This window comes from Perognathus longimembris, chromosome 3, assembly GCF_023159225.1.
Source record: "Perognathus longimembris pacificus isolate PPM17 chromosome 3, ASM2315922v1, whole genome shotgun sequence".
NCBI lineage: Eukaryota > Metazoa > Chordata > Mammalia > Rodentia > Heteromyidae > Perognathus > Perognathus longimembris.
Genome location: NC_063163.1, coordinates 147,759 through 209,888, shown reverse-complemented (window position 1 = coordinate 209,888; position 62,130 = coordinate 147,759). Strand labels below are relative to the sequence as shown.

At 42.4% G+C, this 62,130-nt stretch overlaps 2 protein-coding genes and 1 non-coding gene across 8 annotated transcripts; 2 read left to right on the top strand and 1 right to left on the bottom strand.

The window, feature by feature from the left end:
* Positions 1 to 4,191: 4,191 nt before the first annotated feature.
* Positions 4,192 to 34,072, top strand: Cdc16 (cell division cycle 16). Of its 3 annotated transcripts, none has more exons than XM_048341030.1 (18): positions 4,192 to 4,398; positions 6,200 to 6,254; positions 6,347 to 6,444; positions 7,721 to 7,759; positions 8,028 to 8,168; positions 10,975 to 11,134; positions 12,244 to 12,335; positions 13,329 to 13,462; positions 14,806 to 14,885; positions 16,474 to 16,523; positions 17,324 to 17,397; positions 18,697 to 18,822; positions 19,169 to 19,321; positions 20,578 to 20,641; positions 24,216 to 24,277; positions 26,299 to 26,379; positions 28,506 to 28,596; positions 33,608 to 33,774. In XM_048341030.1, the coding sequence occupies exons 1-18, from the start codon at positions 4,351 to 4,353 to the stop codon at positions 33,629 to 33,631; spliced, it is 1,572 nt and encodes a 523-aa protein (XP_048196987.1). In that variant the 5' UTR covers positions 4,192 to 4,350; the 3' UTR covers positions 33,632 to 33,774. The 3 variants fall into 3 exon arrangements, with proteins under 3 accessions (XP_048196987.1, XP_048196986.1, XP_048196989.1); XM_048341029.1 differs by having other exon boundaries at positions 4,194 to 4,398; positions 26,299 to 26,434; positions 33,608 to 34,072; XM_048341032.1 differs by lacking the exons at positions 4,192 to 4,398; positions 6,200 to 6,254; positions 6,347 to 6,444; positions 7,721 to 7,759 and adding an exon at positions 8,276 to 8,404 and having other exon boundaries at positions 8,030 to 8,168; positions 26,299 to 26,434; positions 33,608 to 34,072.
* Positions 34,073 to 42,248: 8,176 nt separating this feature from the next.
* Upf3a (UPF3A regulator of nonsense mediated mRNA decay) lies at positions 42,249 to 57,684 on the top strand. 4 transcript variants are annotated; one of them, XM_048341027.1, is made up of 8 exons: positions 42,249 to 42,491; positions 43,076 to 43,182; positions 44,574 to 44,680; positions 48,433 to 48,531; positions 48,648 to 48,758; positions 53,338 to 53,393; positions 53,483 to 53,626; positions 56,774 to 57,684. In XM_048341027.1, the coding sequence occupies exons 1-8, from the start codon at positions 42,285 to 42,287 to the stop codon at positions 56,936 to 56,938; spliced, it is 996 nt and encodes a 331-aa protein (XP_048196984.1). In that variant the 5' UTR covers positions 42,249 to 42,284; the 3' UTR covers positions 56,939 to 57,684. The 4 variants fall into 4 exon arrangements, 3 of the variants coding, with proteins under 3 accessions (XP_048196984.1, XP_048196983.1, XP_048196985.1); XM_048341026.1 differs by having other exon boundaries at positions 53,483 to 53,638; XR_007210295.1 differs by lacking the exon at positions 53,338 to 53,393 and having other exon boundaries at positions 53,483 to 53,638; positions 56,774 to 56,911.
* Positions 46,018 to 46,124, bottom strand: LOC125349857. The gene has a single exon (XR_007210653.1). It is a non-coding gene; the product is annotated as a U6 spliceosomal RNA (small nuclear RNA).
* Positions 57,685 to 62,130: the final 4,446 nt, after the last annotated feature.

Here is a 62,130-nt window from a genome sequence, read left to right as displayed (position 1 = left end):
CCAAGGGTGGTTTGATTAAGAAAATTTGAGGGGGCTGGGAATATGGCCTAGTGGCAAGAGAGCTTGACTCGTATACATGAAGTCCTGGGTTCGATTCCCCAGCACCACATATATAGAAAACGGCCAGAAGTGGCGCTGTGGTTCAAGTGGCAGAGTGCTAGCTGTGAGCAAAAGGAAGCCAGGGACAGTGCTCAGGCCCTGAGTTCAAGGCCCAGGACTGGCAAAAAAAAAAAAAAAAGAAAGAAAATACGACTTATTTTCCTCCTCTTATATTCTTTACCAGTATTTTCCCCTCAAACAATATTTAAAGACAAGTAAACAACCAACAAAAGATGTTTCTATGAAGGTGATAAAGGGCTTTACTAGAAGGAAGGGAAAACCTAACTGTGGGAACTCAAATTTTCTTTTTAAAATGTTTGTATTGTAAAGGTGCTATATAGAGGGGTTACAAGCCAGGTAATGAGTACATTTCTTTTTGAACAGTCTCTCTTCCTCCCTAATTTTCTCCCAGTTTTTTCCCCTCCCCCTCCAAGTTGTATAGTTCCAAAATAGTGTCTAGTGAGTATCACTGCTGAATTAGTTCACCCTTTGTCCCACTGTTTCTGTGCTCCCTTCCCCAAGTCAGATAAACTTATATACAAGACAAAGGATACAGAAATAAAAAAGTGACAAAAGGGAATAAAGTGAAGGAAAAAAGATTAACTGCAAATAGTGCAATAAAAAACCTCGTTTCCATTTCTTGGAAGCATCATTATCTTTGATCATATGTACATAGCTAGTGAGCTTTTGTGACACTGGGAGCTCTAATTTTCTTAGAGGAAATGGTCATTGTACCAATCTCCAGATAAACCCAAACGATTATAAAAAGAAGAGAACAAGAGAAGACAGGAAAGACTAGTTCTATTAGGAGCTAAAAACTGGCTCACAAAACTATGGAAGCTAAGAATTCTCAGAATCTGTAGCTAGTCAGAGAACCAGGAGAGCTGCCAGTGTAAGTTCTACTCTCTGCTGAAGCCTAAACATAAAGCAGAAAGAGAGACAGGCACTAGTGGCTCACTCCTGTAATCCTACTCAGGAGGCTGAGATCTCAGGATCTTGGTTCAAAGCCAGCCTGGGCAGGAAGGTCCATGAGACTCTTATTTCCAATTAACCACCAGAAAACCAGAAGTGGTGCTGTGGCTCAGTGGTAGAGCACTTGTGTCAAGCTGAAAAGCTCAGGGACAGTGCCCAGGCCCAGAGTTCATGATCGATGATAATAAATTTTAAAAAAGTATTAAAAGAATGATGTCCCATGATGTCAGTCAGGTGGAGTGAGCACCCTTTTACTCTTATTTTTCTGTTCTTCAGGCTTTTAATGAATGGGATGAGGCCCATCCACACTGAAGGTCCTACTGTTTTATTCAATGTACTGGTTTAAAAGTGATGTTTGGCTAAATACCTGGACATCCAATGACTCAGTCCTTGATGATTACAGACACTTTAGGAAGTTTAGGATTAGTTTGCAGTACCTTACAACCCAGCCTAATCTGATGGATGTTTCAAGATATATTTTTTAGTTATTAAAAAGAACAAGTGAGTTCTGAGGGAGAAAGTTCTTTATGTTACTTCAGTGGGAAAACAAGTCTCAGAATAATTATGTAATATACCACTCCACCTTCTTGTTGGTAAGGAAATATATTTGTAATTGTAATGGGGTCTGAGGGAGGGAATTCCCCATCCCTCCAAGAGTCCACCACTCAGAGACAGTCTCAAGTAAAAAGATGGATTTATTGTGAAAGTTCTAGATGGACCAGTCTCAGGTTTCAGAAAAACATATAACACAAAATAGGACAGCAGTACAGAGACTTAACTTCAGGTCAGGGGGCTGGGTCACAGGAAACTCCCAGTCCCAAGCACTTATCTGACAGGTTCAGTAACCTATAGGACATGTGCCCACTCCTGTCTCTTGGGATTTGGGAATACCCATTACCTGGGATAGGACTTCCCTTCCTGTAGGAATCCAGGCACACACATCAAGATGCTAGAAATACCACATGGTCAAGCCTGCTACACGCAAGTGGCCAATGGAGTTACAACCTGTTACACAGTATCTGCTTGAACCAACTTATCACTCTAGTTAGAATTGGCACGGGGACTGGGGGTGGGGTACTATTGTTTACAGTGAGGGGAAATCTTTCTGGGATTATGAACAGATGGGGCAGGGCCCTCAACTCTGAAGCTCAGGGGCAGGGGAGATAGTGTTGTATTCTGGGAAGCGAGAAAATCCACCAAGCACTGTGAAAGGTGACAAGTGAGTTTTATTAATCAGTTTGCAACTACCTTGCCCAGGGCCACCCCAGAGCTAGAAGCTGTTGCAGCCTCCAGGGGGCGAGTTTCTTTCCTTTCTCCTTTCCACAGGCCTCTTGTTCTCCACAGGCCTCTGTTCTTCATAGGCCTCTTCTCTCTCTGAGGGACTCCACTTTCCACGTGGCTCTCCGTGGGCCTCCACTCTCCATGGGCCTCCACTCTGCTCTCTGCGTCTGCTCTGGCTTTGACAGGCACCAGGCTTCTGGAATACTCAGCAGGCCTCAGGCTCTTCTCAGCTTGGCTCCTTGTTCTGCTCCTCTCTGTCGGCTCTCCTCCGGCCTCTGGCTCTCAGCAGGCCTCGGCTCTGCAGGCCTTTCCTCCCTTCCAGCCCATAGCTAGGCTGCTCCGGCCTCCATTCTCTGTAGGCCCAGATTCGGGCCTCCCTGCACCGGAGATCCTGGCTTGGGCCTCCTCGGCCCACAGACCCGGGGCTCAGGCCTCCTCCATCCGCAGGCCATGGTTAGGCCGTTCCACACCACAGGTCCTGGGCTGGGGCCTCCTCTGTCCGCAGGCCGGGGGGCTCAGCCTCTCCTGTCTGTAGACCGGGGCTCCCCTCAGACCTGAGGGGAACCCAGGCACTACTCAACTACACAAGGTATCTCAAATCCCGCCCTCTTATATCCCAACCCCCCTGCAGTCTGGGGGTGTTGGTTCTGGTCCCCTCAATGTGGGGCAGGATCCCCTTTTATGCTCCACAGTGGGGTGGTCCCCTCAATGTGGGGCAGGATCCCCTTTTATGCTCCACAGTGGGGCTCGGCTTCCCGCACCCCCCACCCCCACCCAGGTTATTACAATAGTGGAGATGGAGTCAGCTTCTGCCCTCTTTAATCTGAGATGGAGTCAATCTGACACCCAACAGCCAATAGATGGTGCTGGCCAGATCTGACCTCCACATTACAGTAATTAAGCACATATGCAAAGTACAGAAAGGAAGCACAAAATGCACAGTTACATTAGTGTTTGAGAAGAGGGGGGATTTGATACTCTACTTCATTACTGGAATCTCTCAAGTGTATTTGTTAGCATCCCCCCCACCCTTAGGTCCTCAGCTCCTCCCATGAGCCCCCAGATCCACCCAGACCTAAACTCCCGGCCCTAGAACTATAATGGGCCACTCCTACTCCCCATGGAGACCTTTCTACTTCCCCTTTAGCCCCAGAGAAGCTGCCACCTGGATAAGGTGCAGCCGCCTTGTTGCTCCCTCTCCCCCTGGGAGATAGGGCCCCACTCATAAACCTCCTTATGAACCTTCTCCTGCCCCTATGTCCACATGGTCCCCTGGGATGGCTGGGACATATCCTTCCAGTATTCATGGGTAACTCTTACCACGTCAGAATTTAAATATCCATTATACAAATAGTTTTATAGGAATAGCACTAAAGAGAAGCAACTGAAAATATGGCTAAAAGTATACTTTGCTTGTCCCAGGACAAATGAACACTATCGATCTCTCCTGATCCACGGGACGAGTGGAAAGAAGGGAAAGAAGCAGGGCACATATGAAACACAACTTCAAAATATCACCCAGCCAAACGTGCCCGCCCCGGACAGCCGCGGGCCCGCAGCCAACGTGAGGGGTGCGGCTCTTCTCGGGACCTCTTAGGCCCTTTCTTTTCGGGGTTACACTTACTTTAAATAGGTAAACCGTGCCTGGAGCGAAAACTGCACGGAACAGGCCTCAGGAAGGGCCCCTCACACGGCCTCCCGCTCGGCTGCCAGTCCCCGCCGAGGCGGCGCCCCGCCACCACGCGGCGGCGCGTGAGCGCCTCTGGTCGCGCAGAGGGGAACCCACTGCCCACGCCACTCCTCCCAGCGGACGCGTTTTCTGGGAACTTCCGGGGCGGGGCTTTCGGGAGCGGAAGTGCCGTGTGGCGGCGAGGTGGGAGCCGGAGGCGGCCGCTGCGGGCGCCAGTCCTCGGGCGGCTGGAGGAGCGCGAGCACCCGGAGGAGCGCGGCGGCCGGTGGAGTGTGGTGGACGCGGGCGTTCGGCCCTGCCACGCAGCCATGAACCTAGAGCCCTTGCGGAAGCGCGTCCGGCAATATCTGGATCAGGTGCGTGGCGGGGCCCGGCGCGGGGAGGTCACGTCCACCGAGCAGCCGCGGGTCCCTGAGTGGAAGCCCCAGATGGGGGGCCGGGGACGTGGGGTGCGGGGCGGGGGAGGGGCGTGGAGGTGGGGTGCGAGTCCTGGTATGGGTCCGAGGATTTGCGGGACGGGGCCAGATGGGGGCCCGATGGGGGACCAGGTGAGGGGACCGCGGGAGACAGGGGGTCGGCGGGGGCGGCCCGGGGAGCGAGGACTGGTGGGGGACCCCCGGGGACCGCGGCCAGGTGGGGGGCCCCCGGGACTGCGGGGGGCGGAGCGGGGTAGGGGCCCGGGGATTTGCGCGCTGGGGCCGGGTGGGGGCCCGAGGACTGCAGGGGGCGGAGCCGACGCGGCCAGATGGGGGGCCCCTATTGGGGGCCCGGGGACTGCGGTGGCAGAGCCGAGTGGGGGGCGGGGCCGGGTGGGGGCCCGGGGATTTGAGGGACGCGGCCAGATGGGGGGCCCCGATGGGGAGCCCGGGGACTGTGGTGGCAGAGCCGGGTGGGGGGCCGGGCCGGGTTGGGGCCCGGGGGTTTGCAGGACAGGGACAGATGAGAGGCCCGGGGACTGCGGGGGCGGGGCTGCCCCCCCTCCGGGGGCCGCGCGGGGAGCGGGGCCTCTTTGGGGCCCGGGGATCTGAGGGACGGGGGCGGGGATGGGGCCCATGTCTAAGAACGTTGGGGGGAGGCGGAGACTGCAGGGCTAGTGGGCCCCTCGGAGGCCCCACTAAGGAGCAGAGCTGGCCGCAGCCTTGGAATCTGACTGGACAGTAGAACGCTTCCAAGAGATGAGGTTGTGGTTTTTATTTGGCCGAATGCACAAGAATGAGCTTGTGGGCACTTTAAAAGAATCACTCTGGGGTGGACTGCAAAGGGGTGCTTAAGACGGGTCACTGTAGTCCAGTGTGATGTCGTTTCATTTTTGTTAAAGTGCTTGCTTATCCAATCATTGAGAAATGGAGTAGGGAAGGGAAAACAAAACAAAAATGACAAGTTTTGGGAATTGAATGTTAGATGATGTGACCAGATGTTTTCAACACTGGGTTTAGCTGGGTATTCACCAGAAATCAGTTCGCTGTTTTCTGATTCTTCATTCTTTGGCGCTGGGCTGTGGAGAGACATATTGAGTTGGTTTCCACCATCCCAGCACTTGTTCTGAAGGGATTTGTGCGCCTGTAAGCATTCCTCCAGTTCACCTTTGTGTCAGCACTGTTCTGTTTTGCATCTTTCGGGAAATGAGGCAAAACACATAGAATGCAATGTATGAACCACTGACACTTTCTGAGACAAACTTTTAAGAGTGATGGCCATTGTCAGCTTCATTTTTGTTGGAAGTGGCTAGAATAGTTAACTTCCCCCCTGGTCAGTGACAGTTAATATTTATGTACATTTTTGAGTGTTATGGTACAAGAAAGGTACTTGTTCTCTTATTAAGCAGATCTCCATTGGCTTTTATTGACAACTTATTCAAAGTGTCATATAAATGTCAACACAGAAGGGGTAATGACTAGAATTGCAAAATGCTGCAAAATAATCATTTAAATTACCTACTATTCAAGCTCTAAACTGACAAAAAAAGCTATCTGCAAGAGTTGTACATACAAAAAGATCTTAGTAATTTTTTTATTTTATCATTGAGCTAAAACATACCTAGCTGAGCTGTAAGATAGAGATGATTAATAGACTCCCCTGTTACACATGAGAACTTATTATAAGGGTATGTGAAAACAAAGGCTGTTACCCCTTCTTTTTTTTTTTTTTTAAATACAGCAACAGTATCAAAGTGCTCTTTTTTGGGCAGACAAAGTAGCTTCGCTCTCTCATGGTGAGTGACAAATGCTATTTTTTTCCCTAATCTTTAAAAAAATCTTTATTTCAACTTATACCTCTGACCATTTATGTAATTTTACCCTTTAGAGGAGCCCCAGGATGTTTATTGGTTGGCTCAGTGTCTTTACCTGACAGCGCAATATCACAGAGCAGCCCATGCACTTCGGTCTCGAAAATTAGACAAAGTAAGTATATTAATTATGTAAACTTCAGGGCTTTGAACACTGTGAAAAAAAGTCATTAGGTTGGTATTTTAGGTGTCTGTTCTATTTATGTGAAGTTTTTAAAAATTCAATTTTTCTTGAATGTGAAGAGAAATTTCTTCTTTGTTGTGGGGGTGTTGGGTCCTGGGGCTTGAACTCAGAGCCTAGACCCTGTCCCTGAGCTTCTTTTTGCTCAAGGCTAATGCACTACCACTTGATCCACAGTGCCACTTCCTGCTTTTTCTTAGTAGTTTATTGGAGATAAGAATCTCACAGACTTTCCTGCCCTGGGTGGCTTCAAACCCAGATCCTTATCAGGATTTACAGGTGTGAGCCACCCACTGGTGCCCATCTGGGAAAATTTCTTATTCTTAATCTTCATCACTTTGTTTTCCTTCACTTTCTCCATCCCATCTCATCACTAAGTTGTGAAAATTTTGTTTCTATTGTTGGTATTTGTTTACTTTTTTTGAGACAAGATCTACCTTGCATAGGATTAGTCATGAACTTTGGGGCTCAAGAGATCCTTCTGCCTCTGCTTCCTGAATAGCTGTGACTACAGGTGCCCACAACTACACCTGACTTGAAAATTCTATGTAGCTCCAAAATTTTGGACATTCTTTTCCATTCCCTTACCACATTCACAAGCCAGGCCTTCCATCTGTCTTTGCTGTTAGAGCCTGTCTCCTTGCCTCCTCTTCTCCAGTAATTTTTTCTTACTATCTTGTATCCACTCCCATCTTATTAACTAATAGAAGATAAATTTCCTAAAACAGAGTTTTGATTATATCAAAATTATTCATTGATTTAATCCTCTCTTCAAGATAATACATACATGAGGCCCATAGTGCCATTGCCATTGATAGATACAGCACACATTTCTAGTCATGTTACACTCTGTAATTCCTGGACATGCAACAAGTACTTACTCTTCACTTCATTGCCTGTCCAACTCTTCACTGATCTCCTGCAAATGCTTCCTTCAGCTGGTTAGTACCCCTTATGCCCTCCTTTCATGATGTGTTCTACTGTGTTTATTTTCCCCTGCTGTGACTTGAGGCAGGTTCTTAATCCTTTTTAATCCTTGATGCTTGGTGAGCAGTAAGTACATGACAATATGGACTAAAAACAGTAGGATTTTTTTCCTGCAAAGGTAAAAGTTATTAGGAAAGTAGCTCTCTCCATTTCATTCTTATAGTTTTCTTTTAAAAGTAAAAAACATATGTTATACTAACCACTTTTTAAATCTCTTTCTTAGTTGTATGAAGCTTGTCGTTACCTTGCAGCTAGATGCCATGTAAGTATGCTCAATGTTCTTTTTATTTGGCTTAAGTTAAGCCAACCTTGTGAATCCCTCATGTCTCTGACTGGTGATAGAACTTAGCAGGTTAGTATAGTGTTTTTAAGGAATGTTCTTTAGTATCATTTTGCTCTAAAAAAATCAGTTCTTCTGACATGCAGAAAGTTATATCTTAAATATGTAAAATTTAAGAATTGGCTGTAATGTTACCCTTTTAAAATCTATAAGTCATGGGTAACGGATGCTATTTCTGTTTTCTACATAGTATGCTGCAAAAGAACACCAGCAGGCTCTTGATATTCTTGATATGGAGGAACCAATTAACAAAAGACTTTTTGAGAAATACTTAAAGGATGAAAGTGGCTTGCAAGACCCCTCCAATGACTGGGAAATGTCACCATCCTCAGTGAGTAATGTTGATAGTAATTCAACAGTGGTATATGCCCAAAATACATAGCAAAAATAAATTACCTTCAATGTATATATATGTTCATATTCAATTTGCTCTCCAAGGACCAAACTGAGACATTTTGAAGTGTGAATAAGTTGGAACCTGTAATGATAGCCCCTGAAACTGCATCGCAGTCTACTGACCTATGACCTTGCTTCCCAGACTCCATGTTTTTGAGCTCTGTCCCACAGGTGGAGCCATCTTTTCTTTATTTTGTGTGTTCCAGTAATGTTTAGATCTATCCAAAGAAACTTTGGTTAGCTTAAAATGTTTCTGGGAGATGATTTGGTCTTACTGTTTACTAGATAGTATATTGTTGTGTTATTTGGTATGCTTAAATTAATATACTTCATATCTTCATGAAATTGCATTGTGTGTTTGAGAGTGTGTGTATGAAAGAGAGAGTTTTAGTAGGGACTGAATTTAGGTCTGCTTGCTAGGCACCTGAGCCACACCCTTTGGCCTTCATTTAACAGATTATTGAGACTTAATTCATGTACTATACAATTCACCTATTTAAAATGACAGTTCAGGCTGAAGATATAGCTTAGTGGTACAGGGCTTTCCTAACAGGTGCCTAGTTTGGATCTCTAGCACTATAACAGAGTAAAATATGAAGTATAAAGTTCAGTGGCTTTTAGTACATAATAGAACTATATAAACATCACCACAACCAACTTTAAAGCAATTAATGAGGTCTTCCAACTTGGTTACTTAAATTTTCACCTTAAAAATATATAGGGGGTGGGAAGTAGCCTAGTGGCAAAAGTCTTGCTTCCCATGTACAATGCCATGGTTCCATACTCCACACCACAGCAAAGAAAAAGAACATAAACAAAAGTAACACCTAAACATTGGGGCTGAAAATGTTGCTTAGTGGTAGAACGCTTGCCTAGCATACATGAAGCCCTGGGTTCGATTCCTCAGTACTACATAAACAGAAAAGGCCAGAAGTGACGCTGTGGCTCAAGTGGTAGAGTGCTAGCCTTGAAGAAAAGAAGCTCAGGAACAGTGCCCAGGTCCTGATTTCAAGCCCCAGGACTGCCTTCCCCCGCCCCCCCCAAATACATATATATATATATATATATATAAAGAGAGAGAGAGAGATCTGAGAATTATGGTTTGGAGCCAGTCTAAGTAGACAAGTCCATCTCCAGTTAACCAGCAATTAAAACCAAAACTAAAGGCATGGCTCAAGTGGTAGAACACCAGCTGTGAGCAAAAAAGCTGAGCAAAAGGACTGAGTTCAAGCCCCAGCAACAGTGCACATGCACACAGACATGCACACACATACACATATTATCAAGCACTAGTGGCTCACACCTGTTATTCTAGTTACTTGGGAGGCCTAGATCTGAAGATTGTCATCTGCCAAAAATCTGTGAGATTCCTTTTAAAATAACCAGCAAAAATCTGGCCTGGAGATAGTGCTCAAGTAATAGAGTACAGGATGAACAAGCAGATCAAGCTAGTTCAAAGTCCTGAGTTCAGACCCCAGAATTGTCCCCCTATCCAGCTGTATGTGTGAGATACCTACACACATACATATTATATATAACTTTATGCATTCTTAGTATTTTTTCCTTTCTTCCCTTCTTTTCTTCCTCTTATCTATTAACTTATATACTTAAGACACATTAATTTTTCTATTAAGAAATGCATATGTTCACAAGAAATGTACACACTGCCCTACTATGTAACTGTACCCTTTTTGCACAACACCTTGTCAAAAAAATTTGTGTTCAATTAATAAATAAATTAATAAAAAAAGAAATATTGAAAGTAATAATAATAAAAAAGAAATGCATATGTAAGTTGGGTACTGATGGTTCACATTTGTAATCTTAGCTACTCAAGAGACAGATCTGAAAGATAGGGAAATTCTTGAGACTCCATTTCCAAAATAATTAGAAAAATGTGGACTAGACACATGGCTGAAGTGATAGAGTGCTAGCTGAGCAATCAAGCATGGCCCTGAGTTTAAACCCCAATGCTGGCCGAAAAAGAAAAGAAAAACAAAAATGCATCTGTGAGTAATCTTGGTATTATTTTGGGGGTCTGGACTCCCATGTGTTGGACTCCATGTTGTTAGTGGTGACAGTTGGCCAGTCCCACAGAGGTACTCAAGTTCCTGTCCTATAAGCAAGGTTCAGTTCCCCCATTTTACAAATGAGAAAAGGATGCTGAAGCTAAAATAGTTAAATCATCCAGGGTCACGTATAAGTTTCAGGGCTGGAATTGATTATTGATTGATTGCCAGTCCTGGGGCTTGAACTCGGCCTGAGTACTGTCCCTGGTTTCTCTTTTTTTTTTTTGGGGGGGGGGGCCCAAGGCTAGCACTCTACCACTTGAGCCACAGGGCGACTTCTGGCTTTTTCTATATAAGTGGTGCTGAGGAATGGAACCCAGGGCTTCAGGTATACAGGGCAAACACTCTACCTTGAGGCTGTTTCACTGCCAGTCTCTAGTACCATGATCCTGTCATACTCTGTTTTACATTTGACTTTATGTAACTTAGTCACCTGTCTCATGAGGAATTACCTTGTTGTGGGCAAAAATAGTGTATGTAGGAGCCATTGGCTTGTATACTTTCTGGAAAAGAGTGATCATAGTCCATTAAGAAAGTTCTGCTTTACTTTTGTGTCTCTGTTAATTCATACTATGCTTTGATAGTAGTAAAAAGTCATCCTTTTAGTAATGTATAGCTTTTGATCAAAAATTTAAGTTTTGACATAATACATGGCTCTCATTTTTCCAACAGATAAAGAGTTCCATTTGTCTTCTGCGAGGAAAGATATATGATGCTCTAGATAACCGAACCCTAGCTACCTACAGTTACAAAGAAGCTTTGAAGCTTGATGTCTACTGTTTTGAAGCATTTGATCTTTTAACATCACACCACATGTTAACAGCACAAGAAGGTGTTTTTACATTTAGTATAATTTATTTGTTTTTTCCTGTGAAATATGTATAATCAAAAGCAAGCTATCTATAGAATTTACTAGCTTACTTTTTTTGGGGGGCGGGGGGCTGGAACTGGGGCTCGAACTCTGGGTCTGGGCACTTTCTCTGAGCTCTGTTTTGCTCAAGGCTAATGCTTTATCACTTGAGCCACTAAGACACTTCAGGCTTTTTCTGTGGTTAATTCCAGATAATGAGTCTCATTGGCTTTCCTTCCTGGGATGGTTTCCAATTGCAATTCTGCAATCTTGAGATCTCAGCCTCTTGAGTAGCTAGGATTCCAACTGGCCTTCTTAATATTTTCAGATATAAACCAAAGTTGCAAAGTACAAATTGTGCAGTGTCTTTGTTATTGTAATCTTTAGGAATTATGATAGCATGAGATTATCTCTGGAGATATGATGTAAATATCTGAGTCAGAGTTCAATGTAGCCATACTTTAAATCCCCAAAGACTTTAGTGTCCAGATCCCAAGTTGAGATTGGTTCTGTCAGAATCTCAAGAATCAGGGCTGTGATAAAAAAAATGATTGAAAGCTCCCAAATGATTCTAAAGTAACACAGGAACGAACTGTCAATACCTACTAGGTATGGTAGCAAGATAAAATGGGTTATCTAGAGAACAGCAGGAAATGGGCTTGTTGAATGATTCTCAAACTGTTTTAACTTCCTGTAGTAGTTCTGGCCCACTGTGGATTTTGTCAGTGTTTGGAGACTTTGGTTGTCATAACTTTAGGATGGAAAAGATGCTGCTTTCATATAGCAGGTAGAGGTAGAGGGTATTGCTAAACACTGCTATGTGCACAGGACACTCCCAGCAAGGAAAAAGCTGTACATCATTTGTGCATGAAGCAGTGTTGAGGACAATGATTTTTAGTATGACTGATGACAGGGACCTTCTGGAAGTTTCCTGCTTTAGTCCTACCACTGGGAACCACAGTATCAGCTTTTCCTAGTTCATTTTCATATCTTCCATTTGAATTGATTTGTTTTGACCAAGAACTATAGAAAAATGTTTTTAGTTGCTGTTTTTCCTCACAAATGGCTTTCTTTCTTTCTTTTTTTTTAAGAAAAAGAACTTCTTGAGTCACTTCCTCTTAGCAAGCTTTCTACTGAAGAACAAGAATTGCTACAGTTTCTATTTGAGAACAAGCTTAAAAAGGTAAGGAGAAACTCCTTTTGCTGTATGTAAATATTTCTCCCATTAAATTTGGTCCTGATTTTTTATTAGATTGGATTTGGGTTCTTTTTTTTTTTTTTTTTTCTTTTTTTAATGAGGATTGAACTCCAGGGGTTTTTTCTGGTTAGACAGGCATTCTACTACTTTAGCCATGGCTCCAGCCCCCTTTTACCTTTGTTTTTTTTTTTGCTTTGTTTTGCATTTTAGACACTAGGCTTTTTACTCTACCCACCTAAGGATTTCAGCCTAAGGTGGGTCAACAAATAGTTCTGAAACAGTAATTCTTTAATTACCTATCCAGGCCACTAATTATGCCCTAGGTAGGTACCTTGGTTATTTTCAAGGTAGAGTCTCGCCATATGCCTGGCTTGGCCTGAGTTGTGATCCTCCTACTTGGAGTATTTCCCTGTGGCTCTGGGAATAATAAGCACATACTACTTTGCTAGTCACTGCTTTCTCTGTAGCTGGGATACCAGATATTTGCCAGCATGCCCAGCCTTATGCTTTGGCTGGCCTTGGAACACAATCCCCCCATTGTCTGCCTCCTGAGTAGCTAGGATAACAGTTTGAGTCACTGAGCCTAGCTTACTGAGTTTAAAAAACATTAATTTAACGTGTTTGTAAGAATATATTACTTAAAATTTATGATATGATTCCTAAAGACATTTTCATGAAATCCTAATGCTAAAAATTTATTATCAAATAAGTAGGTTGACATTGCACAAAAATGAGGATTTTGTTTCGTTTTGCTTTGTTTTTATATGCTTCCTTCTTGTGAAAAACTTCCTGCTCTGGAATTTTGTGATGAAATTGAAATGATAGTTAAATTTGAAAGGAATACTGATGGAATTGGAAGTAAAGCAGGTTTTCAGGGATTCATATATGCCCTGTGAACCCCTGAGACTCGTTATACATTGAGTTTACTTTTTTATTTACATTACCCATTGAGTTTATGTTTAAATTTTTCTGTTTCAGTATAATAAGCCTAGTGAAACTGTCATCCCTGAGTCTGTAAATGGCTTGCAAGAAAATTTGGATATGGTAGTGTCTTTAGCTGAGAGACATTATTACAATTGTGATTTTAAGATGTGCTACAAACTTACTTCGGCGTAAGTATACTCATTGTTTTTGTGTAGCCAGGTCAAACCTGTGTGACTCATGGATATGTTCTCTGAGTAACTTTTAGCCAGTGATAGTTTAAATTACTCTTACCATTTGCAGAACATCAGATTCACTCCTCAGCTGTATTGGGCAGTTTACAGATGCAAGTACTCACATATGTAGGTTTACTAACTTGAGAGGGGTATATATGTCCCTCTGCCTAGTCTAGATAATTTTGAGGATTTGAAAATACTATATTGGCACATAGTTTCATAATATTCAGCATTTATTTTACTGATTGTTCTGTTTGTGTGCATTGTCGATATTGGGACTTGAACTCTAGGCCTTGTGTTCTTGTTCAGCTTTTTTTTTTTTTTGTCAAGTCCTAGGCTTGAACTCAGAGCCTGGGCACTGTCCCTGAGCTTCTTTTAGCACTCTACCACTTGATCCACAGTGCCACTTCTGGATTTTTCTGATACTGAGGGCTTCATGCATGCTAGGCAAGCACTCTTAGCATTAAGCCACATTCCCAGTCCTTGTTCAGCTTTTTTGCTTATGGCTGGTATTCTACCACTTGAACCACATGTACCACTTCCAGCTTTTTCTGATCAACTGAAGATATGAATCTCTTGAATTTGCTTGTTTGCCCAGCCTGGCTTCAGACCATGCCTCTCAGATCTCAGCCTTCTGAGTAGCTAGAATTTATAGATGTGAGCCACTGGCACCTGGTAGAATTTATCATTTATTAATGTGGAAAGTAATTTAGTCCTGTGGATATTGGATGCTTGATCTGGCATTTAGCTATCTTCCAAGATACTTCATCAGACTTGTCCATTAGCTAAAAGTATGGAGGAGGAGAGGGAGTCTTGGTCTTTAAAATTCAAATCATAAAAATACTTAATGACTGGGCTGGGGATATGGCCTAGTGGCAAGAGTGCCTGCTTCATATACATGAGGCCCTGGGTTCGATTCCCCAGCACCACATATACAGAAAATGGCCAGAAGTGGCGCTGTGGCTCAAGTGGCAGAGTGCTAGCCTTGAGCAAAAAGAAGCCAGGGACAGTGCTCAGGCCCTGAGTCCAAGCCCCAGGACTGGCAAAAAAAAAAATAAAAAAATACTTAATGACTTATCTAATATTTTATCATTTTAAATGGACTATTTTACATATTAAAATTTTGATTTAAAGTAAGTAAAAAAAGCCTAATGCTTTATTTCTTCCAAATAAGCAAATTTCCTCTTCCTTTATTTTGTTGTTTTTAACTGAAAGTAGTTATATTGTGTGTATAGCTGGCTATCATGTATGCTATCTTCTGTTGCTTCTAGGTGTTAATGTGTTGCTTTAATTTTCAGTGTAATGGAAAAAGATCCTTTCCATGCAAATTGTTTGCCTGTACATATAGGGACCCTTGTGGAGTTGAATAAGGCAAATGGTAAGAGTTTTCTTTTTAATAAAAATAATTTATAAGACAAAAAGAGAATTCCATAACTTTGTTATAGTAATTCTAAAACTTGATTCCACAAATCAAATCCTAGGTAGTGAGATTGCAATCAGGGCATGATGGAGTTCTGCACTAGAAGTAACAGCTAGGGGAAGAAAGTTTCATCAAAGAACAGAATATTTCTGTAGCCCTGCTTCCTGTTTCCTTTTCCTGAATGTAATGTGTAGATCAAAGTATGTGAGCTTTAAAGTGATGATTGTCAGTTTTTACTTGCTCTTTCCCCCATTTGTAAATTCCTTAGGAAAGTGGATATACCAAGAATCAACAACTATTTGGAGACTGGAAAGGAAGCAGGTTTTGTTGTTATTGTTGTTTTGTGCCAGTTCTCAGGCTTTGAACTCAGTGTCTGGGCACTGTCCCTGAGCTTTTTTGTTCAAAGCTAGCACTCTACCATTTTGTGCCACAACTCCATTTCCAGATTTTTGACACTTAGTTGGAGTAAGGGTCTCACGGACTTTCCTGCTTGGGCTGTCTTTGAACCATGATACTGAGATCTCAGCTCCTGAGAAGCTAGGATTATAGATGTAAGCCACTGGTGCCTAGCCAGGAGCAGATTTAAAAAAAAAATATTGGGGCTGGGGATATAGCCTAGTGGCAAGAGTGCCCGCCTCGGATACACGAGGCCCTAGGTTCGATTCCCCAGCACCACATATGCAGAAAACGGCCAGAAGCGGCGCTGTGGCTCAAGTGGCAGAGTGCTAGCCTTGAGCGGGAAGAAGCCAGGGACAGTGCTCAGGCCCTGAGTCCAAGGCCCAGGACTGGCCAAAAAAAAAAAAATATATATTGCTCCACATCTTAACATTTCAGTAACATTTAGTTGTGCCCTTAAATATTTTAAAACCTGAATGGTAAGCTCTATCAGGGAGGGGAAAAAATCCAAAATACCCCAACTCTATATTCCTACTGTTCCCTGGTCTGAATCACCAGCATTGGGACTCTTAGAAGATGCAGGACACATGCTCATGAAATGCTAGAACTTACTTTTTAAAAATATTTTATTTTTTGCTTATGTGGTACTGTAGAATGGAACCCAGGGCCTCACATGTGTTAGGCAAGAACCTACCACTAAGCCACACTCCTAGCCCCTTACATATTGCTTAAGAAGAAATACTCTCATTCACTTAATAAACTTTAGACAATTACTTTGGTTGTGGGTGACCAAAATGCTTTATTCCCTGCCTGTGGCATAGGAGACATGGATCTCATAGATTGGTGCTTTGCAGGAATCTCTGTTGTACCTAAAGTACTCTGTTGGGGTCATCTCTTCCCACACGTCCTACCACATGCCCTTCATCCAGTTTTCTAGTTACTCAGAAAGTACTTAGATCCACTTTTGGTCTAGGGAGAAGTGTTTGTCAGATGAGATTTCTTTATTTCATGAACTAAATGCGTTTTGTACCTAGAAGGGAAAGAAGGTATGAGATTATTGCTGTGAGAAACATTTTGAAAAGAGTTATAACTAGCTCAGATTTTAAATTGCATTTGATATGAACATTTTTTTTCTCTTTTCCTAACACAGAACTATTCTATCTTTCTCACAAACTGGTGGATTTATATCCTAGTAATCCTGTAAGTAATTTTAAAAAATCTTTTTTCTTAGGTGAACTTTAAGGAAAGACTTAGTATTTAGACAATGTATATTTAAGTTTCAAGCAAATAAGATTTTACTTGAAAGACTTGGGGCAAAAATTCCCTAGTGCTTAAGATTATAGAGAGTAGCATTCTTTTATTCCATCATGATAGTTACATATTGTAACAAAGTAATGATATAGACAAAAATCTCTTTATGATTACGAAAACGCTTTTTGTTTATAGAAATACAAAATTCTGAATGAAATTCTTACCATGAGAGTCACATGCCAGTCTCTCCTGAAAAAATGTAACTATTCAGTAGTTTCTCTTGTGGCCTGTGTGAGACACTGTGAAATTGTACATTGATTGGGTCAGTGGGTCTTCCAAACTGCCAGATAAGAATGGAAAATTCAGAATGAACAGGAAGATTGAGGACTATGTTTTTAGAGACAGAAGCTAGGAAATAGGGACAAGACAACAATCCAACTCTACTCCAACCAGTTTAAGAGAGCTAGCTGAGAATCAGAACCTGTGTACAGCAAGTCAGTGTCAAGCTGGACTCACAGGCAAAGGTGTATATAGGAATCCTATCTTCTGTGGAAGCCACCTTGGGACAGAGCCAAGGAAGATCTGTTACTATTTTGGACCTCACTAGGCAGACTTTCTCCAAGAAAATTCTCTATCTGAGCTAAAATATGTACCTGGGAACACCTTGTCCACATAGTCTAAGCCTAGCTTGTTAGAGATTCCATTCAGGGTTAAATATCTCTAGTCATGATAAATACTTAATTTTTTAGGTATCTTGGTTTGCAGTGGGATGTTACTATCTCATGGTTGGTCATAAAAATGAACATGCCAGAAGATATCTCAGGTATGAACTTATTTTTCTGCTTTTGTGGTGAAGCTCTATGGAAGAGATTTCTTGCTTGTATACTTTCATGCAGTAAGTAGTAAATACTTTGAAAGTGTGAAAGAATAAACACTTTTTTTTAACAGATTCACGTATCACATATGTGCCTGAGTCTATAAACAAATAAATAGTAAGTGGAATAATGTTTTTGAGGGCTGGTGATATGGCCTAGTGGCAGGAGTGTTTGCCTCGTATACATGAGGCCCTGGGTTCAATTCCCCAGCACCACATATACAGAAAATGGCCAGAAGTGGCGCTGTGGCTCAAGTGGTAGAGTGCTAGCCTTGAGCAAAGAGAAGCCAGGGACAGTGCTCAGGCCCTGAGTCCAAGCCCCAGGACTGGCCAAAAAAAAAATAATAATAATAATAATGTTTTTGAAAGGTCTACTTTTCATTTACAGAGCTATTGTTAACCTTTAGCTTTGAGGACTTTTCCTAATAGCTATGAAGTTATACCAAACTTAAGTTAATCATGTGTCTATTTTAACAGAATTTGTGACAGAACGATTAGTTTTCTGAATGGAGATGTTGATTTTAGGTTATCTTGAAGTTTTAGGATGAGATCATGAACCTAAATTGTCCAGCATTGCTCTTGGCATAGAATAAACTCTCAGATGGCCACTACTGGTATTACTGTTACTTCTGAGGTCACACTATGGGTTTCTGGACTAGTAATATTTGTAAGATGTATATAAAAGGCTAAAGAGGAGCCAGGAGTTTGGCCTAGTGGTAGAGTGCTTGCCTCGCATGCATGAAGCCCTGGGTTCGATTCCTTCGTACCATATACACAGAAAAAGCCCAAAGTGGCGCTATGGCTCAAGTGGTAGAGTGCTAGCCTCGAGCAAAAACAGCTCAAGGATAGTGCTCAGGCCCTGAGTTCAAGCCCCAGGACTGGTTCCCCCCCCCAAAAAAAAATGCTAATGAGTTCGGCCTAAGAATTAAGACTTTTTTTAACCTTTTTTACAAACCTCTTTCCTAAACTTAACTCATTCTTTTTTTTTTTTTTCCTCCAGCACTGAGGGTTTAAATTCAGGGTCTTCCTCATGCCTTGCTGGGCTGATGTGTTACTACTGAACGTTGCCACTAGTCCTCTTCCCTAAAATCTGTTAAAATTAGTTACTGTTTTAATTCGGGTATATAAATGTAAATGTCACATTAGTGTTTAATATTGATAATTTATTTATCTATTGTCTTTGAGGTTATCTGTTTATTCAAAGTGAATAGTTTAAATATATTACTTGAATGAATGTTTTTATTTCAGCAAAGCTACCACACTTGAGAAGACCTATGGGCCAGCGTGGATAGCCTACGGACACTCGTTTGCTGTTGAGAGCGAGCATGACCAGGCAATGGCTGCTTACTTTACAGCAGCACAGCTGATGAAAGGGTATGATGGCCAGACAGACTGGTAAAACTCTGGAATGAAACCTTTGTTATGCACATTGATAAAATTTTGTCACTAAGCAGAAACATAGTAGCATATGATTGTAAAATAAATACGGAAATGGCTAGGTGCCAGTGGCTCATGCCTGTAATCCCAACTATTTAGGAGGCTGAGATCTGAGGATTGCAGTTAAAAGCCAGCCTGGGCAAGAAAGTCCCTGAGACTCTTACCTCCAATGAACTATTCAGAAAAAGCCATAGATAGTGCTGTGGCTCAAGTGATTCAGCGCAAAGAGGCTCAGGGCTTAGGCCCTGAGCTTTGGTGTCAAATATTTTTCAATGTTTTTTAGGTGTCATTTGCCAATGCTGTATATTGGATTAGAGTATGGTTTGACCAACAACTCCAAACTTGCTGAACGATTCTTTGGTCAAGCTCTGAGCATCGCACCAGAAGACCCCTTTGTCATACATGAGGTCGGAGTAGTTGCATTTCAGAATGGAGAGTAAGTATTGGAAGGCCTTAGTCTTAGGAGTTCAGCTGGCCAAACTCTGGCCATTGTGTTTTCGTCTAGATGTACTTTTTTTTTTTTTTTTTTTAAGGAGACAGTGGTTGACAGTCGGAGAAAGTAAATAGAAACTTCCTACAGAAAAGCATGGCTTTCTGTGTAACACCACATCCATATTTTGATTCTCATTTGATCTGAACTACCATAAATTCTGGTATACACAGTATGACCTGAAGGGTCTCTACAGGATTCTTAGTCTTCTGTGTCAGAATTTGGATTCACACATTGAAGACAGTTTTTCCATAATTTTTAAAATACAAATGTTGTCTGTTTAATTATTAGCTGAATTTAAACTTCTTAGAAAGACCCAATTCCCATTTCCCAGTTAGTTGAGGTTTTTCTGTAGCTTTGTATATTTGTAGATTTAAGTGAATTTGTATCATAATCTGCATAAGATTATATATAAATTTTAAATCAGAGCTTCAGAATTGTTTGTCATGTTTATCTTTTAAAAGTTGATTTACCTATATATTAAAAAGAATGTTTAAAGCTCTTAAAATGCATAGGAATTTTAATATAGTACAGTCCATTCCCAATATTCATGAAAATTTACATATAACCCCAAACTAGTATTTCAACTACTTTCAGTATTCTCAGACACACACACACAGAGGGGGAAAAACTGAGATGCTGAAACTCAGTTCTCAGGTGATCTTGCATAAGGCCATGTTCAGTTTATACTCTAAAAAAAGTATCCTCTTTTGTGGTCTATTTAGTGCCATGGTTTTCACATTTTTGTGCTTTTTTTGGTGATTTCCTGTTTAAAATAATCCCCAAACTTAGAACTGTCTCTGGTTGAAGTACAAGAAGCCATGGTGTGTCTCACAGAGGAATTCATGCATGAGATGAGCTTCATTCTTGGCCTGAATGACAGTGCGATTAGCCATGAATTCTGTGTTTTAGGCCATAGTGTGTGTTTGGCAAGGTCAGCCATTTTGATCTGTTGATGGAGTATTGTTACCAGAGGTTTGCAGGAACCTCTCACAAATCATGAGAATTGCCTGTGTCTCCCAAACTTGAGTTTATGATATAATGAAAGATTAACCATTTATTTGACTTAAATTTTAATTGGAATCATTCATTTCCAGTACTTTGTCCCATTTCATTTTAGTACTTTAATTATAAAGAAATAGTCAAATTTAAATATGCTTTCTAATTTTACTTACCCTGCAACTTTTTTCCCTCTATTTTAGATGGAAAACTGCAGAAAAGTGGTTTCTTGATGCCTTGGAAAAAATTAAAGCAATTGGAAACGAGGTATTCTTTTTAACATCGGTCTATGCACACACAAAAACACACAGTCCTGAGCACAATTTACTATGGAATAAAGAAAATATAGATACCCAGTCCTCTTGCCTAGAAGAAAATAACATGTTATAACAAATAGTTTGGTAATGTTTAGGGTTGTCAGTTGAGTGCTTTATGAAGTGGTACACATGACCTTGTTTCTCATTAAAGGACATGTTGAATATAGCTGTGACATGAGATAGCAGTCAGTATATGAGATGACTGTTTGGAACAGTCATACACATACACATATTGTATGTGTGCTGGTTTGAGGGCTTGAATTTAAGGCCTGGTTGCTATCTCTGAGCTTTTTTTTTTGCTCCAGGCTAGCAGTCTGCCTACCACTTGAGCCACACAGCTCTACTTCCGGCATTTTGGAGTTAAGAATCTCTCAGACTCTCCTGCCTGGGCTGGCTTTAAACCACAGTCCTCAGATCTCTGCTTCCTGAGTAGCTGGGATTACAGGTGTGAGCCACCAGTACCCAGTTCTGAAACAGGAAAAAGACACTGTGAAACATTGTAACATCTAACAGATAGTGCTCTTCTAGAGTGTGGGAGAGCCTGATCTTTAACTGTTTAGGAATAGATCCATTTCTGTAGCAACAGATGCTATTCAGATTCAGACCTTTCTAATATTCCTTACTTTTTACTTAGATCTTTGAATGTTTAAAATATTTGAATAAGTTCTAGTGTATGAAAGATATAGGTATATATATAATGAATTGGTGTTAGTAAATGAATGCTCCCAACTAGCAAGGATACTGTGGTAATTAAAAGTAGTAACAATATCTGGGCACCGGTGGCTTACGCCTATTATCCTGGCTACTCAGGATGCTGAGACCTGAGGATCACGATTCAAAGCCAGCCCAGGCAGGAAAGTCCATGAGACTTTTTTCTCCAATTAATCACAGAAAAGGCTAGAAGTGGCACTGTGGCCCAATTGGTAAAGTGTAGCCTTGAGCAAAATGGAGATCAGGGACAGCACCTAAGCCCTAAGTTCAAGCCTATGATCCAGACACACACACAAAAAAGTAGTAACAGTTTTAGATATTAAGATGTATATGTAAAAGATTTGCATGTGACTGCTCTTCAGGTTTCCAATTTCATCATACCTATCTTATTTTGTTCTGAGTCTTCCATCTCAGTTTCATTCAGTTTGTGCTTATATACATTTGCCCAGGGGCCTCTCTCCCTTATATTTGCTCCTGTCTCCTGTGATTCAGCCTACAGGTCTCCTGCAGTAGCAGTCTGCCTGTCCCCATAGAGTCAGTTTTGCTTATTTTGGTCTTATATTGTCATTTGAATTTGCAAATTTACATTGTATTTCTATTTATTTGTATCTGTATAGCATGTATGTATACATATATGTATATCTGTATAAAGCAGCTCTTCTTCAGCTGAGTTTTGGGTGGTTCTGGAAATCCTACTGTGTTAAAATAGGGTGTCATTCAACACAGTGAAGTTTTCAAAGAATTGAACACCTTGCTACTCAGCCTGGCCCAGCTGCAGCAGCATCACCTAGAAGCTGGCAACCACTAGTACAGAATTTCACGTCTCCTGGCTCAAAAGTTGCAATTTAGAAATATCCCCAGATGATTTTTCATTCAGAAAAACGTTTGAAAAGTGTGCTCCAGAGCAAAGACATGAAGTTGAAACTATATTTTTTTCTTTCAGAGATACTTCACAGTCTTAAACTTCATGGTTTCAGTGTAAAAGCACAATTAAAGTATCAGAATGCCTATTAAAAGCTTAGCAGTAGGGTGCTTGCCTAGTATGCATGAAGCCCTGGGTTCGATTCCTTAGTACCACATAACCAGAAAAAGCTGGAAGTGGCACTGTGGCTCAAGTGGTAGAGTGCTAGCCTTGAACAAAAAGAAAGCCAAGGACAGTGCTCATGCTCAAGCCCTAGACTGGCAAAAAAGAAAAAAAAAAGGAACATAAAGGTACATCAGGCACTGGTACCTCAAACCTGTAATCCTAGCTACTCAGTGGCTAAGATCTGAGGATCATGATTTGAAGCCAGTCCAAACAGGAAAGTCTCTAATAAACTACTCAGAAGAAGCTAGAAGTGGTGTTGTGGCTCAGTTGGGAGAGTGCTAGCCTTGAGCAAAAAGAAGCTCAGGGACAGCTCCCAAGTTCTGAGGTCAAGCCCCAGGTCTAGCATTAAAAGAGAGTACTGGGTTGGAAATGTAGCTTAGTGGTATAGTGCTTGCCTAGCATGCATGAAGCCCTCGGTTTGATTCCTCAGTACCACATTAAAAAAAAAAAAAAAGAAGCCAGAAGTGATGCTATGGCTCAAGTGGTAGAGTGCTAGCCTTGAGCAAAAGAAGCTCAGGGACAGCATCCAGGATCGGAGTTTAAGCCCCAGGACTGGCAATGAAAAAAAAAAGAGAGTGAGAAAGAGAAAATACTGTTTGACTTTAGTTGTAAATGCTGCCAGATGTTAAGTGTGTTAAGAAGTGTTCATGCAAGGCATTTGTTCATCAGGGCCAGTCATTGCAGCAGTAGAAGCCCTTCATTTTAGGTGACACATGCTTACTTGGTGCCAACCATTCTATGTTCTGGGTTAGGCATTCGATGTAGCAGGAACTAGTTAGATATTTTCTGCTCTCAGCTCTGTTGGAGAATACAAATTAATGTTGGCCACAGTGATGTCATTTAAGAAATGCAGGTACTATTTAGAAGGGCAGTTTACCCAGACATGAGGATGGTCAGGAAGGCGTTTGGGTACATTGTATACTTCATTCCCGAGTGCTTAAATATCACTCAGGCAAAGGCAAGGGAAAATTATATTTCAGATGTAGAAAATAGCATTGTGCAAAGGTGGAAACTGATTTAATGTGGTTTGGGTGGGTTTTAACTTCACACACACACAAAAAAAGACAAGAAATGAAGAGGGAAAGTTAAGTGTGGGTCATTAAGGACTCTGAAAATGATGTTAGGGAGTTCGCACCTTATCCTGGGAGAGGGACGATGAGGCATTTTACGTAGTCATATGGCTTGTAAGATGCGGGTGCAGGCCAAACGTTTATTAATTGTAAGTGAAGGGTTATACTGTGGAACTTACCTACAAGAGGTAAAATGAACAAACCCTACAGTTTTAGTAGGGTTAGGATGACCTGTTCCTGTTGAATGGCTGGTAGGGCACTCAGATGTCGAGTTTAGGAAACTGGGATGATAAAAAAAAAAAAGAGCTAAATTGAATTAAAGTGCTATAACATTTCTAATTATAAATATTTAGTAGGCTGGCAGATATAAAGCTGCACTGTTTCAGCAAGGGTTCTAGGCTGCTGGTACACAACGACTCCTTTAGCACTGGAGGACTCTTGAGACAATTGTGTTAATTAGAATAGAATGCTCAGGAAGTGTCATCTAGTGGGGATGAAATGAATGTAAGCCAGCAGATGTCCTACTTCGGTTGTGCAGAGGCACATTACCAGCAGAGAGCCCAGCTTGCAGTTTTCAGGACATGAAGATTCAGGGAAACAAATGAAGGTGAACAATGACATGTTTAACTCATGGGTTTAATGTTGCTATGTTTTAGGTAACAGTTGACAAATGGGAACCTTTGTTGAACAACCTGGGACATGTCTGCAGAAAACTTAAGTAAGTGCAATAGAACATTTTCAGAAATAACTGACTCAAAGTTAACCTGATTTTTTTTTTTAATGTTAGGGTTTGAACTCAGGGCTTTGTACTTGTGAAGCAAGTACTCTTAACCACTTGAGCATGTCCCCCAACATAGTTTCCTTAGTTTTGAGTTGTTTTTCTATATTTTTATTTCATGACATCCTCCAGCCTTCTTATACTTGATTGCTCAGCTAGAAAAAGCATCAAATTCATTGTTTTTTTATTTATCTCTGTATAATTTTATTTTACAAACTGAGAGTTATAATAGTGATTCTTTTTTTTTTTTTTTTTTTTTTTTTTGTCATGAGGCTTGAACTCTGGGCCTGAGCACTGTCCCTAAGCTCTTCAGTTCAAGGCTAGTACTCTACTGTTTTGAACCACAGTGTCACTTCTGGTTTTTTGGTGGTTAATTGGAGTGGTTAATTGGAGATAAGAGTCTCACACCCTTTCTTGTCTGGGCTGGTTTTGAACCGAGATCTTCAGATCTCCACCTCCTGAGTAGCTAGGATTACAGGCGTGAGCCACCTGCACCCACGGTGATTCTCTTTTTGTTGTTGTTCGTTTTTTTGCCAGTCCTGGGCCTTGAACTCAGGGCCTGAGCACTGTCCCTGGCTTCTTTTTGCTCAAGGCTAGCACTCTACCACTTGAGCCACAGTGCCACTTCTGGCCATTTTCTATATATGTGGTGCTGAGGAATCGAACCCAGGGCTTCATGTATACAAGGCGAGCACTTTACCACTAGGCCATATTCCCAGCTGATTCTCTTTTTAGGGTAAAGAAATTCAGTGTTGAAAAGTGATTCAGAAGACCTAGTAGGATCTAATTCCTATTCTAACTCTTTTCCCCACAGAGATTTCATTATACAATGAACAGACAACATCTGAAAATGATTCTGTTTTAAAAGTCCTGAAAACTCTAGGTTAATCAAGATTTAACAGAGAAAGCCCTTAAATATTTGTATATGATACAGGGAGGAAATAGTTTTAAAGCTTTAAAATAAGTGAATTGCATTTTGAAAAGGAAAAACAATTTCTGCTGCAGGATTTCTTTGAATCTTTACTATGTGTTATAAACTATAGTAATTTCTAGACTTGGAACATAATTTTTTTCCCCACAAAAGATTTCACAGGGGCTGGGAATATGGCCTAGTGGTAGAGTGCTTACCTCATACACATGAAGCCCTGGGTTCAATTCCCCAGCACCGCATATTTAGAAAATGGCCAGAAGTGGTGCTGTGGCTCAAGTGGCAGAGTGCTAACCTTGAGCAAAAAGAAGCCAGGGATGGTGCTCAGGCCCTGACTCCAACGCCCAGAACTGGCCAAAAAAAAAAAAAAAAAAGATTTCACAGAGTAAGTATTGGGGAATGCTGGTCTTAGTAATTTTGGACCTTAAAACTCCTTGGCTGCTTTCAATTGTCCTGATGTTAGGATTAAATCATAGGAGAAGGTGGTGTGTTGATGAGGCTCTGGCAGGGAGTTCGGGATGAGCTTCTGTTTGTTTGTTTTTTGGCCAGTCCTGGGGCTTGGACTCAGGGCCTGAGCACTGTCCCTGGCTTCTTTTTGCTCAAGGCTAGCACTCTGCCACTTGAGCCACAGCGCCACTTCTGGCCGTTTTCTGTATATGTGGTGCTGGGGAATTGAACCCAGGGCCTCATGTACACGAGGCAAGCACTCTTGCCACTAGGCCATATATCCCCAGCCCTGGGATGAGCTTCTGGTTGGGGTCCTTTCAAGTAGCAAAAAGAACATAGCAGATCCAAGCTGGAGTCACAGCGGGCTGTGTCCATACCAGGAAAATATATTTCTTAGTGTTATGTGTCCATAAAGTAGGTATGGAAATAGTTACTAGTCTAGACTACTACTCTAACAGAAAGTTTCTTCAATGTTTACATAGATAGATGTGCATCCTAGACTTAGAAATTTAGTACTTTGTGCCCTGAAATGATTTTCTCTCTCCCTCCTTACCCTTGTCTCTACACCCTTGTCTTCTCTCAACAGAAAGTATGCAGAAGCGTTGGATTACCACCGGCAAGCATTGGTGTTAATTCCTCAAAATGCATCCACCTATTCTGCCATAGGGTACATCCATAGCCTAATGGGCAACTTTGAAAATGCTGTGGACTATTTCCACACAGTATGTCTTCTGTTTGTACCCAACTTTGAATGTGGTTAATATTTGCCCTCTCTTGAAAAGATAATTTCTAAGCAAGATTTTCCTTCTTTATAGCATTAAACTTCTTCAGGCAACATCATACTTTATTCTTTTCTTTGAAGAGAAAAATATATCTATATTGTGTAGTATTCATCAAATTAGAAAGAAATGTGATGAAACTGGTCCTCCATATGCAGTGAGGTGAGCAGGTACCCAGTGGTACTTGTCATTTAACTCTATTTGGTATGTTGTCCAGGCAGGGAGCATAGAAAATCCCATTCCCAGCTGGGCACTGGTGGCTCAGGCCTGGAGTCCTAGCTACTCAGGAGGCTTGGATCTGAGGATCCCAGTTCAAAGCCATCCCAGACAGGAAAGTCCATAAGACTCTTACCTCCAGTTGACCACCAGAAAACCAGAAATGGTGCTGTAGCTCAACTGGTAGAGCACTGGCCTTGAGCAAAAAGAGCTCAGGGACAGCACCCAGGCCCTGAGTTTCAAGCCCATCATCAACCAAAACAAAAAAAACTCCACTATTCCCGATGATGGCCTTTGGGGACTTAACTTCCTAAAGCATTTATATAGAACAATCTGAAGTGGTGCTGTGGCTCAAGTGGTAGAGTGTTACTTGGCAAGAAGGCTAACAAAGAAGCTAGGGATAGTGCTCAGGCCCTGAGTCCAAGCCCCAGGACTGGTGCAAAAAAAACAAAACCCCAAAAAACTAAGAATCTGTTCATTGATCACAAGGAAAGAACGAATCTTTCCTTAGTTCTGAAACTTACTTCATCAAAGCTAAGACACCATGAATTAGTACTATGACCATAAAGAAAAGATATCTCCAGTTAACATTCAACATAATTATTTTTCTGTCATTTAATTTTTGTGCACTTAGAGAAGATACTATCAAACATATATAGACAGATTTCTTTAAATTAGAGATCGCTATAATAATATATATAAATATCAGAAGAAAATATAAATGAAATAGTTTCCTTTTTCAAGCCAGGTAGTCAGTGTCCTTGTCCTCCCAAGAGTGTCTTAGTGCCACATGCCCATTTTTGAGTTTCGCAGTCTCCCCAACAACAGACCCCTACTTTGTAGATTTCTCTGAAACCTCTCTCAGCCTATTGAGGGAGGGTTTTTAGATAATTACCATAGTTCACATCTCATCTCTACTTGTAGCCTCATCTTATCCCCAGGCCAACCATGCAGGAGGAAGACCCCTGCTTCATAGCTGTGGCTGGTGATAGCACCAATAAGAAGCAATTAGTTGTAAGGTATTCCAGGTTCAGAAATAACAGAATTTTGGGGAAAATGTGGGCCATAGAATCTATTAACTTGTGTATTTGCAAAGATAAAAGATGTGGCACTATAATAGTTCAAAGGTAAATCATCAGTGATACATTTATAATTCATTGTCAAGGACTAATTAGAGATTTTCATGCTACATGGAATCTTTTCTTAAAAAAATTAAGAGGTTGTACAAAAGGTTTCAATTCCAGAAATCACATTATGAGTACAAAGCATCTTGATTAGTGTTTCTTCTTCCATTGTTCTCTCTCATTTCTCTTCATCCCATCCCTAACCTCAAGTTACATACTTCAAATTTTTACATAATGTGCATTGAATATAATGACTGTATATGCTCACTTTGTCCCTCTATACATAGTCTTAAAGGTGTTCCTGTGATTACAAATATCTTGAGCTATGACTGCAAGTTTTCTTGTCTTACATCTTTCAAATATGTATATTTTCAGTATCATATAATTTACCTTTTTTGTGATTTAAGTAATGTAGAAATGTCAAAATACACACTCTGGAAATACAGCATTTTAATCTCTTGAATAGATTTCAAGTATGCCAATGGAATAGTGTGTAATGAACCTCCTTGACCCTCACCCACTCTCATCAATCTCAGTCTTACAGCTGTGTCCCCATCCTTCTGCCACCATCCCACCACGGATCCCCTCAAATACTTTGAAATGAATCTGTGGGAGTATTAAAGAGAAGAGAAGTTACTACATTTTTAATAATCATGCTCAATCTTTTTTGGCAGGCCCTTGGTCTTAGGCGAGATGATACCTTTTCTGTTACAATGCTTGGTCATTGCATTGAAATGTACATTGGTGATTCTGAAGCTTATATTGGTAAGATCATAATCACTCTTATTGGCGTATTCTATATTTTCGATTACGGTATTAAATCTGTTTGAGATCCTTAAATTCTCATCCAAGATTCTAGATTTATCAGTCTACCATTATAACTACATTGATGTTAAGAGACTATGGGTTTTCTCATGCAGCTATGGTCAACAGATGCTCAACTGTTACAGATTCACTCAAGCTAGGAGTGCAGGTCCTGCCTTTGTAGGGCTTTCGACCCTACCTTCTTCGTACTCTGGTATACTTGGGGATGTAGAAGACCAAGAGCCAAGGTTTCTAGAACCTCTCTGGAATTGGAGGTTGCATCCATTTGTTGGGGAACAGTGTCATGGAAGTTAGTGACTTATTTTGTATTGAGTTCTTGGTGCACACAAAATACGGTTACAGAGTATTATGAATTACTGTATTATAGAGGAATTAGTCTACTTAAATAATGAAAGAAAAAATTCTAAAAAAAGATACTCTTCTAGTAAAGGGAAGGGTTCTGGCCTTCCTACTTTATAATATGTGGTATAAACTAATAGTAATCTTGACATTTCAATGAACCATTACAATGCCTTGCATTTACTTTCAGTGGCATATAATCTTTATTTTTGTAAAGATAAGTAATTGGCTAAGTTTGAATGGATTTGATGTACTTGTGGACTTTCTTAGATTCAAAAGGGCACACAGATTAAATCTTGAGATGTACTGTAGGGAAAGATTTAAGAATGGAAAACCTTAATGGAAAAAAAATGACAAATTGATAGATACTTAGTATCACTAAGAACTTGTATTAACTAAAAATACTATTATGAGAGTGAAAGACATGCGATGGACAGGGAGAAGTGACTCAGAACACAGAGGACGCGTGTCTGGGACACAGAATCATGCAAGTTATGTAGAAAAAATTCAAGTGCATCAAAAATGTATGGCAGGCTCACACTTGTAATCCTAGCTATTTAGATGACAGCCAACCAAGGTAGAAAAGTCCATGACTTATCTTGAATTAACCAACCCAAAAGCCAAAAGTAAAGCTGTGGCCCCAATGGAAGAGCAATAGCAATAACGTTGAGAAAAAAGCTCAGGGACAGGGCTGGGGATATAGCCTAGTGGCAAGAGTGCCTGCCTTGGTATACCCGAGGCCCTAGGTTCGATTCCCCAGCACCACATATACAGAAAACGGCCAGAAGTGGCGCCGTGGCTCAAGAGGCAGAGTGCTAGCCTTGAGCGGGAAGAAGCCAGGGACAGTGCTCAGGCCCTGAGTCCAAGGCCCAGGACTGGCCAAAAAAAAAAAAAAAAAAAAAAAAAAAAAAGCTCAGGGACAGCACCCACGCCCTGAGTTCAAGCCCCAGAACTGGTACCAAAAAATAATAATAAGCTGGACACTGGTGGCTCACACCTATAACCCTGGCTACTCAGAAGGCTGGGATCTGAGGATTGCAGTTTCAGGAAAGTTCCTGAGACTTATCGTCAATCAACCACCAAAAAAATTGGAAATGGAGCTGTGGCTCAAGTGGTAGAGTGCTAGCCTTGAGTAAAAAAGAAGCTCAGAGACAGTGCCCAGATCCTAAGCCTATGACTGAAACACACACACACACACACACACGCGCGCGCACGCACACACAAAGAGCTTTACAAAGATGGCATCTAGTTATAGAGCATAAAGGCACTCAGCATCATTTACTTGCTTGGGAATGGAGTTAGCATTGAAATGAGAAATTGCCCCACGTCCTTCATACTTTGTGATAATACCTAGCATTGGGATAACATAGAACCACCAAAGCATTTATGTGATTAATGGTAGTTATAAATGGGTAAAATTTCTCACAAACTGCTTAAAACAGTTATCTGTTACTTTTGATATATAAGAAGCAATTTTAAAGATGTGGCGGCTTCAACCACAACATGTAGTATTTTAGTCACTAGGAGTGCTTTGCTGGTCCTCTAACATTTGTTTGTTTTGGTTAACCATGGGGCTCTCAGGGCTTAGGTGCTGTCCCTGAGCACTTGTGCTCAAGGCTAGCACTATACCACTTTGAACCATAGCTCCACTTCTGAATTTCTGAATTTTTGGTGGCTTTGAACCACGAACTCAGCTTCCTGAGTAGCTAAGATTACAGGTGTGAGCCACTAGCATCCAACTTTCTGGAATATTCTGGGACTGTGATCAAAAGACTTGACTAAGACTTGACTAAGTTGATGGTGTGATGGACTTGCCCATCAGTGAAGGTCCCTAGCTAGGGTGGCTGGACCTCCTTTTGTGGGGCTTTCATCCTGGCCTTCATAGTATGATGTATTCAGAGGTCTTAAAATCCTAGACCTTCTGAAAATTGGAAGACATACATTCTCTTCATGAAAAGAAGTCATATAAATATGCTTAGTCAATGTGGGAGGGAGCTACCTGTTCAAGAATGAGATGCTGGCCACATGAGAATATTAGTTATGGGTCACCAAATAGTTCTTTGGATATAAAAGCTCTGCTCTCAGGAGTAAATCCTGCAGTCAGAGCTGCTTCTCTTAGCCATTATCCTATATAAGGTTATTCATTAGGGTCTTATTAATGACTGCTCCCTACTGGAAATAACCCAGACATTAGTGGGAAAACAGAGAAATAAGTTGTGATGTATTCATAGCACTGTATGACTAAAAAAACTAATAACTTTTACATGTAGTTTTGAACAAGTGTGGTAAAAAAAAATTCAAAAGAAATTTTACAAAGGGGCTGGGAATATGGGCTAGTGGTAAAGTGCTCACCTGGTATACATGAAGCCCTCGGTTCTATTCCTCAGCACCACATATATAGAAAAGGCCAGAAGTGGCGCTGTGGCTCAAGTGGTAGAGTGCCAGCCTTGAGCAAAAAGAAGCCAGGGACAGTGCTCAGGCCCTGAGTTCAAGCCCCAGGACTGGCAAAAAACAAAACAAGAAATTTGACAAAAACTTTAAATTTTGCAGCTTAGTTGATGCAGAGATCTGTCAATTCCGCTTTATCATTTGTGTTTAAATAATTGTGTGTGCTGCTGTTTTTCTGTCCATTTTATGAACCTATGCCTCCCCCAAAGCAAATGGTATCTACAAGCAAGGTAAAGGTTAGGGTACCCCTCCCAAAGATAGATGGGGTACATAATGTGCTTAAGTGATAAAGTGAAAATTTTAAATTGGTTGAAAGTCACCATGTCATCTTGCAGATGAACAGCGTTCTGGGGAACCTCTTTTTTTTTTTTTTAATTATTTATTTTTCTTTAGTCAATCATGAATGCTAAGACCTATTGCATGTATGAAATAGGTAGATTTGAGTAATTTAAGAATACTGAACTCCGGGGGCTGGGGATATGGCCTAGTGGCAAGAGCGCTTGCCTCATATACATGAAGCCCTGGGTTCGATTCCCCAGCACCACATATACAGAAAATGGCCAGAAGTGGCGCTGCGGCTCAAGTGGCAGAGTGCTAGCTTTGAGCAAACAGAAGCCAAGGACAGTGCTCAGGCCCTGAGTCCCAAGCCCCAGGACTGGCCAAAAAATAAAAATAAATAAAACTTCAAAGTCAATAAAACTTCAAAGAATACTGAACTCCACATGTTGAGTATTCATGATATTTCCTCAACACCATCTCATTAGAACCATATATTCATAAATACCTAGGGTCTACTGTGCAGATGCCTGTAGTGATGTGGAGAATTCAGATGCTAAGAAGGAGTGTGTACCGATTATGCCATTATAGGGAGACTAGTAGCCAGTAAGACTAAGCAGTGGTAATAAAAAGCCAGAGTGTTGACCCCCGGCGTTGGGAAATCCTGGAATATTTTCCCAAATGGGGCAGGGTATCTGTAGCACTGGGTGATTGTCTGTGTTTTTCCCTGCAGTTGTTATATGGGATATATAAGAATTATCTGTCCATGGGCCTAAGAGGAAGTGTGATTTACTTTTCATCTTATAGTTCATCTCTTTAAAAATACTTGAAAAAAGCTCTGGCACCCTGAAGAACCCAGGCTGAATCAGTTCATTACTCATTCCCCTGTGACTTTAGGGGAAGATCTAAGCCTCAACTTTTGTGTTAAAACTTCTTATCATGGTGACAAAATACCTGACACAACGTAAAGATTTATTTTTGCTTGTGGTTTCAGTTCTTTGTGGTAGAGAGGCCATGGTGGACCAGAGCAGTCATACCTGCTGGCCAGGAAATAGAGCTATGTCTGAACTCCTGGCTTTTTCTTTTCTCCTTTTTATTCCATCTAGGCACCCATCCCTATGGTGTAACTAACTCAAGTTGGGTCTTCCCTAGTTAATCCTCTTTGTAAATCTCACAAACGTCCAGAAGTATGCTTTACTAATCAGCCAGGCACTTCCCAGTCCTCAATCAAGGTCAGCCATCGCAAGTTCATCATTTGTCTAGGAAAACCTGTTGGGCTAAAATGAGAAGCTAAGCCAGGACTGGAGATGCCTCCAGGAGTGGGATAGACTTTCTTTATCCTTGAGGAAGTGGTCTCAGATTGGCAGGTTATTGTTCACTACTTATTTTGCCTTTGGGAGGTTTGCATGTCATTATCTGTCAAAAGTACCTCATCCTGAAAGGATAGGTACATCAGCCTACTAAGATATACTGCATGAAATTCTCAGGTAATGTCAGAAATCATTGAGTGCAATGTATTGGTTCAGACCTGTCCAAATCACACATTGTTCTTAAGGTTGGCCTGTGGGAAACGTGCAGTAAAATCCATGAGAAACTTTCTTCCAATTAACCACCAAAAAACCAGAAGCAGGGCTGTGGTTCAAAGTGATAGAGCACTAGCCTTGAGCAGAAATGCTCAGAGACACCATCCAGGCCTTGAGTTCCAGCCTCATGACTGGAAAAAAAAAAGTAGTGGCAAATAAAAGAAATAGGCATTCTTTCTCTTCTCTGAAAGTAGTTTGATTTAAATGGTATAATGATGGAAATATTAGTTTCTTACTTTAATTGTTTCTAATGATGGAAATTGTTAGTTCAGTGATGGAATTTCTTACTTTATATTTCCTTTTAGGAGCCGACATTAAAGACAAATTAAAGTGTTATGACTTTGATGTACATACAATGAAGACACTAAAAAACATTATTTCACCTCCGTGGGATTTCAGGGAATTTGAAGTAGAAAAACAGACTACAGAAGAAACAGGACTTGCGCCACTGGAAAACTCCAGGAAAACTCCAGATTCCAGACCTTCTTTGGAAGAAACTTTTGAAATTGAAATGAATGAAAGTGACATGATGTTAGAGACATCTATGTCAGATCATAGTACGTGACCCAGATACTGGTCCCAAGGCTTTCAAGTGCTGTCAATTTTTCCTCACATCCTTGCCATATCCCCAGGATTTCCTGCTTTCTAACGTGAATCCAAACTTTATCTCCACATTTAGGACCTTGCCTTAAGAGACAGGATAGCACACCTCTACAGCAGGTGTGTTCTGAGTTTTAGTTATATGTAGCAGAATAAAGAGGTAAAGTGTCCATTATGCTATTTTCTCTTCTAATCTGTCTGATTTGGAATAATTTTAGACTTATAGAAAAGATGTCTGTTTTTTCCATTAGTATCTTTTGTTACAGTTATATGTTGTCATGGCTAAGAGACTGACTGGTACATTGCTAACACAACTCCAGTTTTCCACCATGTCCTTTTTTGTCTCATTTGATTTTTTATTATACCGGTCTAAAGTTTTTGTACTTTTTTTTTAATGCTTCCCTGCATATTTTTAGGTTTTCCTTAGTGATTACCTTGTAGAGTATAAAATCATAATCTAAGTCCATTTAGTTTCAGTATTGTACAAATGTTCTGCTGCAACCCAGATCCCTGCCTTTACCTTTAGCATGTCATGATGAAAGAGAAGGACTTCTTTATATATTGTTAGCCCTTAACCATTATAATTGCTGTCTTATCACTTGTCTTTTAAGTCTTACAAGAAAATGGTACAGCCGGGCACTGTGGCTCACACCTATCATCCTAGCTTCCCAGGAGGCAGAGAAATGAGGATCATAGTTTGAAGCCAACCCCAGCAGGAAAGTGTGAAATTCTTATCTCCAATTAATCATTGAAAAAGCTGGAAGTGGTGCTGTGGCTCAAATGGTAGAATGCTAGCCTTGAGGAAAAAGGAACTCAGGGACAGCGCCCACACCTAGTGCTCAAGCTCCAGTACTGGCAAAAAAAAAAAAAGAAGTACAAACCAAAGCACACTAGTATTTTCAAATTTGCCTACATAGTTACTTTACCAGTGTCTTCATATGAATGAATTTCTGCCTAGTCCCCCTTTTATTTCACATGAATGAGTTGCTTTTGCATTATTCCTTTCCCTCCCCTTTTTGGTGCTGGAGATGGAACCCAGGACCTCACACATGAGGCAGGCACTGTGTCTGAGCTAAATTCCCACCACCACCTCATTTCTATTTCGTGCAGAGCATGACTTCCCCCTTCTCTTTATCTGAGAATGGTTAATTTTGTTTTCAATCTTGGTTTTACTAGATAAAGAATTCTTACCTGTTTTTTGTTTTTTTGTTTTTTTGGCCAGTCCTGGGCCTTGGACTCAGGGCCTGAGCACTGTCCCTGGCTTCTTTTTGCTCAAGGCTAGCACTCTGCCACCTGAGCCACAGCGCCCCTTCTGGCCGTTTTCCACATATGTGGTGCTGGGGAATCGAACTGAGAGCTTCATGTGTAGGAGGCAAGCACTCTTGCCACTAGGCCATATTCCCAGCCCCTGTTTGTTTTTTTAATCAGCCGCTTTATGACAGCCTCTTCTGGCCTCCATGGCATCTGATAAGTCAGCACCAAATTATTGAGGATTCTTTACACATGAGCTGTTGGTGCTCTTGCTTTTAAGATTCCTGATTTGGCTTTTGAAAATTTAACTAAGATTATTCACTGTGGAACTTAAAAAAAAATTTTTTTAAGACAGTACTGATGTTTGAACAGCAGGGCCTCATACTTACTAGGCAGGCCTCTACCTCTTGATCCAAGCCCCTACTCATTTTTTTGTTTCAATTATTTTTCAGATAAGATCTCTCATATTTGCCTGGGGCCAGCTTCAGTCCTAGATCCTCTTAGGTAGGCTTTCCACATATCTGAGACTACGGGCACAAACCACCATACCCAGTTGAGATGATGTCTCATTTTTTTTCTCAAGCTGTCCTCAAACCTCTTGGTATCTGCCTCCTGAGTATCTAGGATTACAGGTGTAAGCCATTGCACCTGGCAGTTAGTGTGGAACTCTTCAGCAAGTTTATACTGCTTGCAGTTGAGATTCTTTCTTGAATGTCCTTCATTAAATTTGGGGAGTTTTCAGCCATTATTTCTTCAAATAGTTTTTCTGCCTTTGTTTTCCTTCTCTTGAGATCACTGCATTGTGTTGGTAAGTTTAATGGAATCACATGGATCTGTTTTTCATTTCTGCTCCTCACACTGAGTAACTTCAGTTGTCTTCAAGTTTGTGGTTTCTGTTTTTTAGGCTCAATCTGCTTAATTCCTCTAGTGGTTTCTATGCTGAAGTTGCAGAAGTTGTGATGATGAGAAAAAAACATAGCAACTGAAAAGCAATTTCTTTTTTTTTTTTTTCCAGACCTGGGGCTTAAACTCAGGGCCTGAGCACTGTTCCTGGATTCTTTGTGCTCAAGGCTGGCACTCTGCCACGTGAGCCACAGCACCACTTCTGGCTATTTCTATATATGTGGTGCTGAGGAATCAAACCCAGGGTTTCATGTATGCGAGGCAAGCACTCTACCACTAGGCCATATTCCCAGCCCAGAAATTTCTATTTATATCCCACTTCTGGTGCCCTGAATTCTTTGTGGTTTCCATAGGTTGGTTGTGTGTTTGTGTGTGTGTGTGTGTACGTGTACGTGTACCAGTTCTGGGGCTTGAACTCAGGGACTGGTCACTGCCTATGAACTTTTTTGCTCAAGGATATCACTCTACCATTTGAGCCACACATCTACTTTTGGCCTTTTGTGGTGGTTAATTGAAGATATGAATCTCACTGATTTTTGTTCCCTGGGCTGGCTTCAAACCACAGTCCTGAAGTCTCTGCCTCCTGTGTAGCTAGGATTACAGGCAAGAGCCACAGACAATTGGCTCCATACCCTTTTAAGTGTACTTATCAATTTTGTGTGTGTGTGTGTGCCAGCCATATTTTCCAGGTTGTGTGCTTTGTAGTTTTGAGATAAGGTCATTTTGAATATTTTATTGAAATAACTGGAAACCAAATCCTCTTCTTTAGGGATTTTTGGTTTTGTTACTTGAGAAGAATTACAGTCACCCAATTAATTTCCAGAGTGTTTTTGCGAAATCTGTATTCCTTGTGTATTTACTGAATTGTTGTTCTATTATCTCTGACCAGCCTGTGATCTGCCAGCTTAATTACCTTAAATGTCTATATCTTAAAAAAAAAAAAAAAAAGAAAGAAAGAAAGAAAAAAAGTGTGTGTCAGTGTCCTTATAGCCATGGCCAGGGGAAAAAAACCATTGTTTGAACAGTCAAAATTAAGTCCCGAACCTGTGATGGTCCCTTGCAACCAGTAGTGCAGGGCATAATTTCAGTTTGCTTTCTTGTTGCCGTGACAAATTACCAGAGAAAAACTTAAGGGAGAAATTATCAAGACGTGCATGGTCTGTCCCAACAGGGCAGGTATTGTGCTCACCACAGTTGTACCATCACTAGAACTGTAGAACCACATCTGACCAAGAAGATTACAAAATAAGTGGTTTTGATAGGTTTTTTCAGGGGGAGGGAAAGGGTGTTCAATTAAGTTAGAAAATGCCACTTGGAATCTATTTGAGGCATATTGAACTGTAAATTTTTTTTTATTTATTTTTTTTTTTTTTTGCCAGTCCTGGAGCTTGGACTCAGGGCCTGAGCACTGTCCCTGGCTTCCTTTTGCTCAAGGCTAGCACTCTGCCACTTGAGCCACAGCGCCACTTCTGGCTGTTTTCTGTATATGTGGTGCTGGGGAATCGAACCCAGGGCCTCATGTATACAAGGCAAGCACTCTTGCCACTAGGCCATATCCCCAGCCCAACAAGTATGTTTTTAAAAGCTACCCAATGTAAGTCAAGGATGGAACTGTTCAGTTACTGTGTTCATGCTAATATTTTGTGTGTTTTACTGCCTTGGGCTGTAAAATGTGCATATGTAAAATAAAACATTTGGAACAGGCTGGGTAATAGGTGGGAAAGTAGGTCATCTATGTTATGGTTTTTATATAAAATCAAGCTTTTTAGAGGCATTTGCTGAATCTTGAAATTAAGGTTTTAAGGAATAATCATTCTAAAAAAATGTTTTTGTTTTGTTTTGCCAGTCCTAGAGCTTGAACTCGGGGCCTGCTTAAGGTTAGCACTTGAGCCACAGCACCACTTCCAGCTCATTTGTTTTGTTTATATGGTACTGAGGAATTGAACCCAGGGCTTCATGAATGCTAGGCAAGCAACTCTACCACTAAGCCACATTCCCAGCCCTCTAAAATTTATTTTTGTGAAATAATTTTTCAGAACTTTTACTTGCAGTAACCTGAAGATAACTACAAAGGTCTTAAGTAATTGACTATTGGTAGCTAAGTAGGCATTTTCCTGGTTTACCTTACAAGAAATAGGCATCCACGAAAAACTTGATACCCGTCAGGTGCCAGATATAAGTATAGATAATGTAGGGACGGCCTTTGAGCAAATTCCAGTGCTGAGAGTGGAGGTAGTCCAAGGCTGAAGAGACAGAATAACCTGGTTCCCAAAAGGTGAACAGGAAATAATAGACAAATGACATAACTTCACAGTTGTGGACTTAATAAAAAATGGGGACAAAATTGTTTTCTCTGCTTGGTAATTTGGAAGTATGTTGGCTTATTTAATAAAGGAACCCCCTGGTGCAAAATGTTTCCGTGGGAATCTCCTGTGGATGGGAGATAAAGGTTTCAATCCTATTTCCCAATCTAGAAACATCATTGGAACTAAAAAATACTGCATCAGATTTTTCAACTTGAATAATGGTTGGAAACCAAAGAGGGAAGGTGCGTACCTATACCCCAAAGGTATATAGGATGCATGTCCTCTGTTTACTTCAAAAACATTCAGTTAAATAAATTCTGCCCACGTTTTTATCAGGCAACACCATCTTTTCACCACAGGTAATAAGCCATCAGAGCTTTTGTTCATAAATGGTCATTCTGAACCCAGTGGGCTGAAGTAGTGAGCTCATATAAACAGCTTGTCATAAACAACAACTGGCCACCTGGGATTTTAGAGAACTTTGCTATTGTGTTGTTTGAGAATTGCTTTGAGTCAGCTCACTTAAAATGTCACATTTGGGGGCTAGGAATGTGGCTTAGTGGTAGAGAGCTTGTCTAGCATGTGTGAAGCCTTGGATTTGATTCCTCAGTTCCACATATGCAAAAAAAAGCCAGAAGTGGCTCAACTAGTAGAGTGCTAGCCTTGAACAAAAGAAACTCAAAAAGAGTGCCCAGACCCTGAGTTCAAGTCCCAGGACTGGCAAAAATAAAACGTCACATTCCAACTATTTGAGGATGAGCACAGATGGAGCTGTGAAGTCTAGACTTTTAGATTATGAGTCTCTTGAGGCCTCAGTTTCATTTCTAGGTTCTTTTGTGCTTAGCAGCTCAAAGGAGCTGGGTGCTGGTAGCTCAAGCCTGTAAACTTAGCCACTCAGAAAGAGGATATGAGGATTGCAATTTAAAGCCAGCATAGGCAGGAAAATCCAAGACACTAGAATTTCCAGTTAACAAGCAAAAATTTAAGGCTGAGATGTGCCCTGTTGGCTCATTGCCAGTGATCTTAGCAACTCAGGAGGCTGAGATCTGAGGATGGTGGTTTGAAGCCTACTGGGGCAGGAAATCTCCATTTAATCACCAAAAAGCTGTGGAGCTGTAGCTCAAATGGTAGAGCACTAGCTTGGAGCACAAAAGCTCAGGAACAGAGCCCAGGCCCTGATTTCAAGCCCCAGGACCAGCAGGAGAAATTTTGTGCCAATACTGGCACCAAAAATCCTTCCTGGGAGAATGTGAATAAGGTGAGAAAAATAGGAATGGGGGCATTGTAGACAAATGTTGCACAAAAACAAGTCTGAAGGCCAATGGATAGACTAGACCCAGAAATACTTGCAGCCATCTGATATTTGATAAGGGAGCAAAAACAATACATTTGAAAAAAGCCTTTTCAATAATTGTTGGGAAAACTTGATGTCCATATGTAGAGAACTAAAATTGTTTCTCTGTCACCATGTACTAGTAACTCAAAGTGCATCAGAAACTTTAACATTAGACCTGAAACTTCGAAATTACTATGAGATGGAGTAGGAAAAACATTAGAACTTACAGGCATAGGTAGAAACTTTTTTGAAGAGATTTTCAGGGAGACAGCAAATAGAACATGGACAACATGGAATTATATCAAACTGAAGATTCTGCATGGTAAAGGACATAGTTATGAATCTAAAAAGATATCCAATAGACTGGGAGATCTTTACTAACTATACATCCAACAAGAGCTTTATATTCAAAGTTACAGGAGGAGCTCAAGGAACTAACCCCCAAGTCAATCACCCAGCTAATAAATGGGCAAATGAACCAAATAATGACAGGAGAAGTAGGAATGGCCCCTAAGGGCTGGGAATGTGGCTTAGTGGTAGAGTGCTTACCTAGCATACATGAAGCCTTGGGTTCTATTCCTTAGCACCACATAAACAGAAAAAGCTCGAAGTGGCGCTGTGGCTCAAGAGGTAGAGTGCTAGCCTTGAGCAAAAAGAAGCCAGGGACAATGCTCGGGCCATGAGTCCCAAGTCCCAGAACTGGCAAAAAAAACAAACCAATAAACACATGAGGAAATGGTCAACATCCATGGCTACAGAGGAAATACCCAAATCAAAACAACATCCATCTTGCTCCGGTAAGACTGGCCAGTGTCAAGAATCTGAACAATCACAAATACTGGCAGGGATTGGGGGGGGGGGGGGGGCTGCTATTGCACTGCTGGTGGAAATAATGTGAACTATTACAACCACTCTGGAAGGTAGTTTGGAGGTTCCTCAAAAAACTAAATACAGAATTACCCTATGATCCAGCCATGCCACTCTTAGGCATTTACTTAGAATGTTACAAGTCAGGATGTGGGGGGAAAAAAGGAACCCTCTTGCACTCTTGGTGAGAATGTAATCTAGTACAACCATTCTGGAAGGTGGTTTGGAGATTCATCAAAAAGTTAACTACCGTATGATTCAGCCTTACTATATTCTTTGACATATACCCAAACATTACAAGTTAGGATATGCTAACGACACTTGCACATCCATGTTCGTTGCTGCAGTGTTCGCAAGAGCCAAGTTATAAGAACAGCCCAGATGCCCTACAGTAGATGAGTGGACCAAGAAAACATGGTACATATACATACACACATACGAGTTTCATCCCTTGGAAAGACTATGTTGTTAGCTGGGAAATGGACCAACAACAAACTTTAATTAAGCTTGACTCAGAAGAGATAGGTGGCACATGTTTTCTCATATGTGGAAGCTAGATCTAAGTTTCATCTAGGCATGAACACGTAAGGCTCAATACACACAAACTGACTCAAGGAGGGCTTACATAGGGGAGGAATCCAAAGATGTAACTCCTCTGAACAACTGAATTACTGTTTATCAAAACAAATAGGAGAGGGCTGGGCATATGTGGCAAGAGTGCTTGCCTCTTTATACATGAAGCCCTGGGTTCAATTCCCCAGCACCACATATACAGAAAACGGCCAGAAGTGGCACTGGGGCTCAAGCGGTAGAGTGCTAGCCTTGAGCAAACAGAAGCCAGGGACAATGCTCAGGCCCTGAGTTCAAGCCCCAGGACTGGCAAAAAATAAATAAAAATAAAATAAATATTAAAAAAAAACAAATAGGAAATGGAAACGTGTTTTTTTTCCCTTGGTGGGGGTGGGGATGTAAATGAGAGTACACAAGAACAGAGAATGGAAAGGTGAGATGCAGTCATCGTACTCAATACACCACTTGTGCGATGGGACAGAAAGGGGAAATGAGGAGGTGGCATTGTCCAGGAAGCATCGTACTCAACCAGATATATGGAATTTTTTTTTTTTGCCAGTCCTGGGCCTTGGACTCAGGGCCTGAGCACTGTCCCTGGCTTCTTTTTGCTCAAGGCTAGCACTCTGCCACTTGAGCCACAGCGCCGCTTCTGGCCGTTTTCTGTATATGTGGTGCTGGGGAATCGAACCCAGGGCCTCATGTATACGAGGCAAGCACTCTGGCCACTAGGCCATATCCCCAGCCCCCAGATATATGGAATTGTGACCCTTTTGTAGAACTTAACGACTTTCAGGTACACGGGAGGCCAACCCATGCCGGCGTTCGGGGTAGGAGCTGATACCGACTGCTTTCCTGAGAAACAAGAGCTTCTTGGACAAGAAGTGGCTGCAAGCGATGCTCAGAGTCCATAGGGGTTGAGTCCTATTCAGGGCCTGCCTGAGCTTCCAACCTGGACCCCAACCGCGGCGCGGGGCAGCCTCCGCACCTCTCCGCCAGGGCTGAACCTAACGGGGGCACCCCTGGGCTTACCCCGGGGCGGGCCGGAAGGGACAGGACACCGCAGGGCGAGGGCGGGGCAGGGCGGCCGAGTTCTCGCGAGGTTTTGTGCCCGTGCGGGCCACTGCGGGTGGGCCGGGGAGCTGCTACGAGATGCGCTCCGAGAAGGAGCGGAGTGGCAGCTTAGGCACGACGGTTCCCACGCGGGGCCCTAGCGGAAGGGAGAAGCTGCTGGCGGCGGAGGTTCAGTCGCCCCGTGAGTCGCTGCGGCGGGAACCTGATACACCGCCCCTCTCGTCGTCCGGTAGTGGAGGCGGAGCCGGCAAACCTCGCGAGGAGAAGAGGACGACTTTGAGCAAGGTGGGGGATCGGGCGGGAATACTTCGCGCGGTGAGGCTAACCAAAACAGGTGGGGCGGGGCCGGCCAGAGCTGTGGAGCGGCGGCGGGCCGGGAGAGCCTTGAGGAGCTCGGTGGAGCGGGCGGGAGGGGAGGACGGGGCCGGGGCGGCGGGGGGCGGGGCCTGGGCTGCGGGGGCGGGGCCGGGGCTGCGGGGGGCGGGGCCGGCCTGGAGCGACTTGAGGAGCTCGGTGAAGCGGGCGGGAGGGGAGGACGGGGCCGGGGCGGCGGGGGGCGGGGCCGGGGCTGCGGGGGCGGGGCCGGGGCTGCAGGGGCGGGGCCGGGGCTGCGGGGGCGGGGCCGGCCTGGAGCGACTTGGGGCCAACCTCGGGAGGAGTGGGCGGGGCCGGGGACGTCGGGGCTATCCCAGAGGCGGGGCCTCCTCGTGGGCGGGGCTGCGTGGTGACGCCCGCTCCGGAGCACCGGCTGCACGCTGCCTGGGGTCCGCGGCCCCGTGGAGCCCTGGGTCCGGCGGGCGCGGCGGAGGCGGGCGGTTCCCTCGGCCCCTCCAGGGAGGGGTGCGCGTGACGAGCCCGCGCCGCCCCAGGTGGTCCTCCGACGGCTCCCCCCCGGCCTCACCAAGGAGCGACTGGAGGAGCTGCTGCGTCCGCTGCCAGCGCACGATTACTTCGAGGTGGTCGCCGCGGACCTCAGGTGAGGGCGTCGCCGGAGCTGGAAGGTGGATATGGTGGTGCGTGGCGGCAGGGCCCTGTCTCCCCCAAGTCCTCACCCCGGTGCCCCTGGGGTCACGCACCCCGCTTTCCGTGGGCACTTCTATCCACAGTGGCATCGAGTCAGATAGAACGCCACACCGTTCTCGTCAGGCTTAGCCCTATTCCATGTGGCCCTTTCCTTCCTTTCTTGGCAAAAAGCATTTCACCTGTTTGTTGGCCAGTCCTGGGGCGTGCACTCAGGGCCTGAGCACCGTCCCTGGCTTCTTTGTGCTCAAGGCTAGCACTCTGCCACCTGAGCCCCAGCGCCACTTCCGGCCGTTTTCTATAGATGTGGTGCTGGGGAATCGAACCCAGGGCTGCATGTATAGGAGGCAAGAGCTCTACCGCTAGGCCATAGTCCCAGCCCCCCACCTGTTATAACTAATTGTATAAAGAAAGCCCGAGTGAGTCAGGCATACACATGTCTCCGGGTGTATTTGTGCTGGGGACGAGCAAATAAGGCCTCCGGTAACTGTAATGGCGGTCCCCGGCAGCCTGGTCCTGGCTGTTATCCTCCTCCAGCCCCTCACTGGGTCGTATCCTTTCCATCTCCTAGTCTCAGCTCTTTCTGATCCCTCTACTAAGGGGAAGACTTCAACTAAGGCATGAACAGGTGATACAGCTAGAATATAGTAGTTTGGATTTTTCATTTATGATTTTCCACTCATGGCAATCACGAACTTTCCTTTGGATTATACCAATAATAATGTCTATTCAAAGAAATTGTTAAGCATATATGCAGCTTTAAAAAGATACGAATGACTTTCTGATGACTAAAGTTTAGAAACAGAAAGAGGACTTTGACTGTACTCTCAGTAAATGCCTGTTTTTTGGGCCTGGCTTTTCTTTTGTGAGATGTGTTGAACATTACTGCTTGTGAAAGGAATGGCTCCTGATGTAGAGGAGGGTTCCTTTTTCCTGTAGGCCCCAAACTACCCATGCAGTAAGAAGTAAAGCACCTGATAGTGATCTAAATCAGAATCTTCCATAGGGCAGCATTCTTAAGATGAATTAAGTTCAATCATGCCTCATTCTAGTCCTTATGCATCAGGAATGACCTCTGAATTATCTGGCCTTTGGTCCAGTGGGAAAGCTGACCTAAACTATGTCTCTTGAAAAAAAAAAAAAAGACTATAGGTAATGGTTTGCCTGTGTTTCTTTTAACTTTTGTTTTTGCTGAAGAATATGGAAATTGTTATAATTAACTGAGAAATGATTGTTTGGCAATAATGTTTTGTCTGGAATAGTTTGCTGTACCCAGAAAAGGGGAAACTGGCAAAAGAAAAGCCCTACATTTTTCTAATCATTTTTTACTGCTATCTCAAATTTCAGTCTTTATCCTCATCTCTACTCAAGAGCATACATTAATTTTAGAAATCCTGATGACATCCTTCTGTTCAGAGATCGTTTTGATGGATATATCTTCATTGGCAATAAAGGTTAGATTACTAGTTATTAATTTCTTTATCACAGTCTCTAATGAAGTTATGCTAGAATATTTGTGAGTTTCATCTAAGAAGCTCTAGTCAGGTGCCTGTGGCTCATGCCTGTAATCCTAGCTACTCAGGAGGTGAGATCTGAGAATCACAGTTCAGAGCCAGATTGGGCAGGAAACATGAAACTCTTTTCACCAATAAACTACCAAAAAAGCTGGAAGTGGAGCTGTGGCTCAAGTGTCAGAGTACCAGCTGTGAGAAAAGAAGCTCAGGGATAGTGCCCAGGCCCTGAGTTTAAACTCCAGGCAGGACAAGTTCTTAGACATATTTTAGGTTTCCATAGATTCTGTGTGATAACAAGAGTGTTGCATCATTTTGGAATGTGATTATTTTTTTCAGAATGAGTTTTCTGAATAAGCAAACTTTTTTGTGTTCTAAACCTGAACTATTTTACCCATGATTGATAGAAATTTTCTCAACACTTGTATCTACACTTCTGAAGTACGGAATACTCTTCAAGGTAAAACACTTCTTGGTAATGTTACGGAAGTGATTGAGATCATGAGCATTGAGTGCATCTTGAAAAGCTAAACCAGTACTGATTAAACACTTAACTCCCCATTCTCTTCTTCCAGCTCTGATAATTCCATTCTACTTTCTATTTCTATAATATGAAGTTGACTATTATGTACACCTTATTCTAGTGGAGTCACACATATTTGTCTTTGTGCCTACCTTACTGCATTTAGCATGTCTTCCAGGTTCATCTATGTTGTAGCATATTAAAGCATTTCCTTCCTTTTTAGTGCTGAATAGTATTCTTTTTTTTTTTTTTTTTTTTTTTTTTTTTGCCAGTCCTGGGGCATGGACTCAGGGCCTGAGCACTGTCCCTGGCTTCTTTTTGCTCAAGGCTAGCACTCTGCCACTTGAGCCACAGCGCCACTTCTGGCTGTTTTCTGTATATGTGGTGCTGGGGAATCGAACCCAGGGCCTCATGTATACGAGGCAAGCACTCTTGCCACTAGGCCATATCCCCAGCCCCTGCTGAATAGTATTCTGTTATATGATGCAAACTCATTTTATATTTACCTTATGTTATAAATATACTTACATTTATCTTTTTTCATTTTTTCTTATTTCCAGGGCCTGGGCACTGTCCCTGAGCCCTTCCACTTTGTGCCACAGTTCCAGTTGTGATTTTTGAGTGGTTAATTGGAGAAAGGTTCTCATGGTGACTTTTCTGCTGGGGCTAGCTTTGAACTACAATCCTTAGATCTCAGCCTCCTAAGTAGCTAGGATTACAGGCATGAGCTACCAGAACCTTGTCCTTGTCCTTTTCTTTTTTTATGGAACACTTCGCAAACTTGTGTGTCATCCTTGCTCAGGGGCCATGCTAATCTTTTCTGTATTGTTCCAACTTTAGTATATGTGCAGCCAAAGCAAGCACTTGTCTGTTTCTTTTCTTTTTTTGGCCAGTCCTGGGCCTTGGACTCAGGGCCTGAGCACTGTCCCTGGCTTCTTCCCGCTCAAGGCTAGCACTCCGCCACTTGAGCCACAGCGCCGCTTCTGGCCGTTTTCTGTATATGTGGTGCTGGGGAATCGAACCTAGGGCCTCGTGTATCCGAGGCAGGCACTCTTGCCATTAGGCTATACCCCCAGCCCACTTGTCTGTTTCTTAATAGAGTTGTTTATTTTCTCATTGTTGAGTTACAGGAATGCCTCATATACTGGATATTGAGCTCTATTCAGATGTATGATTTGTGAATCCATAGGTTGCCACCTTAGCTATATCCTTAGACCTTTTATTTTTTATTTGTGTTTGAGATAGGTTCTTGCTAAATTTGCCTGGGCTGGCTTGCAACTTTAAATCCTCCTGCCTCTATCTCCTGAGTAGCTGGGATTAGTGAGCATTTGTCACTACACTCACCGTAGTTGTGTCGTGTGTGTGTGTGTGTGTGTGTGTGTGTGTGTGTGTGTCTCATGAGGCTTGAACTCTGGGCCTGAGCGCTGTCCCTGAGGTCTTCAGCTCAAGGTTAGCTCTCTACCATTTGAACCACAGCACCACTTCCATTTTTCTGGTGGTTAATTGGAGATAAGAGTCTCAAGGCTTTTCCTTCCCAGGCTGGCTTTGAACTGTAATCCTTAGATCTCAGCTTCCTGAGTAGCTAGGATTACAGGCTTAAGCACCAAGCCTGGCTGTAGTTGTGCTTTTTTTGTTTTTTTTTTTCCCAATCCTGGGCTTGAACTCAGGGCCTGAGCACTGTCCCTAGCTTCTTTTTGCTCAAGGCTAGCATTCTACCACTTGAGCCACACTGCCACTTCCAGGTTTGTTTGTTTTTCTGTATGTATATGTGGAGCTGAGGAATCGAACCCAGGGCTTCGTGTATGCTAGGCAAGCACTCTAGCACTAGGCCACATTCCCAGCTCCGTAGTTGTATCTTTTGATGCCCAGGAGTTATCTTGACATAATAAAGGTTGTTGTTATATCTATGAAATAATTGGCAAATCTAAAGTTATAGGGCTTTCCCTTGTTCTTGTTTTTCTAAGAGTTTATAGTTCTTTATGTACAGGTTTGACCCATTTTTAATTGATTTTTTTGTGTTGTTAATAAAGATACAACCTCCTCCAGTATTAGAGATGTACAGTTTTCTCAGCACAGTTCGTTTGAAATATAGTTCCCTGCTGAATGGCCCTGACATTTTATGTGTGTGTGTGGTTGTTTTTGTTTTTTTGCCAGTCCTGGACTTGAACTCAGTGCCTGGGCACTGTTCCAGAGCTTCTTTTTGCTCAAGGATAGTATTGTACCACTTGAGCCACAGAGCCATTTCTGGCTCTTTCTGTTTATATAATACTGAGGACTTGAACCCAGGACTTCATGCATGCTTGGCAAGCACTCTACCGCTTAGCCACATTCCCAGCCCAGACCTGACACTTTGCTGAAAATCATTTGGCCATTTATGAAAGGCCCTTTCTGGACCCTCTGTTATATTCCGTTGGTATATATATTTCCGTGTCTGCATTGTTTGAATTTTTGTAGTAAGTTTTTGGAATGAGGGACTGTCATCTTCCATGTACTTGGTATTTACCTATTTATCATGTACTGGCATTGTCTCTGCCAACACAGTGCCTTTTTCTTTCTCATTCTCAACTTTATTCTAGATAGTTGAAGTTAACTACAAAATATATTCTAGATGAAAATTGTCAGAATAACCCAACTATTGAAAATGACTACTCAGTGGGTTTGTCACTGAGGTAGAAATATTCCATGCACTGATCAAGTGTATAATAGATTGTCACAGTGAACATTCTCTGTGTGTTTCCTCCCTAGTATAACAACAAAAGCATTCCCCACCTTTTTATTTGAAACAGATATTGTAAGAAGCATGAGATATACCCTTCCCAGTTTTACTTGTTGTTTTAAGCACAGTCATTTCCTTGAACATATATAATAGGTTGATAATAGCATTAACTTTTTAAAATTAAAAATATTTAAGTGTAACTGCAAGTATTCCTTTGATAAATTGTTTGAGCCTATTGAGGTGTAAATTTTACCCCTGTAAAGTCAGCAGTTTGATGTTTTGAGTGTGTTCAGGCATGTTATAACTTCATGAGAGGTCATTTTATTTAATAAACATTACTCCTCCTATAGTTTGTTTTCTCGCCATCATGCTTCGTCCTTTAGTAAGTTAGATCTTATTTTCCAAGTGAACATAATAGAGTTTCAGAATGGTGTTTGGAATATGTCTTGGTTCAAGGACTGGAGTATCCTGCAGTGGTGGAGTTTGCTCCTTTCCAAAAGATAGCCAAAAAGAAGCTGAAGAAAAAGGATACCAAGACTGGAAGCATCGAAGATGGTGAGCCTTTTTCCCTGCTGGATTAAGAACCACCAGATTTAATGTCCTGATCAAATATTCTACTCATGTAGTTGGGGAAGAATATGTTTATTTTTTTTTCTTTTTCAAACTTACAGATCCAGATTATAAGCAGTTTTTGGAAACTTACAGTGTGGAGGAAGAGAAGACCAGTGCCAATCCAGAGACACTTCTAGGGGAGATAGAGGCAAAAACAAGAGAACTTATTGGTCTGTTTTTCTCATATTTTTCTGTTTTCCTTACTGAGATGCTTGGTTATAGAATATGAGCTTAATTTTCCTTTTTATTTTTTAAATTAATTAATTTATTTTTGTTTTGCTTTGTTTTGTTTTTTTGCCAGTTCTGGGGCTTGAACTCAGGGCCTGAGCAGTGTCCCTGGCTTCTTTTTGCTCAAGGCTATCACTCTGCCACTTGAGCCACAGCGCCACTTCTGGCCATTTTCTGTATATGTGGTGCTGGGGAATTGAACCCAGGGCCTCATGTACATGAGGCGAGCATTTACCACTAGGCCATATTCCCAGCCCCTATTTGTTTATTTTTGGTTTTGGTTATGGGGCTTGAAGTCAGGGCCTGGCACTTTAAGCTACAACACCACTTCTGGTTTTTGAGTGGTATATTGAAGATGAGAGTCTCGTGGGTACTCTTCTGCCTGGGCCAGCTTTGAACCATGATCCTCAGATCTCAGCATTCTGAGTAAGTAGGATTATAGGCGTGTTGCAGGCTTGGCAGAAATGTATTTTCTAGTTTTGACAAGGGTGTCAGCTTGGGAAAGTACTTCTGAAAATCTTTGTTGATGGTAAAGCCTTAGGTTTTTAGTGATCACTTTCTTTCATCAGTGCTTCCGATGACACGACACGTATGTGTGCTTTCTGGTGTCAGGAGGGGTTTGGAAGGAGCAGTTGTGGGTATCAGGACACCATAGAGATGAGCTGCTTTCTTCACATAAGAAGCCACCTTCTGGGCTGGGGATATGGCCTAGTGGCAAGAGCGCTTGCCTCGTATACATGAGGCACTGGGTTCGATTCCCCAGCACCACATATACAGAAAACGGCCAGAAGTGGCGCTGTGGCTCTAGTGGCAGAGTGCTAGCCTTGAGCAAAAGGAAGCCAGGGACAGTGCTCAGGCCCTGAGTTCAAGGCCCAGGACTGGCCCAAAAAAAAAAAAAAAGAAGCCACCTTCTGTGCAGGGAAGGTGGCTTAGTGGTAGAGTGCTTGCCTAGCAATAGTGAAGCCCTGGGTTCGATTCCTCAGTACCACATAAACAGAAAAAGCCAGAAGTGGAACTATGATTCAAGTGGCAGCCTTGAGTAAAAGAAGCCCAGAGACAGTGCCCAGTCCCTGAGTTCAAGCCCCAGGACTAGGAGGAGGAAAAAAAGAAAAGAAAAAAAAAAGCCACCTTACTGCCATTCAAAAGAATATCAATCCCCAAAGTTGCAAAACAAAGCAACATATAGAAAGACCTAGCTGTACCACAGAATCTGGTTTGAATCCAACCTTTGGTCTATAGCAAAATCACCTTGAATGTGCTAGATCTTGTCTGAATCCAGCCTTTTCTCTTTCCCTAAAAGTGGTGTCTTTGAGAAATTTTTGTGTCCTGTTGCAGTCTCCAAAACTCCCCTGCTTAAATGTAGAGCATCTTTATTCACCATCAGGCATGATGCCTTTGTCCCACATGGTGTCTCCCCTCTCTATTTGTCCCATGCTCAACTGCCACAAGACTCTATAAGCTGGATCCTACTCATCCATCAGGAGGTAGTGACATGACAGTCACACTGTTGACAGTGGTTCATCTCCTCACTTCGTCCAACAGAACCATGTTTTCATCGTTGTAGTCACAGGATTGAGAAGTTTTGGAACAAGTATTTGTTAAATAAATAAGCAGGCCAGGGCTGGGAACATGGCCTAGTGGCAAGGGTGCTTGCCGCGTATACATGAGGCCCTGGGTTCAATTCCTCAGCACCACATATATAGAAAATGGCCAGAAGTGGCGCTATGGCCCAAGTGGCAGAGTGCTATCCTTGAGCAAAAAGAAGCTAGGGACAGTGCTCAGGCCCTGAGTTCAAGGCCCAGGACTGGCAAAAATAAGCAGTCCAGAAGCTGGAGTTTTGTAGGAGTAGCAAGTAAGTTTACATGGTCAGAGCAGGATGGGGAACACTAGTATTGGCTTAGTGTCTGGACATAGGGGGTCAGGATTCCTGCCAGGGAGTGACATGGGACCATTCATTTGTTATGTCATCGCTACATCTGTTTGATAGTGAATGCCATGAGAAGAAGCCGACCATGGCTGCGAGGTTCATGCTCCCTCCCAGAGTAAGTTGCTCGTACTAGACCAACAGATGCAGCATTTGTTTTGGAAGTTGAGTAGACTTCCAATGGATGGATTGGTTGCAGGAGATAGGGGAGAGAAAGCACTAAAGATGCTAGTGATTTAGTTTATACAGATTAATTGATGGTGGACTTGGGGAAGATGGAGAGAAATAGTGTCAGGAGCATATCAAACTTAAGAAGAGTTAGCAAAATCAATTTATTTATTTGTTTGTTTTGCCAGTCCTGGGGCTTGGACTCAGAGCCTGAGCACCGTCCTTGGCTTCTTTTTGCTCAAGGCTAGCACTCTACCTCTTGAGCCACAGTGCCACTTGCAGCTTTTTCTGTTTATGTGGTGCTGAGGAATCGAACCCAGGGCTAAATGCATGCTAGGCAAGTACTCTACCGCTATGCCACATTCCTAGCCCCTGTATTTGTTTATTAGTTTGTTTGTTTATTGCCAGTCCTGGGGCTTGAAGTCAGGTCCTGGGCACTGCCCCTGCGCCTCTTTGTGCTTAACACTAGCACTCTACCACTTGAGCCACAGCACAACTTCCAGCTTTTTCTGTTTATGTGGTACTGAGGAATTGAACCCAGGGCTTCATACATGCTAGGCAAGCGCTCTACCACTAGGGCTACATTCTCAGCCCCAGCACAAACAATTTAGATAATCTTTTCAAAACTGACCTCTTGTCCTCTCCTGTGTCTTACTCCATTTAAGTATTCCTTTGGGTAGGGTCTGTCACTAAGGGATTTTGTTTGTTTGTTTGTTTTTTCCAGTCCTGGGACTTAAACTCAGGGCCAGGGCACTGTCCTTCAGCCCTTTTTGCTGAAGGCTAGCACTCTACCACTTGAGCCACAGCGCCACTTCCAGCCTTTCCTGTGTATGTAGTACTGAGGAATTGAACCCATGTTAGGCAAGCACTCTACCACTAGGCCAGAGTCCTGGCCTCTACAGGATGGTTTTGAGACAAACCATTTGCTGCATTCCTGTGGAGGGCTTAGTCCCTGTCTGACAGCTTCAGCACCTTTCGTAGTACTTTCTGCACAGGTGGTACTAGTTAAATGTGGCTCAGTGAAGTGCCAGGGACTCAAGTTCACTAGCTCTTAGGTTAGCATTTTCTTCATTATAGGCTGGACTATGGAGCCTGTTTCTCTGGTTCCTGCTTCTTCCCATTACATGAGAATTGCACTCTCTCGCTCTTGCTCTCGCTCTCTCTCTGTCTCTCTGTCTCTCTCTCTCTCTGTCTCTCTCTCTCTCTCTCTCTCTCTCTCTCTCTCTCTCTCTCTCTCTCTGGTTGGTCATGGGGTTTGCACTCTGGGCCTGGATGCTATCCTGGAGCTCTTCAGCCCAAGGCTAGACTGCCACGTTGATACTTCTGGTTTTCTGCTGGTTAATTGGATATAGGAGTCTCATGGACTTTTCCTGCTCAGGCTGGCTTTGAACTATGATCTTCAGATCTCAGCCTCCTAAGTACTTAAGATTACAGGTGTGAGCCACTGTTGCCCAGCTATAATCTTTATCAAGCAGTTCATAGCAGTTGCCCTTTTCTTTCCACTTAGCTTCTGGCCTTCATTGAAGTCTCAGAAACGAGTCTAAGGAGTAAGGGTTAAATGGAATTGTAGCAAGCTTATATTGGCAGAAACTCTGCTGTGGTTGTTATTCAGGGTCTTTGGAGCAGACACACCTGAGGACAGCTGTAAAACTTGGTACCAGTAGCCTCAGCAACTTATCACCTTCCTGAGCTAAGTAGGTTTTTATGAGGTAACAAATGTGAAACATTCAGCCTGTCTGTCGAAGTATGCTCTAGGTGATAGTGGTTATTACTCTTGTTGAGTTAGTATTATATGGTTGTTCATATTCTGTGTACAAGGATCTCACTACCCTTTACAAGATACAAAATTATTGATGCCACCAAAAATTAATTAAATTATAGTAATGGGCTAACGCTCCCCTCACACAGTATATGTTCTGTATAAGTTTGCATAAATATAAAAAAGTCTTCTAATGATTTTAAAGATTAAAATGAAAGCAAGTATTTAAAAATAAATCTTGCCAGGCCCTGGTGGTTCACGCTTGTAATCCTAACTACTCAGGAGGCTAAGAGCTGAGGATTGTGGTTTGAAGCCAGCCTAGGCAGAAAAGTCTCTGTGAGACTTCCAATTAACCACTCAAAAATGGGAAGTCGAGCTGTGGCTCAAAGTAGTAGAGCACTAGCCTTGAGTGAAGAGCTCAGGGACAGCACTGGGGCCCTGATTTCAAGCCCTACAATTGACAGTAAATAGATAGATAAATAAACAAATACCTCATTTTAGAAGTTATTCTTGGGAAGTGGTGCTGTGGCTCCAGTGGTAGAGCGCTAACCTTGAGCTGAAGAGCTCAGGGACCAGTGCCCAGGTCCAGAGTTCAAGCCCCACGACTGATCAAAAAAAAAAAAAGTGAAAAAAAAGTTATTCTTTGTACATTATATTCTTTGTGTTTTAGCTAGAAGAACCACGCCTCTTTTGGAATATATCAAAAATAGAAAATTAGAAAAGCAGGTAGGTATGACCTTTTACTTGGTGACTATCCTTCTTGTGCCTATATTTCCATCCAGAATATTTATCCATGTATTTGTCTATACATGTAGAGAATTCGAGAAGAAAAGCGAGAAGAACGGAGGAGGAGGGAATTAGAAAAAAAACGCTTGCGGGAGGAAGAAAAAAGAAAAAGAAGAGAAGAAGAAAGATATAAAAGAAAAGAAGCAGATAAGCAAAAGAAAGCTGAGAAAGAAGTAAGGATTAAGGTAATTTTAATGAAATCCTTCGTTTTTCCTTTCTCCAAAGGAGTTCTGCCAGGTGCCGGTGGCTCACACCTATGATCCTAGCTACTCAGGAGGCTGAGATCTGAGGATCACGGTTCAAAGCCAGCCTGGGTAGGAAAGGCTGTGAGATTCTGTATCTCCAATTAACCACCGGAAAACTGGACATGGCGCTGTGGATCAAGTGGTAGAGCTCTAGCCTTGAACTGAAGAGCTCAGGGACAGTGCCCAGGCCCAGAGTTCAAGCCCCACAACCAACAAAAAAAAAAAGTAGTTCTGCTGTATTCCTTATGCCTTTTAGGTATTTTAACTCTTTCGAATTTAAAAAATATTTTTTCTATTTTCATAATCTTTTATTATCATTGTTATTTTTTTAAAGTTCTATAAAAGTAGTTTTCAGACTATATTCTCCAGGGCTCTAGGCATTCCTTGCACAAGCTCTGTAGACCAATGTCAGTGGAAGGCACAGGCAGAGCGGCTGCAGCCTGATAATGTGCAGTGAGTATACTACTTCCAGGTAGTATACTACTATTCTCCTGACTGTAATCACCAGCTCAGCCTTTTTATGTACCGCTCCATTTCTGGGACTCAGCATTCTTTGGAGGCACTAGTCTTATATTTTATGCCTACCAAGCTTCCCCTGTGGCTGACCATTCATTCACATGGGTTGAAGGGATTTTACTCATAGCTCCTGAAGGGGTATTTGTGAAAAATATATTTCTTGGAGACTATGGGGTAAGAGTCCAACAATGTGGCTCAATCCTACTTGAAAGATAAAAGTAGGTCACAAAGAGACAGTATAGCATGGGACCCCAAGCACCACCCACAGTAGTTCTTTTTCACTGACTTGAATCAGAATTTGGGTGCAGATATACATTGTTGTAAATTTTCATAGCATTGTTGAGAAACCCAACCAAGACTGTAAGGACATAGGGATAGTGCTTTGTTTGCCCATGCTTATGTAGTAGACAAACATTACTCTCCATAGCACAATTTTTATTTCCTGTAACACAGTCTCCTGGAAGAAAGATAATGAAATGGGACCCGAATGTTATGGGAAGGTCTTTGTCATGTTAGGAATTTGACTCTGAGCCAAGCACAGTGGTTCAAGCCTGTAATTCTAGCATTTGGGAGGCAGAGGAACAGAGGGTTTCAACTCATGTCATAACCAGGAAAAAATTGGAATACATTTTGTAAATCTTATGGCCACAGGTTTGTAAATATTGACCAACACATTGTCTAATGCTTTAATTCTCAAAATCATTTTTGTCAACAGCATTCTACTGCAAGTTCTTTAAAAAGATCGTTGAAACCTCTATAATCTCAGCTAAAAGAGTGTACACTTTTTAAAAGTTTTTTTTTTCCTTCTTACAAAAGTAATACTTATTCTGGGGAACCTAGAATCCACAGATAAAATTCAGTTCTACCTCTTGAAGATGAACCAGTACACATGTTGCAGAATGTCCTCAGATGGCTTCAGTGTGTTTGTGTGCCTGTGCAGCCATATAACCACTGTATTTGTTACTTTTGTTTTTGTTATTTTTTTGCCAGTGCTAGGGCTTAAACTCTGGGCCAAGGCACTGTCCCTGAGCTTTTGTGGTCAAGGCAAGCACTCTACCACTTGAGCCACAGCTCCACTTCTGTCTTTTTTTTTTTTTTTTTTTTTTTTTTGCCGGTCTTGGAGCTTGAACTCAAGGCCTGAGCACTGTCCCTGACTTCTTTTTGCTCAAGGCTAGCACTCTTTAACACTTAAGCCACAGCACTACTTCTGGCTTTTTCCATATATGTGGTGCTGAGGAATTGAACACAGGGCTTCATGTATACAAGGAGCACTCTACCACTCGGCCATATTCCCAGCCCCTGTCTTTTTTTTTTTTAGTTTAGTGGAGATAGAAATCTTATAGACTTTCCTTCCCTGGCTGGCTTCAAGCCACAATCCTCAGATCTTAGCCTCCTAAGTAGCTAGGATTTCATACATGAAGTCACACATGCCCAGCTGTATTACTTTTGCAGGGCTGTGAACAATATACTTGAGAAAAGCAACTTAAATGATAAAAGGATTTCTTTTAGCCTTACTGTTTCAGAGATTTCAGTCTTTGGCTATTGGTTCTGGACCTGTCAGGAGGCAGAACATCATAGTGTCACCAGAATACTGCTTTTTGTTTGTTCTAAAATGTAAAATATGGGGCTGGGAATATGGCCTAGTGGCAAGAGTGCTTGCCTCGTATACATGAAGCCCTGGGTTCGATTCCCCAGCACCACATATATAGAAAATGGCCAGAAGTGGTGCTGTGGCTCAAGTGGCAGAGTACTAGCCTTGAGCACAAAGAAACCAGGGACAGTGCTCAGACCCTGAGTCCAAGGCCCAGGACTGGCAAAAATAAATAAATAAATAAATAAATAAAATTTAAAATACATACATACATACATATATCATAGTACTTCCTTAGAAACTCTGACCCCTTGGACAGCATGCTAAATTCTTGAATTAAAGGTGTCATACTTTTTAAAAAATCTTGGTGGTCAGAGCATGTGACAAAGGCTACAAATCTACTCATGGAAAATGGAAGGGAATTCAGGAAAGAGCCAGATCAAGGTACAGCCTCCAAGGACCCACCCCAGTGGCCTATTTCCTCCAAACATCACCAGCAGCTGAGGATCAAGCACCCAACACATGGACTTGTGAACTGTCAACAGGGATGTGAGATTACCTCCCCTAATAACTGTGTAAAGATACTCACATTGGCACAGGGATGAAATCACCTGATTGTTTCTCAGAGTTTAGCCCCATTACACATTGTATGTGAGGAGACTGACATGTAAGTGAAAACCATATGATAGTGCACATTTTATTTTGTAATGCTCTATTATTTCTATAAATACCATAACCATAACATTAATAGACCTACATACTTTTTCATATAATGAAAAATATAAACATATAAATATAAGCATATAAATGTTTCATTGATTAACTGCATATCAAAAAAACTGGTTTTTGAACTTAAAGCTTAAATTATTTTGTTATTCAAACATTTAAGCCTATGGTTTTAACTATTTAGCAAGAAATTTTTATAACATGCTCTTGAGTAATATTTTACCAACTTTATAATTTCTCAGCTTCTTAAGAAACCAGAAAAGGGAGAGGAACCAACCACAGAGAAACCAAAACAAAGAAGTGAAGAAATTGGTACTGGAGATGAAAAACAGGAAATGTATACCCCCTGTTCAACCTTGAACGTCAAGCCCTTAGAGAGCCAGCTGGAGGTGCCCAGGGAGAAGTGAGCATGCCTTGTTTCTACGGCCTTCATCACAAAGTCACAACATCAATGAATGTGTAAACCTCACTTTAGACTTGGACTATGGACGTGTTGCCAGGATATGTTAGCACTTATTTGTTTCCCATCAGTCACACCTTCTTTATAAATGTTGAATGTACAGTCACATCTACCTTTAAATTAAGAAATTTCTGTTACTGTTCAACTGTTGCCTGTCTGAACTCTTCTTTTACCCCTTAGACTTTCCTCTCCCAGTTCCTCATCTGCACTGAGATCCCTGTGTCTGCTCTCCCAGTCTTTCTCCCTGCATAGTTATTACAGGTAGTTTTCCTCTGTTTTGAGATTTTTTTTAAACCATTTGCTCTTCTAGTCCTCCTACAGTTTATCTATTATTTAAAAATTCAATTATCTAGAATTGTAGGTTTCAAACTCTTTCAGGGCTAGCCAGTTCTTAAGTGCTATGATACTTCTCTGTGGGCCTGCTTTCTGCTGGTCTTGTCTCTTTCTTTCCCTTTGCCAGCTCATAGGATGACTCCATGGGGTGAGCTTATTGGTGTAAAGGGCAGATAAGGCCCCTTGCCACCCCCAACTATCCCATCTGGAACACACAGTCAAGCTTGCCCAACCCAGGGCTCCTGCCTCTCACTCTATCATCACTTCCATGATCTTTTAGCCTTGAGGTTTTTTCAGTGTTTTTTGTGTCATTTTTATAGTACAGCATCATCTGATGCCATCTCTGGCATGGAGTCCTCACTGTCTTATCAATGCTGTCTCTGGCATGGAGTCCTCACTGTCTTATCAATGCCGTCTCTGGCATGGAGTCCTCACTCTCTCACCTGATGCCGTCTCTGGCATGGAGTCCTCACTATCTCCCCTAATGCCCATATGGACAAGCCCCAGATGGAGTGTAAGCACTTGTGCCTGTAGATCAAGTAGGCAAAGACTTCAAGAACCAAGAGAACCCAACAGTTACTTATTTGCTGTTCATTAATATTTACGTACATGTTTAAATTTGTCTGGCATAATTAAGCCTTAGTGAACTTGGCAATGTTTGGAGCAGAAGTCAAGCTGACAGGGCTGCATCATATAGCACATGTGTTTGGGCCCCTAGGAATATCTCATTTAGTTCATCTGTATTTTGGACGATTATTTAAAAGATTATGTATAGTGCCTTAGAATCATAGTTATTACATTTCTGACATTACAATTTGTTCATCTTTTCAGGGGGTTGTAGTGTATTTGTTATGTGACCACTGCTGCCAGGTGCAGCAGTGCAGTGGTGAACCCAGCTTCCACAGTCCGTGTGTGGAGCCTAGAGGAAAACATAATGAGTAACTCACATGGGTATTCCTGTCAAGCCACTGGTCACTGGATGGCTGTGATAAAGAGGGACTTGGGAAAGTTCCTGAAACATTGAGATATCCTCTAGATGGAGATCAGAAGCACAACACTCACACCAAGTCCACCAGGTTTTCTGAAAGGAATGAAGACGAGCCAGCATAGGGGAAAGGATTCACTCAAGACAAGAGGGAGGAAGGGCAGCCAGTGGGCACATTCTTCTGTGGAGACAGCAGAGAGAACAGGCAGAAGCAGAATGGGGAGGACCGGTTGGCACTCAGGATCATCTAGGCCTATCCTCACCACCAGTCTGCACCAGGAGTGTACATCTGTGCTTTTACAGTTGCATAGCTGCTTCTGCCAATCAAATATTTTATTAAATCAAGCAAGAATAACTTGCATGACTATAGAGGTCTAGAGTTATACTCTGACTATGTAGGTCTCATCTGACCTAGCCTCACTTTTTTTTGGCCAGTCCTGGGGCTTGAACTCAGGACCTGGGCACTGTCCCTGAACTTCTTTTTTGTTCAAGGCTAGTGCTTTGCCACTTGAGCCACAATATTACTCTGGCCTTTTCTGTTTGTATGGTATTGATGAATCAAACCTAGGGCTTCATGCATGCTAGGCAAGCACTCTACCCCTAAGCCACATTCCCAGGCCTAGCCTCACATTTTAAAGGTCTGTGTCTTCTAGAGCTTTGTCTGGGTGGGGGTGAGGGGGCCATCCTAGAGCTTGACTTTGAGACCTGGGTGCAGTTGAGTTTTTGTTTACTCAGGGGTAGCACTCTACCACTTGAGCCACAGCTCCACTGACATCTTTGTCTTTTTTTTTTTTTTTTTTTTTTTTGGCCAGTCCTCGGCCTTGGACTCAGGGCCTGAGCACTATCCCTGGCTTCTTCCCACTCAAGGCTAGCACTCTGCCACTTGAGCCACAGCGCCGCTTCTGGCCGTTTTCTGTATATGTGGTGCTGGGGAATCGAACCTAGGGCCTCGTGTATCCGAGGCAGGCACTCTTGCCACTAGGCTATATCCCCAGCCCTCTTTGTCTTTTATTGGAGGTAAGTGTCTCAGAGACTTGCCTACCCATGCTGGTTTTGAACTGTGATCCTCAGATCTCATCCTCCTGAGCAGCTAGGATTATAGGCCACTGAGCCACTGGTATCTGGCTTTTCTAAAGCATTCTTGCACCCCACCAAACCTGGAAGTAAGCCTGGAAGCTGCCTCTTCCTCCTTAGATAACAAACTTTTCACCAAGAAAAGATTTTTCTGACTATGAAACTTGGGCTTTAGCTCTGTGCTACATCTCTGGCTGTACAAGTGCTTCTGGTGACATGGGTGACTACAGGATCTCTAGCACTGGGGAGGTTGTCAGTCATCTCTTCTGGACTACTTGACTTTTCCTGTTGTACCACTTCAGTTCTCAGGCTCCAGGGATAGCCCCTGCTTTCCCATATGCCCAGACTTCATTCTCTGAGCACAGTGTTCCCTGGAAGAATTGGCCCTGCATTCCTGGTCTCTGCTTCAGGGATTCTGGTCATGGCCCCTTGAGCCTTCTCTGCTTTGTCATGAGCCAGGGAAAGAAAGTCAAGCTGGATCCTGGTGAAACCTGCCTATAAATTATCTTGCCGGAAGGATACCTTGCAGGAAGCCTGCTCCTAGGTTGTGAATTTCCAGGGAACCGGGGGATGTTTCTCAGCCACATATATTCTGGGCAGGTAAAGCTGGCTGTCAGATTTCACTGTCCCAGTGTTACTGGTTGAGCCTCAGTTCTGGCTGTTGATCTTCATATCCCTAATTTAGTCATCATTTTTGTCCCACTTCCAATATAATAAGACAACAGGTATTATTTGTAGATGTTGATGAAGGGGCAGCTCGTTTCCCACTGCCAGACTCAAGATAGGAATCATTGCCTCCTCCATTCCAGGATCCACAGGCATCAAAGTCTGGTGTTTAAGTGCATTATGTACAATCTGCAAGGGACCCACACACACCTTTTTTTTTTTTTTTTTTTTACATTTCTGGATTACTTTCACAATGCAAACACTGTGTAAGTAGTATTGTATTGTTTAGGGAATGAATGATAAAAATGAAAACTAGGTTTTTAGCACAGGTGCAATTTTTTCCCATACAGTTTTCATCTGCAATTTCTTGAATCTGCATATGTGGAACTCCCTGATACTAAGGGTCAGCTGTTTACCCAGCCCCTTGAGGTCTGGGTGTCCTTCATTTCGAGTGCTAAATAATCAGTCTTTAGACTCCGGAAGTCTGGATTTTGTCCCATGCTATGTCCTCCTGCTTTGTCCCTAGAGTTCTTGGCTTAAGTAGTGGCATTTTCATAGATTGTAATTTTCCTTCCCATCAAGTTATTTAAAATACCAGCGGTCTTCTTCCTGGCCTTTTTTGCCTCAGAAAGCTGTGAGAAAGGATTTTTTTTTGGTTTTTTTTTGTTGTTGTTTTCTGATACAGAAAAGGACTGATGTTTAGCCATAGGACTGATTCTTTTTAGGCAGGCCATATCATAGGTGATGAAAGTATATGGTAGCTTACCTGTATTGCCATCCCTTGGGAGTATGACCTGCCTTAATTCTGCAGGAGGACTGACTGGCCTGCAGTGGCGCCAGCCAGGACCTTAACTCCAAGCTTGCTTGTGGTAGGCCCCACCAAGGGGCTAAAGCCTGAGCAGCTTGAGGGAGAACCACTACCAGGGGCTGGTCTTGAAGGAATGGCAAAGTGACTGCCCAGCCTGTAGGCTGGCACAGAGACAGGGGGACCATAGGAATATATGTCTCAATTGGGACTTCAATAAATGCCAGAGACATGGCAACTCCAAATCAGAATTTTTATATATTTGACCTCACTGGTACTTATCATTGAGCCAAAACAAAGTGATATCTATTGGAAAGTAGGAAAATATAAATAATACGTGAGAAAATTCATACTGCATCTGTGAATTCGAAATCCTTTTTAGTGTGTTGTCAGAATAACATTCACTGTGGGGTTTACATGTCCATAAGCAGATGGTGTGTGGGGCTTCATGGCCTTTGGACCACTGCCATGGCAGCCAGGTCTGCCAGATCTGCATGCTTAGCCATTCTGACAGTCCTCACCTGATGGAGAGCCTGCAGCTTCTGCTGCTGCTCCCTGCACAGTGTGTCCACTACCTAGATGAGAATAGTCTGCTATCTTGGACAAATGTGCTGTGGTTTGTAACCATGGCGTTTACTGGGGACAGGCTGTCCTAGCTGCAGCATGTGAAGCTATGTTTGGGTAATTGTCATTTTTAACTGGGACGTACCCCCTCAGAAACTGAGTTCTATAGTGATGGTCCTTTTCAGTAAAAATTTTAATATTATATTTTTGTGAGCACATTTCAGATCACTTAAAGATTTTCTTGTGCCCAAAATAGTGGTACACGCCTGAAATCCCAACACTTAGGAGGTGGAGGCTGGAAGATTGAAAGTTCAAGGCCAAGCCCAAGTTACATAACAAGACTTTACCTCAGGGGGAAAAATTGTTATTGCTATGGATTTTGTTTTTTTTTTAACCAAACCTGGGGCTTGAACTCAGGGCTTAGGCACTGTCCCTGAGCTTCTTTTGCTCAAGGTTAGCACTCTACCACTTGACTCACAGCACCACTTCTGACTTTTTCTGTTTATGTGGTGCTGAGAAATTGAACCCAGGGCTGCATGCATACTAGGCAAACACTCTATCACTAAGCCACATTTCCAACCCTGTTGCTATGGATTTTAAGTTCTAGAATTTTTTGTTGTTGTTTTGTTTTATTGTTGTTTTTGTTGGTCGTGGGGCTTGAACTCTGAGCCTGGGATGTTTCTGAGCTCATCAGCTCAAGGCTAGCACTCTA

Coding starts and splice junctions, on each gene's coding strand:
- Cdc16 (XM_048341029.1), top strand. CDS start 4,351: ATGAACCTAGAGCCCTTGCGGAAGCGCGTCCGGCAATATCTGGATCAG. Junction 6,255..6,346: donor AGTAGCTTCGCTCTCTCATG/GTGAGTGACAAA, acceptor TTTACCCTTTAG/AGGAGCCCCAGGATGTTTAT. Junction 14,886..16,473: donor GGAGTTGAATAAGGCAAATG/GTAAGAGTTTTC, acceptor TTCCTAACACAG/AACTATTCTATCTTTCTCAC.
- Upf3a (XM_048341026.1), top strand. CDS start 42,285: ATGCGCTCCGAGAAGGAGCGGAGTGGCAGCTTAGGCACGACGGTTCCC. Junction 48,532..48,647: donor GACTGGAAGCATCGAAGATG/GTGAGCCTTTTT, acceptor TCAAACTTACAG/ATCCAGATTATAAGCAGTTT. Junction 53,394..53,482: donor ATAGAAAATTAGAAAAGCAG/GTAGGTATGACC, acceptor CTATACATGTAG/AGAATTCGAGAAGAAAAGCG.